The 71,389-nt window shown below is 43.6% G+C and overlaps 2 protein-coding genes and 1 pseudogene across 5 annotated transcripts; 1 reads left to right on the top strand and 2 right to left on the bottom strand.

Moving 5' to 3' along the window:
• Positions 1 to 14,746: 14,746 nt before the first annotated feature.
• Positions 14,747 to 22,018, bottom strand: LOC110540200 (double homeobox protein B-like). Its single transcript, XM_060391697.1, has 5 exons — positions 21,386 to 22,018; positions 20,593 to 20,747; positions 17,631 to 17,724; positions 16,874 to 17,019; positions 14,747 to 15,886 (listed from the first exon to the last, which is right to left on the bottom strand). Exons 1-5 carry the CDS (start codon positions 21,405 to 21,407, stop codon positions 15,236 to 15,238), a joined length of 1,068 nt encoding a protein of 355 aa, XP_060247680.1. The 5' UTR covers positions 21,408 to 22,018; the 3' UTR covers positions 14,747 to 15,235.
• Positions 22,019 to 40,926: 18,908 nt separating this feature from the next.
• On the bottom strand, positions 40,927 to 46,336 carry LOC132656553 (uncharacterized; annotated as a pseudogene).
• A 19,108-nt stretch (positions 46,337 to 65,444) lies between these two features.
• On the top strand, positions 65,445 to 68,527 carry Tmem254 (transmembrane protein 254). 4 transcript variants are annotated; one of them, XM_021627005.2, is made up of 4 exons: positions 65,445 to 65,779; positions 67,272 to 67,375; positions 67,558 to 67,617; positions 68,205 to 68,527. In XM_021627005.2, exons 1-4 carry the CDS (start codon positions 65,693 to 65,695, stop codon positions 68,323 to 68,325), a joined length of 372 nt encoding a protein of 123 aa, XP_021482680.1. In that variant the 5' UTR covers positions 65,445 to 65,692; the 3' UTR covers positions 68,326 to 68,527. The 4 variants fall into 4 exon arrangements, with proteins under 4 accessions (XP_021482680.1, XP_021482678.1, XP_060246694.1 ...); XM_021627003.2 differs by lacking the exon at positions 65,445 to 65,779 and adding an exon at positions 65,814 to 66,013; XM_060390711.1 differs by lacking the exon at positions 65,445 to 65,779 and adding an exon at positions 66,102 to 66,217.
• Positions 68,528 to 71,389: the final 2,862 nt, after the last annotated feature.

The raw sequence follows: 71,389 nt of genomic DNA, 5'->3' as shown, positions 1-71,389 counted from the left end.
CTTAGCACTAAGCTGGGCAGAGTCTCAGCTATTTTAACCTGGCAACACTGCCCCGGCCCACTTCCCTCCACACGGCCCACTACCTGCCGTCTCCGTCTTGCCCCGGCACCTCCTCTTTCCTCCACGTCCCCACTTGAGACCCTCTCTGGGGCCGGAAACCCTGCCTTTTCCTCTCCTGCCCAGCTATAGGCTGTCCAGCTCTTTATCTGACCAATCAGAAGGTGACAAAGAACGAGGTTTACAAAATACTAGGATGCTTCATAACAATGACAACACCCAAAGTCCAGACTATGAGCAGATTTCTGCTGGCACGGAAATCAGCATTTGAACACACAAAAACATCACTCCTAGCCGTAGCGGTGGTGCACGCCTCTAATTCCAGCACTCTCAGGGAGGCAGAGGCAGGCAGATCTCTGAGTTGGAGGCCAGCCTGGTCTACAAAGTGAGTCCGAGACAGCCAAAGCTACATAGAGAAACCCTGTCTCAAAACCAAACCAAAACAAACAAACAAAAACATCACAGACAAAGGAGGCCAAGAGGTCAGGAGAGTATGTATCCTAATGGCTGAGTTATATAGGAATCAGAAGCTAGGGGCGGGGAAATGAAGCCTATCCTCTGGGCTGCGAGGGTAGCGGGTAGGTGGAGAAATGCTGGGAGGAGCCACAGGTACTGAGTGAGCCTAGTCCTGGGTCTCTGACACCCCACACCTCCAAGCCTGCTGACTTGCATTTGATCCTAAGAATTTAGAGGGAGGAAAGAAGCAATTCCCATACATTATCCTCTAAGCTCTACACATACACTCCGATATGTGCACACATGTATGCACACACGCACACACGCACACACACAATAAACAAATGTAATGATTTTTTTTCTCTAAAAACTAAAGAATAAATCTTGGAAACAAAAAATTTTAAAAGTTGAATTTTCAAAATTCAGTGAGACGATCATCAATGTCAGAAGAAATACTATCAGGGCTTAAAGACAAGATTAAAGGATGATTATATTCAAATGCCATAAAGGGAAAGAAAAAACAAAAACAAGCAAACACGGCCACCTTAAAGAATTCCGGGACACAAGAGGTCAAACTTAAAGATCTTCCGGGTAGCGGAAGGTGATGGATATAAACAACACAAGAACACCTCGTTAGTGAAATTACAGGAGAAAATGCCCAAGCACCAGCATCCACACATGGAACCTCCACAAGCCACACTCCAGTGAAGGGAGACTGCCAGCTGCAAGCAAGAGGCTCACACAGAGGGCTGACAAGATGGCTCAGTAAGGGAAGGCGCTTGTCACCAAGCCTGCCTGCCCTACGTTCAATCCCCAGAACCCACAGTGAAAAAAGAAAACTGACTCTAGCATGTCTCCTGACCTCCATGTGCATGCGTGCCCTCACACGCACATGCTACACAAGCATAATGAATAATTTTCTGAAATATCACCCAGTGGTGGATGTGGAGGGTGTGAGGTCCTCGTGCTCGTGCTCACAGAAGCACTAGGAAAACTGAGTAAACCATGCAGGGCTGGCTCTTCAGTGGAGGGGGGGTGGCCTGTTTCTGCTCAGAAAGCTGAGGGTGGGTGTGGTTAACAGAGGCCTGCTCTGTCTGTAGGAACAGGCAGGCGTCATCCGAACTCCCCAGACCAGTGTGTTTACCCCAGACTCTTTCTCCTCACACCTTTATCCTGAGCATTTTTCCTCAGTCGGTAGAACCCATTCTTAAGGAAGAGGTCCCACGTACTTTGCAAAGGAGTTTCAGAATAGTCACACCTTAAATATTATTATGATAATTGTCACCAGGAACCCTTTCTTTTTTTTTCTAGTTGTACTATACTTAAATATGTCAAAAATACACTGTCAGACTCCAGAACAGTGGTTCTCAACTTGGGAATCTAGCAGCTTTTTCACAGGGGTCACCTGAGACTGTCAGCAATCACAGATGTTTACACTGCAATTCATAACAGTAGCAAAATTACAGTTATGAAGAAGCAACAAAAATAATTGTTTATGATTGGGTGTCACCACAACAAGAGGAACTGTATTAATGGGTCTCAGCGTTAGGAAAATTGCGAATCACTGATCGAGGAGTTTGAACCAGCACCAGCTAAGTCATGTTGAACTGGATTTCTTTTATGTCATATGGATGATTACTAGCTGTCCCTGATGTTTGCAGAGACCCCCCCACACACACACGCACACAACTGGAGCCAAGTGTGATAGTCTTGACCCTTGGAGAAGATAAAGAAAGTTTGTTTGTTTGTTTGTTTTTTAATAGAAATAAGAAGCAGGAATTCAATCTTCTTACCCAAGGGCTCCCGACCGTGTGTAAATGGAATTAATATGGATTCTTCTCAGTTCTCTGAGAGAAAGCATCTTATTTAATAACTATTGAAATATTTGTTAAGGTCCAAAGTATCACAGCCAAGGCTGGACAGAGAAACCTCGTCTCAAAAAACAAACAAAAAAAGAAAAGAAAAATGCAAAGAAAGTAGCAAAATATTCAGAGCAACAGTTCTGCAGCTTTATATGCAACGAAGTAATATAAAATTAAATCCCTGCCAATTGTTTAACAAGCTGGAGTACAGTAATGTATTGCATGGACCTTCTCAAGAGGAGTGAAAAAAGAAGTAGGGTGGGTTTTCTGCAGGATACATTTTGGCAGGTCTTGGCAGGGTGGGCTGAATGAATTCCAGGGCTACCTAGCTTCCAGGCCAGCCACTCGTGTTCAGGGCTCACTCTCCCAAGTAATCTCACTGGAACTCAAAGCTCTCTGTCCCAAGGCCCTTTCTGCTGCCAGGATTTGTCTGAGCTCTGAGTGGCCTCTGATAAAATGCCCAAGTTCTGAGGAGCAGAGTGTGGGCCTGAGCCATTGCATCGTGAGCCAGGGCTTGTGCCCCAGAGCCAAGTATTTTGTTTGGTTTTTGTTGGGTCTCCTCCACAGCAGAAATAATTCAGTACAAATTGATCAGTGGTCCCATAATGGAAAAAGAATAAAGCAGGCCCAACTTCTAGTACAGGAACAGTTGCAACTAAAACATAAAGCAGCCAAGCTGGTGCTATCTAAATTTCTTTAGGTATTGGTCATTTTGGTATGTGGATGGTATTCTCTTTCCCTGCTCATCTAATCAATACTTAAATAAATGCTTAACTTTCTTGGGGCCGTGTCAATTGATTGAGTAGAGTGTGTTCTTGTCTGGCTTTCACTACTGAGGATTCGGTTCAGCTTTTTCAAGTTGCCTTCTGGAGACTCTCATTTAAATTTTATATGAAATAGAACACCTAAAGCTGAGTGGGTTATTAGCTTATTAAATAATGCTGCTGATATAGCAGTAGCAGTTCCTAGAATTAATCCCTTCCTGGCAAAGAGCCTACAAAAATTATTGTTCCACTAAATGAAATGCAGGTTGATTACTTGTTTCACACTGATCATAACTGGCAGGTTGCATTTGCATGTTATTCTAGATCTATAGATAATCAGTATCCAAAAGGTCCCCTTTTAAGATGTTTTTGAAAAAACTGTAGGTATTGCCTAAAATTACATCTAAAAATCCTGTAGAGATTGCTTTTAATGCTTTTACAGATAGCCATTCAAAAGAACGAGGAGAGTATGTTTCATATACAAATTTCTCACGCTCCACAAGAAGGATTGCATCCTCCCCTGGCATAGCTCAACAGCCTAAGCTCACCATAATCATTCAGCTTTTATTAGATATTTTTCACCCGTTGAATATTTAACTGACCTCTTCTATAAATTAGCGCCTGAAGGACAGAGATGCACTGAGTGTGAAAACTGGCTTGACCTGAGAGAAAGAAAAAAGTTGCGAAAGGGTTGTAAATGTAAAGAGCGTAAAAGAGAAGTCCTCAGGGATGGATCCAGTAAAACAGAAAGAGGATGGGGCATGGACAAAAAACTTAGTGCATCTCTTCAGCTGAGTTCCCCTCCTTTAAAAATAAATGGTAAAAAAATAATAAATCTAATTCTACTGAAACATGCCGGTAATACTAAACTGCAGGCTCCTCTGTATTTAGAGAACACAAGCAGAAAGAGCCTGCCTAGGAGGAAAGCCAGGAACAGCCTTAACTCGGGTTGCTGCCAGGAGGCTGCTCCAAAGGTTGGTGCAGTAAGTGTCTCTTACTGAGACCATAGATGCTTTCCTTGCTGATGCCTGCTCAAATTCCCCATCGGTCCAGGGATACACTCACAACATTGGCAAATAAGGAATGTTATCTTGTCTTCTACATCAGAATTGGAGAATCTTATTTCAGTCCTTTTAGGCACTGAGAACCCAAGCTACCCAAGTTCCTTTGCATCTATGATTACTAAAACCTCATTTTTTAAAATTGTGTTTTGGTACAACATAACGAAAAATTTAAATAACAATGTAAATAGGTTTTGAATGATTTCAAAAGAAAATAGGAGTAAATTAGAATAAAAAAGTTTTAATATTCTTCTGGATAATGTGGTAACTAAGAAATACAAACATAATTGTATGTTTCTCAAGTTCCCTTGGGGGCCAAAAGGGGTTAAAAAACAAAAAATGCAATCAGTAGGAATTAGATTGTTTGGAAATTTTTACCTAAAATTATTTTTGGTACAGCCTGGGAATCTATTACATCAGACTGTCTACAAAATGTAGCAAGAACTACAGCTGGATTCCAGCAAGTTCTTCCTCCACAAAATGGTTATGCTTTGATTTCTTTTCACATTTTTGTTTTGCTTAAATTATCAGCTAGATATGAACTTTCATGCCTACACAGGAAAACTTAATTGTTTTCTCCTTCTGGGATTTTCTGGGATTATTTTTCAGGTGTTTCTAAAAACCCTGTTGTTACCTAGTAGGAAAGTTTTCTTGAGCTCAAAATTAAAGTTGCCCCAAATTTTAAAGATCACAAATCATATAGCCTTAAGTTTGAATCTTTAAAAGTTAATGATCGTTGTTAATTAAATGGATTTTGTTTGTTTTTTAGTTTTATGCTTATCCTTGGTCTGCTAAATGATCAGGCTCTAGCAAGGGAGGTAGTTAAAGGAGGCTCATGAGAACCTATCCTCTATTAAAGGCATTATTTTACAGAGTATAAAGGCACTGTTTAGACAGTACAAAGGCATTATTTTATACAGTATCCCAAGCTTCTAGTACATAATTAGTAATGAGTAGACATGAGCTTGACATTGGAAACTGTGGCTGCCTGTGTGCGGCCCTCTTTGCTGGCAGGTACGCAAAGGCCTGTGCTTGGAATACACTTGAGGCATGCCCAGGCTCTCCCTAACTAGTCAGCTACAGAGCACACAGAGCTACAGAGCACATGGAGCACACATGCCATGGAGCCCTAGCGGCTCCAGAAAAATCCCACTATGCCACATGTGGAACTTGACTTTGTCAAAACTCTTTATTTATTTTCTTTCTAGGACTCATAACAACTAAAACCTGATAATGACCATGCTTATACCAGCAAATGCTTTAGAGAATTTTGACGTTAATGGGGTAGGAATCATGTTACTAAGATCCTTTACTATCCACAGGATCAAGCTATTATGGAACACCATCAAAAATTTAATTGGCAAATTATAAAAAATAAAAAGGGAGTATATACTCCCACCTAAATTCCCATACACTATAATATATTTAGTTTGCTAACTTTAAATTTTCTTAATTTTTTTCACTTTAAAGACTGATGCTTTTTCTGCTGCCCAAAAGCATTTTTCCCTAAAGGAGACATAGTCTAAAGAATATATTAAATGAAAATATCTGAAATCTAACAAGTGGAAAGGTCCCACTGGTCTCCTAACATCAAGGCAAGGTTATCTTTGTGTCTTTCCAGAAAATGAACAAAGTCACAGATGGCTGCTCTGATGCATCCAACCAGGACAGCATCCCGGAGACCACGTGACAAACGAAACGACCAAAGACAGACGACAAACCCATCAAGAGGACATGCCCCAAAAAGAGTAAGCCAATGACGTCAAGACGCTAACTTGCCAAGTTGAGACACTGGGGAGACAGCAGGGACAAACTACTACTGACCAAAAGTGATGCTGTTAGGTTTACTGACTGTATCACATGTGATTTCTCAGCTTGTTAATGCAAAATCCAAATGGTCGGGGGATAAAAAGGCACATCTCTGATAGCAGACAGTATGGTGTCATTTTGCCGTGCTAAGAATTGTCTCCATCCTTCAGGACTAGTTGAAAGTAGAGGAAAGATGGCATCAGATATTTAGTTACATGAACAGGGGATGTTTCGGTTGGACTAATCCACTCATCAGTTCAAATGCAATAACATGGCTTTTACCGTTACTAAGTACTCTTTGGCGAGCTCTAATAGTGGAAACTACAGTTGTCTGGAAATGAAAAGGGGGTCACCTGATGTGGTGCTTACTAAAGTGGCTATTGTTGTACCTAGGATGTTGCTACCAATTGCCAGTGGTTTGGAAAATAACCCCTGGCTTCCTTTGGTGCATGGCAGTCAACACGAACACTACTTTCTGTGTCAGAGCAAACCCATCTATCTCTCAGCTCTTTAAAGGAAACCTGTATGGCATAGGAGTCACACACATGCTCTGAGCACAAAAACAGGGGACAAAACAGAATCCACCCACACCCGTATGCACACGGCCTTCCGATATTCCTGTCAATGGTGTTTTTCTATCACATTGTTTATGCTTTAAGTGTGCTTATATCACTCCTCATTGCAATTCCACCTCTAATCCTATTCTTTCCTCTGGCAAACAACTGCCTTTGAGTGGACCTTTTTTGTGTGTGAAAATGCTACTTATACTTTCCTTCTTGAGGGTTCCAAAGGTTTGTGTGGCATAGGCCATAGCACATTCATTTTGTCCACTAAATCTTTGTAATCAATCAGTTTAAATGAGCCTTCCCCAAGAATTTCAATGATTTAGGGGACTGCGATCAGGATGTGAAATGAATATAGATAAACAAATTTAATTTAAAAAAAGGATTGCGATGATTCTTCACATCTATTGGATCCTGCAATGGTTACAGCCACAGCATCTCTTTTATTGCCTACCCCAGAAATGGTTAGTGAAATACAAAGAGATGCCTCAAAGATTTAGAGATGACCTGTATGATTGGTAAAACTACTAATATTACCGCAAAAATATCAGCAGAAATTAGTCAAGAGATAGGTGGATTGAGGATCACAGTTTTACAAAATGGAGCTACTATGGACTAGTTGCTGCTCAAGCATTATGTGGGTTGCCAACAAATTCTTGGTATGTGTTGCTTTAACGTGTCAGGTATTTCTCGTACTATTGATGATCAAGTTAACGAGTTATGAAAAGAGATAGAATCTCTCAAGTGACCTTTGAGTAGCCATCATGGCTAAGATGGCTTTACCCTTTCCCTGGTTCTCTGTAAGCCATTATTATAACCTTGTAATGCCTGCATATATTAATAGTCTTGTTAATAAGTTATGACGGCAATGCATTCAAACACGGTCTCTATCGAAGCCATTATTATTTTTTCTTCTAAAATTTAGAATTGGGGATGGCTACTATTTTTTATTTAAAAACTTAGAACTGGGGAGACATAGAGGGCTCAGGGGCCTTGTGCTCACAGACAAGCACTAGAGAAACCATGAGTGTTAAACACACAGGATTGTCTCTTCAACAAAAGGGCTGTGTACCTGTTTCTGCCCACAAAGCTGAGAAAGGATTGAGCGAATAGCCTGGTGAAGTGTTCTGTGAGAGGAGTGCCTCACGCAGATCCCCCAGACTATTATATTTACCCCAGACCCTTCCACCCTAACCTTTATCCTGATTCTGCCAATAGAACCTGTCTTTATGGAAAAGGTCCCGTGTGCTTTGCAAAAGAGTTTCAATGCAGCCACACTTTAAGCATTATTGCGATAATTGTCACCAAGAAACTTAGTTTCAAATATATGTCTAAAAGAGTTCCAGAACAGCCAGAGCTACATAGTGAGAACCTATCCAAGTGTGTGTGTGCGTGTGTGTGCGTGTGTCTGCGTGTGTGTGTGTCTGCGTGTGTGTGTGTGTGCGTGTGTGTATTCCAGTAAAGCTATCTTTTGGAACTGATGGAGAATAAAGACTGTCCAAGATACATACAAATTAAACTGATTCATGACTACTAAGACAGCACTGCAGAATTACTTAAAGTAACTCTACACACACAGTGAGGAAGAAAACCAGTCACAGTCAGAAGAAATTAGGAAAGAAAAAAATCACATACTGACAATAGGGAAGAACATGATAATTTCTGAAAAAAAAATCAATAATGAAATCCATTACTTTGTACAGTTAATACACACTAATAAAATGTTTTTTAAACATGAAACAATTGAATATTTTTAACTAAGCAAACCAGGATGTAACTAAGGTGAGTACAGAACAAAGAAAAAAATAAAGATACTCAATTCAATCAGCAAACAAGCCAACAGAATCATAAGAATTCTTGCCTCCCAATAATAGCCTTAAATTCAAATAGCCATAATTCTTTTTTAACTTTTACTTTTATTTTTTTCTTCGTAATTTATTCATTATTATAATTGAAGCTCCTGTCCCTCAACTCCCCCAGTCCCACCCTCCCTTCCTCTTCCCCTCATCCCCTTCCCCTAGTCAACTGAAAGGGGGAGTTCTCCACCATTGCCATCTGCCCATAGCTTGTTAAGTCTCATCAGGACTTCTTGGATCCTCTTCCTCTGTGGCCTGGCAAGGCTGCATCAAAGAGCAGCCAAGTGAGTTCATGATAGAGGCAGCCCCTGCTCCCCTCACTCAGAGATCCACATGGAGACTGAGCTGCCAATCAGCCACATCTGAGCAGGGGTCGAGGTCCTCTCTATGCATGGTCCTCTGCTGGTGCATCAGTCTCGGCAAGACCCCCGGGCTCAGATCTTTTAGCTTTGTTGGTCTCCTTGTGGGGCTCATGTCCCCTCCATGTTGCTCTATTTCCACCTCTCTCTTCATTCATAAGACTCCCTGTGCTCTGCCCAAAGTTTGGCCCTAAGTCTCAGCATCTACTTTGATCCCCTGTTGGGTGGATGCTTTCAGAGGACCCTCCATAGTAGGCTCCCATCCTGTTTCCTCTCTTCCACCACTTCTGGGGTCTATCCTGTTTGACATTCTGAAGGAGATTTAAGCATCCTCCCTAGGGTCCTCCTTAGTGTTTAGCTTGTTTAGGTCTGTAGATAAATAGCCATAATTCTTTCCTTAAAATGTACAGTTGGATGAGCAAGATGACTAACCAGGTCAAAGTGCTTACCATACAAGCCAGACAACCTGAATTTGATCCCAAATCCCACAATGGAAGAAAAAACTGACTCCTGGAGGTTGCACATCCACACACGCACACACAAACAGTGGTAATAATGTTAGTAGATTTAATTATGTTTTGCATAAAAAAAACCACTCAGCTGGCTGATTATATATATATATATATATATATATATATATATATCCCAAGATCCAACTATTTCCTGTGTAAAGAAGCATTTACTACTGACAAAGACACACAGAGGCTAAATTCAAAAGGTAGAAAAAGAACTCCAAGGACACAGATGCCAAAAGCAAGCTGGGGCAGTCATGATCATCCAAAGAAGACTAGTCCATGACAAATCATGTGATAAACTCAACTGACACAGAATGCATGTCTAACAAAATTCAACACTCTTCATGACAAAAGCCCTGAGAAACTAGAAACAGGAGACTAATAGCTCAACAAGGCTGCATAGGACAGACACACAGCCAACATTGCACTGAGCGGGGAACACTGAAGCATCTCTGCTCATATCAGATTGTGCCTGGGATCTGCTAAACACTGTTTTTAAAAGTAGGCCTGCATGGTCGTACTACAATGCTATCACTTGGAAGGCAGAGATTTGGGGGTCACCCACAGCTGAAGTTCACCCTGGTCTACATAGTGAGTTCTAGGCTAGTCAGGGCTACACAGCCAGGCCTTGTCTTAAATAAACCAAAGTAAATAAATAAATAAATACAAATACAATATAAAAGTAGTAGAATATAAAAACCAATGTTTTAAAACCAGTAGTTTTTCTACACATTGACAATATTCTGAGAAATAAGGCCTGCTGAGATGGCTCGGTGGGTGAGGCACTTGTTTCCAAACTTGACAAGCTGAGCAGGGGTCTAGGTCCTCAGTCCCCAACACTCACATGGTAAGAGAACCAGCTCCTCAAGTTATCCTCTGACCATGTGTGTTCTCAATAGCATGAGTGCTCAAAAAAATAAATAAGAATGAAAATACCTAACAATAAACATTAGCGAGGACACTGAAGACCTCTATACGAAAACTATAGAGGTCTGATGAACTAAGTTGAAGATTCTAGAAGATGGAAAATCTGGCCACATTCGCCACTCAGCAAAATTGATATTGTTTAAGTGGACATATCACTGAAAGTGACCAAGCCACTCAAAATTCCAGTAACTTTTTCCACAAATGCCGTGAAAAGCAATACTAAAATTCATACAGAAATACAAGAGATCCTGACTAGCAGAAGTAATCTTGAGCAAAAAGAGCAATGCCAGAGGCGTCACAGCCTGGAGACCACAGGACAAGAACACAGTCAGTATGGAACTGGCATAACAGCGCACAGAGGACCCAAGAGACTCTTCAGCAGCAAATACATTTGCTGCTACACTGGACAACCTGAGTGTTAAGCTCTGAGACACACAGAGTAGAGAGAACAAATCCCCCAAAGCTGTCATCTGTGGCATATACGTGCTCACCATATAACATACAAAACAAATAACTGTAATTATTTAAAAATACATGCAAAAACAAATGGACTAGAAGTCCCAGAAATGAGCCCACATAACTACAGCTATCACATTTTGACAAACTTACAAAAAGATAGATTAGAGAAAAACCTTCCTTAATCAGTGGAGACTGGATGTCCACATGCAGAAGATTGGAACTTAATTCCCTTCTCTCACCACTACAAAAAAAAAAAAAAAAAAAAGGATCAAAGACCTAAATATAAGACCTGATGGCTTAGGCCCTTTTAATCCCAGCATTAGGATCTCTGAGTCCAGTGCCAACCTGGTGGTACAGAGTGAGGTCCAGGAAGCCAGGGCGTCACAGAGAAACCCTTTTTTGAAAAAATAAAATAAATAAAAAACACTACAAAAATATGTGAAGCTATTAACTACAAGAGGGAAGCAGAGAAAAAAAAATAGCTGAAGATATAAGCAAGAAGTTGCTGAAAAGGATTCTAAAAGTACAGGACATAAGCAAGAGTTAACAAATGGAAAATACCTTTAGCCTATTAAGGAAATACAAGCCAAAACTGCACTGAGCTTGCACCCCATCTCAGTCAGAGACAATAATGGAAAAAAGAAGAGCAAACGGCTCAGTGGTCAAGAGCACTTGCTGCTCTTCCAGAGAACCACAGTTATGTTCCATCATACACATCCAGCTCATCCACCTGTAATTCCAGCTCCAGGATATCCAGTGTCCTTTTCTTCCCTCTACCGCCACCTGCACATACATGGGATCTACAGAGAGAGAGAGAGAGAGAGAGAGAGAGAGAGAGAGAGAGAGAGAGAGAAGAGAGACAGAAAGCGGAATAAAAATAAAATAAATAAAATTAAGAAATCTTTTTTTTTTTTTAAGAAAAGAATAAAAGCAGGCTGGAGAATTGGCTCAGCTGTTAAGATAAACACTGGCTCTTCTTCCAAAGGTCCTGAGTTCAATTCCCAGCAACCACATGGTGGCTCACAACCATCTATGGGGAAATTCTGGTGCCCTCTTCTGGTGAGCAGGAATACATGCAAGGCAGAACACTATATACATAATAAACAAATAAATCTTTTTAAAAAATATAGAAAGAAAAGTGCTGGAAAGATGGCTCAGCAGTTAATAGCACTGGCTCGTCTTCCAGAGGTCCTGAGTTCAATTTTCAGCTAGTATGTGGTGGCTCTCAGCCATCTATAATGGGATCTGATGCCCCCTTCTGGCATGCAGATCTGCATGCAGATAGAAATACATAGACATTAAATAAATGAGTGAATGAATAAATGAATATTTTTTAAAAGAATAAAAAATAAATCCCACAAATCTTGGCAAGGATACGGAAAAGAAAACCTTGTTCTCGCACACAAACACACTTGGTTTGCACATTTTTTTAAAAGTCGGTGTGTAATAGAAACACCCTTAAATTCATATTTGTTAATGATTTGTGTAAGTATACCTCTATCATATGTGTATGATAGTGCATACTTGTTAATAAATCACATATTAAAAAGAAAAAAATTCAGGTCAACAATCTAACTTTGTAAGCCAAAGCACCAGAAAAAGGAGCTTCTTGGCACTAGTTTGACTTATGAGTTTTTTGATTACTACTTGAAGTGCAGGCAACAAAACAGACAAGTTGGACTACTTCAAACATTAAACCTCGGGGCTGAGGGGGTTGTGCACCGGTAGGGTGTATCACTTAGCAAAGCCCTGGTCTTAATCCCCAGCATGAATGAACACACAGATACATAATTAAAATCTATGTCTCCCAAAGCATGCGACATAGTGAAAAAGCAACCTTATGGAGTAAGAGAAATGTTTGCAAGTCATCTCTTGGATGAAGCTAATATAAGGAATGTAATTTTAAGGGGACTGGAGAGATGGCTCAGTGGTAAAGAGCTGTTACCGTTCTTGCAAAATTTGCAGGTTCATTTCCCAGCACCCATGTGGAGACCCATCTGTAACTACAGTTCCAGGAGATCTGAAGAAGACACCGGGCACATACATGGTGTATGTCCATGCATGAAGGCAAAATACACGTAAAAGAAATAATTTTTTTAGAAGCACACATTTGAAAACATTTATAATTCAACAAATTCTTCCTTGAGCAGTAAACAATTTTAAGTAAGCACATGAAGAGATACGTAGAACCACTAGAGAAGCCCAAGTCAAATCACCCATTAGAACAGCTACTATCAAGGCAACAAGAACTAACAGGCATCGGTGAGGACATAAGTAAACGATCCCTCTGCTCCATGGGTGAAGGTGTGAAGGGATGGAGTCACTTCTGAAGGCCGGTGCTGATCATCAACACAGTCTAGAACTGCATAGAAAGAAAGCCTCGATGAAGGGCAGTCTTCAGACAGTGTGTAAAAGAACTGGATCTAATATCTGCATGCCATCATTCACCGTGACATCCTTTCCATGTTTAAGAGATAAGGGCAGCCCAAATGTTTATTGGTGGACAAAATGTGGAATGCATATAAAATGTAAATTATTGATCCTGACAAAAGCCACAAAATAATATAGCGGACATTACGTCAATAAAAATAAGCCGTATTGTGGGATTCCACCTATCCAAGGTACCTAGAGTGCTCAGACTCATAGAGGCAGCAAGCAGTGGGGCTGGGAAGTCGGTTAGCTGGGCAAAGCACTTGCTGTGCAGCATGAGGGCCTGATTTTGGCTGTCCAGAGCCTTTGTGGAAAAGCCAGGTACCAAAGCACCCGTAATCCTAGTGCTGGAGATCAGAAACAGGAAGGTCCCTGGAGCTGGCTGCACAGACAGCTATCTCAATCAGAAAGCTCCAGGTTCAGCAGAGACCCTGTCTCACAAAATAAGGTGGAGATAGCTCGGTGGTTGAGAGCAAACCCTGCTCTTCCAGAGAACTCACATTCAGTTCTGACATCCCTGTAAGTGGCCCACAGCTGCCTGAAATCCCAGATTCAGAGCATGTAAAACCCCAGGCCTCCACAGGCACCTGCCCCTCCCCTCCCCAGACACACACATTACACAAGTAAAATAAGATCTTTGAAAAGACAATGCAGAGAACAGGGAGGAAAAGGCAGGCACTGAACTTTGACCTCTGGCCTCCACCTCGCACTCTGCCTCCACCATATACATGTAGTACAGTTGTGGCTTCCAGAGGGCAGGAAGAGAAAACAGAAGGTTACAGTGTTCAGTAGTGTCGGGGCTAAGCATTTGCTGAAGTCTTAACAGCAAAGGGAATGATCTATAGATAAGAGCTTTAAACATGGAATCAAGAGAGGTCATAAGTGCACAGAGCAAAACTTATTTGAGACTGAATGCTCAGAAATCTCCAAGCTGTGAAGGGCCCCCGAAAACTACAGGCACCTGCCAATTGGACTTCTGGCCTCTACAGCTGTGAAAACAAATATTCTGTGACTTGGGATGTGTAGTCTGTGGCACTGTTATGGTTACTCAAGTGACTCAAATGAGTAGAGTTTCAGGTTGCAAGACGAAAGTAACAAGTATGTACTGGTTAGTAACAAAGAGTGCCAGGTGGTGCTGGTGGCACACTCCTTGAATCTCAGCTCTCTGGAGGCAGAAGCAGGCAGAGCTCTGAGTTTGAGGCCAGCCTGGTCTACAGAACCACCAGTTCCAGGACTGCCAGGGCTACAGAGAGAAATCCTGTTTCAAACAAACAAGCAAAGAATGTAACTAGAACTACCATCCCACACACCGAGTAAACCTTAGGCAGTATTAGTTACTTTTAACTCACTGTAACCAAAACATCTATTAGAAGCAAAGTGATAGAAGGGTGATTTATTTGGGTTCTTTTCAGAATGCTTTGGTCCTTTATCATGGAAAGGCATGGTGCCTCGGGACCATGTGGTGAATGCTGTTCTGTACGATGGGTATAACTTTCAAAGGCCCACCCCCGGCTGACTTCCACCTCCTAAAAACTCCACAGACTCCCAACATCACCATTGGCTGACAGGGAAGATTTTAAAACAGGAGCTTGTGGAGGGACACTTCAGATGCAAGCCATAACAAAAGGTAAATGAAACTTTATAATTTATTTTTAAAAACATAAGTAAAATTAAAACCAAGATAGACATGGAGGCATATTCCTGTGGTGGCAGGTATTTAGGGAGCTGAGGCAGGAGAGTTGACTTGACTTACAAACTCGAGCTCAAGACCAGCCTGAGTAACAGCAAGACCAGATCTCAAGAATAAATTAAAGATAACCATAACTGCTCCCTTTGCGTGTCCGAGTGGTTTATGTGTATACTGACTTGAATTTGTTCCATAATTCAGTATACCTATGCTTCCGTATAGCCACTGATTTTGCATCCAAAGACAGGTTCTCCTGAATCTAAGTCACTAACGAACTTCTTCTCACGTTAAGGAGGACCTGAAAATCTTCTGACAAGTTCTCCAAGCTGTGTACAGTCACCACATATGGACCTGGATACAGAAAGATGAGGCCCTTTCCTGAAAAAGCTGTCTTCAGTGGGAATTAATGGAAAGGGCTTGAGGCTTAACGCTACTGCTGTGGAGTTTGGTCTGCTTGATGAGGCACGTCGGCAGGCTGCCGAAGCGGCTCCTGCCACGGATGCAGCTCAGCTTTCTCCAGAGACCAGTATTCTTTATCAGGCATCCATTCAGCAAGCATGGACTGGATCCATTTATCCCAGTGTTGTAGAAAGGCGGGGTCTTTCGGGTCCGGTTCCTGAAAGTGTTGATTGACAGCTGGAGCCTGAGTAGAATGTTCTAAGGGCGGTATAGCCAAGCCACTGTTCTCACTGGAGTCCTGCCATCTTTCTTGGGTTGGGAGCCCTAAAGGAGCCCAAGCACAGAAGGCCTCCTCGCCTGAAGTTCCGACCCGTGGTGAGTGGCCAGCAAACACTGAGGAGTTTTGACCATCACCCCTTCGCTGTACAAGCTGGGGGGGCTGTAGTGCTGTCGTCCTTGACAACTGTTTCTGACGGCCCCTAGAGAGATCCAAAGGACCAGATGGTGTTGGGGGAGGAGAAAGAGGTGACAGAACAGAAGAGCTAGTGGCAGGAGCTTTGGAAGGAACAAGTTGACAGGCAGTCTTCTGAGCAAGGTGCTGCCTAATCCGGGGGTATTTAACGTTTGCCTGAGGGCTCTGTCTTGGTTCTGGGTGTCGAGCTCTTCGGTTCTGGAACCATATCTAAATCATACACACAAGAGTCCTGAATAGCAGAAGTGACTCCACCTGTCTATGTTCGCTAAGCAGACTATCAGGGGGACAAGGGCTAAACCCTTCAAGCCCAGGATCTTAGTACTTCGCCTCCTCCAGCTAGACCCTACGTTCCACGTCCCTACCCCTCGCCCACCCCGATTTTGAACAGATTCTTGGTGGTGAGCTCAGGGCTCTTCGGATCTAATGAGCTCCGGGAACGCCTCGCCTCACCGACACACCTAGAGATGAGCGTCTAATTAAGTTGGCAATCATGATTAAGTAACTCATGGCACACGGCCATGGGTAAATTAATGGTAGAAAAGGCAGAAGAGTTAGACTCCACCCCTCTGATCCCCAGCACTGATTCAGGAAACAAGTTCTCAAAAGCAGGATGAATTTCTGGGCACCAAGGAGCTCCCAAGAACACGGAGTTTCTCGAGAGCATGGAAGCATGATGGCTGCTGTGAAGAGAGGCTTACATAAGGACATGCTTCAGCGCCACACTTATCAATCCCCTTAATATACAAAGAGCAGGGATTCGCCAACTGTGCAGGCAGTGTGTTACATTTCTCGGACAGAGGTGAGCTGAGGGCTAGGCATGCGGACATCCCACGCCTGGGAGGGTGGGATGCTAACACTCCAATACACAGGACCATACCTCATCCTCTGGAGCTTATCATCCAGTATTTCCAACGACTAGACACACTAACAAAGAACTCACAGAGATTGGCCTGCTTCTGCCTCCCTGAGGACTGGGGTTAAAGGTTTGTAGCGCCACACCCAGCTAGTTGCTATTTCTTATCCCTGTGCTGCAGCAGGTCTGATGTGACTATTTCTCCAGATTGTCCCTTGCAGCATCAAGTATCTGTATCTCGGCCCAGAGCAGAGATGACCCCAAATAGCAACAGCTCAGCGGGGAAGCAGCTAGGAGCAAGGACAAACAGGCTACCCAGGACAGAGAGGTGTACAACATACATGAATTCTGGATTCCGGGATGCCTGTTAGTTGAGCCAGTTTTTCCCTGGTAACTATCCCAGGAAACCGATTCTTCTGGAAAGCTTCGATTAGAATATCAGTCTGAAATTTTGTGAAGTGTGTCCTGCTCCTTCCAGCTTCTTTAACTAATTTAACAGAAGCACACAACAGGGTTTGCAGGTCAGTATTCACATTCAAGCTTAAAAACAACAGATTCATGGAACCCCAGAGCCAACAGCATTGATAAACTTCAATGGAAATAAAAAAGGGGAAGCTCTTCTTGCTCACAGACTAACCCAGAGCCAACAGCGTTGATAAACTTCAATGGAAATAAAAAAGGGGAAGCTCTTCTTGCTCACAGACTATTCCTGTAGCCCAGGCTAGAAATTCTCTCTCTCTCTCTCTCTCTCTCTCTCTCTCTCTCTCTCTCTCTCTCTCTCTCTCATTTGTCAAGGCAGTGTTTCTTTGTAGCCTCTGCCGTCCTAGACTTGCTTTGTAGACCAGGCCTGTCTCTGCTGGAATCACAGGCCTGCACCGCTTCACCCGGCTTTGAACTCTTTCTTGCTCTTCTAGTTTCCACCTCCCAAAGGATTCTAGCTACCACACCAAGTGAGATAATGTTTATATCTCTGCCCCATAGTATGTTGTAATTGCTCCCTCGCCTGAGCTTTCCCTACAGAGTATTTCTCCACAAGGCACAGTTGCTTATATTCCCAAGGAAATCAGTGGAGGAATATATTTGAGTTGTGGGTCTTACCTTTAGGTTTATCTTGTCCCTGGCCTTGGCTTTCTTCAAAGCAATATTCATACTCTACTTGTTTCTGCATTTTTCTGTGCTTCTGAAACCAAGTCTATGTGGGGAAAGAAAATAAAAGAGAGGACACATAAAATGGATGTAACTCAATCTAGATCATTCCAAATGTCGGCCAAACTGATTGAACATCTGCCCTTGAGACCATGTCCATAAGAGAAAGATATCATTCTTCTTTTTATTGTTATGCTTATCTAAAATACCAACTGGAAACTACACACACACTCTCCCTCTCACTCCCCCAGCCCGTCATGCACAAACTCTCTCTCCCTTTCTCTCTCTAGTTGTTAAGTAGGTAAAGTATTCGATGCTAATTTCTTGGCTACTCTTCTTAGCAAATATTATTTCAAAACGTACAACACATATGGACTTAATCTTTGAAAATAATTTCCTTAAATAAGAAGGCAGATTCGACAAAGGAAAACAGTTAAGCTAACACCAATTTCTGGGTATCGCTTATTTATTTCACTCCAGGAGAAACCAGCAATAAGAAGAATCCCAGGAATGTCAACATCTAGGGTTAAGACTGTTTTCATAGGCTTGAGTAATGGCTCAACAGTTAAAAGTACAAGCACATAATACTCTTCCAGAGGATGTGAGTTCGAGTCCCAGAACCCACACCAAGCAGCAAACAACTCCCTGTAACTTCAACTCCAGGGAATCTGACACCTCTGGGCACTCATACTCACATGCACACACCCACATACAGATACACCCCCCACATCTACACATATATATATATATGTATATACTTAAAAATAATAAAGACGAGTTTTAAAAACTGTATTCACTACTATTCTTAAGTTTATTTGAACTTGTTCTCTTAAAGAAGGAACTGCCATGTGGGTGTTTTTGTTTTTTTGTGTTTTTAGCTTTTAGTTATTTCTGAGTATTTTCTTTGGACAATGTGACAATTCACTCTAGCATTTACAACTTTAAAGACAACAATTATGAGCCGAGTTGCTAGCCATAGGCCTTACAATCCTAAAACACCAAGTCCAAGTTTTGTCCTCAAAGGCTCTTTATGTTTTCCAGATTCAGTATGCAAAGTAAGTTTTCCAGTTAAAGCCTTATGAACAGCTGGAAATTTCCAACTAATGAGTAGATATAAATGCCCTCAAGGGCTACAATACCCTACATCGTTCTGAACTTTTCCATCAGTTCAAGTCTCTTGGGTACCCGGTCACCAGGTGTGCCCACGTGAACAATTTCATTAGTTCAAGTCTCTCGGGCAGCCAGTCACCAGGTGTAAGCACATAGAACAATTTCATTAGCATCATTTGTGTCAACAAGCTCTCATACCTGGATAGTTTATCAGGACAGAAGGAAATTTTTTTTTCCCCAGCACTTCCAAAGACTGAATAAGTCATTATCAAAAAATCATTATGTATCAAGTGCAAAACTTAAATTTTCTCAGCTGTAAAGGTTGATATAATTATACAATTTACCACTCTAGTTCATCTTTGTCTATCACAGGGGCAATTTTATTAAAATAAACCATATAGAATTTTACACAATGCTCTTATGTAAATGACATTTGAGATTGAAATTAAGCAAACGATGGTAAAAATAATTATGAACTTTCAAGTACAGTGGTGTACGCCAGTGAGTCCAGCGCTCGGAGAATGAAACAGGAGATTGGCAGAGGCAAGGCAACCCGAGCGCGGAAAGAACGGTCTGAAAACAAAGCCAAAGCAGCCCACAACCCAGTACATAACCTGAACACAGGCAACCTCTAAGCAAGCTTGCTGGGCTGTAAAAGAAGGGCCAAGAGGAGGAGGGGAAGAAAAGAGTGGAGAAAAAGAGGAAGGCAGAAAAGAGGAAATGCTGTGGTGCACACTTTTAATCCCAGAAGTCCAGAGGTAGAAGAAGGCAGGAGTCTTAGCTCCAGGCCATTGACAGCTTGGTCTAGTCTACATAGTGAGATCCTGTCTCAAAAACAAACAAACAAAAACAAACTGGGCAGTGGTGGCAAACGCCTTTAGTCCCAGCACTCAGTAGGCGTAGGCAGATCAACCTGGCCTGCAGAGTGAGTTCCAGGACATCCAGAGCTTCGCAGAGAAACCCTGTCTCATAAAAAAAAAAAAAAAAAAATGCAAGTAGGAAGGGGAAATGTTGAGAAAAGATGTCCAGAGGGACTGGGAAGGAATTAAGAGAAGGGAATTCAGAGAAGATGTATGAAGTTGTCACAGAATAAGTTAAAAATTATTAATAGCTAAGCGTGGTGGCACATGCCTATAATCCCAGGCAAAGGCAGGCAAATCTCTGTGAGTTCGAGGCCAGCCTGGTCTACAAAGTGAATCAGGATGCCTAACGCTACACAGAGAAACCCTGTCTTGAAAGCAAAACAAATTATTAACAAATAAAGGAGAGAAAATCACTAGCATTCAAACAACCAATTTTCATGAGATCTGCATGTACTGTGTTTTCCTGGATGTATGTGTTGAGACACACCAACATTAAGACATTTCCAGCATGTCTAGGCCTTGCTGTCTAGCATAACTGTAGCCATTTTGTTTTTAAGTCTTCATTTTGATCATAAGGTAAAATTAAGTTCAGGTTCTCAGGCTCTGCCTACCTGAGAACTTAAATAGCCTTTTACTTAAAATTTAATACTTATTACTTATGCTCTAATGAAGAAACGCTCATTACTACGCTGATGACATAATTTCTTAAATTCCATAATTCTCAAGATAATGATTTCATTATCTCCTATGTGGAAATCATGAGCTGGCTTTTCCTTTCCCTCAGTGCTGGCTCATTTCAATAAGACATAAGTAAAATTTCTGTTTTATCTATCCATTACCTTTGGAGTAAAGTTAATAAAATATAGCCCACCTATAAGACTTGTTTAGCCTAGCTTTGCTCTTTTCCTTGACTCAAAAAGAAAGAGGGGCCTAACACCTACCATAATTTGAGACTCAGAGATGCCGAGTTCCTTAGCCAGATGTCCCCTCGTGGCTAAATCCGGGTTGGGATTCTTTTCAAACCAAGCATGAAGAGTGTCCTTTTGATTCTGGTTCAGAATAATTCTCCTTCTCCGGGCTTCTTTTTCCAGCATGCCTAGTGAAGGAAAGATGGACAAAGGAGTGTGAAGTTATCTTTCCCGGCATGAACTCCTGTTTCGTCTGCTCCATGTTAAAAGCCCAGACACATAATGATGACTATGTATTTTTACTTCAGAGATATAGCTTAAGCCGTACCAATAAGGAATGCACAGGTTTAAACATGTATTTTAGAAAAGATGATAATCATGTAAGACTAAAAGCAAGAAAGGACAGAATTTCCACAATAGTACTTGAAGACAGAAAGCAGTGAGAACTAGAAACATGTAAATCAATGAAACAGTACTTTTTTTTTAAGGTAAAAGATTAAGTTAAACTATTATACAAAAGTTGAACTTTGGAATAAATGACACATTTTCATAAAATTAAACATTATACACTTCATTTTCTTTTCATTCAAAGTGTCAACTTTAATACTCTAAGTAGAAGCCTCCTTTGTAAGAGCCCTAGCTGTCACTGTAAATTGTAAGTTACAAGATTTCAAAAAGTCATTCATCTACCCACCCAAACTGGCACTAAAAACCAGCTCTCTCTCAAACAATGTGATAATCATGAGTGTGATGTAAAAGTTTTGAGGTTTGGGGAAACAAAGGAGGCCTTTGGCATTGTGACAGAAAACAACAGAGAGAAACTTACCAAATGTACACTTTAAATCCATACTGCAGTCACCTGGATCCCACGAGGCCCAACTGAACTGCTCGTGGAGACACAGGATTTATGAAAGCCCAGAGTGGCCCACCCATTCCTTAAATACCTGTCGGTTTAATCCCTTCATTAAATATGCAAGAGCACTGTGGTAAATCTTGACTGCCAACTTGATTGGATTAAGAGGTTCCTGGGAGATTAGTGGAACCCGCCTCTGGGTGTGTCGGGGTGTTTCCAGAGAAGATTAGATCATAAGAGAGTTGAGTTAATCACTGCTTTAACCCTTTGATGGACTGCAGTTTACAAGACTCTTGACAGCTGATTGAACTGTAAATGCTGAGATTTAGTTGGTGTAAATGGGTTGCTGGCTGTGTGACTTTAAAAGACAGGTCTTGGCCCTGGTGCATTCCTGTCACACTCTCTCTAATATATTTCCAAGAAGAAAAAAAAAACAGCCTCAGACTTACTGCCATATTTTGCCTTACCTCATGCCCACAGCAATGGGCCCTAGTGATCAAAGATAGACCTCTGAAGTAGTGAGCAAAAAATGAATTCTTCCTCCTTTAAACTGTCTCTCTGGGGGCACTTGTTAGGACAATGTCAAATTTGACTAACACAGCCACCTAAGAGGAATTTAAAGTAATTACACAAAGGAGTAAAAGTCGATTCCTCTGGGTAATTTTGTACCTAGGCTAACACCTGTCCGTGTATTGTTTTATTCCTGAGCTCTCTAGACTGTATCAAATTATTTTTATAGTCATCATCACCGCCATCTTCTCCTTGGTCATTTGCTGTGCTCAGGATGGAACCTGGTCTCAGACAGGTGAGGGAAGCAAGTGCTCTATCACTGAGCTACAGCCCCAGCCCCTCCTATTAGTTTTAGGTCACTTTATTTCCTGATTATCTTGACTTGGCCTTATGCTGTAGTATATTGAAAGTCTCACCTCGTTTCATATTTTTCAAATTTTTTTCTCATCTTCTGCTAAAACATATTTTTTATTTCTTCCTGTCCTTGATAATCTGATTGCGCACCACACTGGCCAGCCTAAGCTCTCTCTTATATTGACTCAACCTTAGTGTAGGTGTGCTGTGAATGTATTTGGCAGGCGTGATCAAAGGATAAAACCAGGTGTCTCTAAGGAAAGCAGACTGTCCAGTATGGGCGGAACTGACTCAGGAAGGGAAGCAGTAACACTGGGCCTGGCCTGCAGAAAGTCAACAATGGAGAGCTATCACTGCAGCTCCACCATGAACTCCAGACTGCTTCCTTCTTCTTTCCTAGATGTCCCTGCTGCTATACATGTACATATGTGTATGCATTACACACACATGCTTTATGAACATGCTTATGTGAGACCTGCATAAACCCATTTTTGAAAAAACAAACAACAACAACAACAAAATTCCACCTTAAAGGTAGATGACCTGGGCATGAACTCCAGTTTCAGAAAAGGAGAAAAACTCACAAAAGTGTGCTTGGACCACTCACCTCACCTCTGGTAAGATTTAACCATCACCCCTAGCAATGGCTGATCAGTGAACACCTGGAGCTTACCCAGGTGTTCTTTACCATAGGTTGAGTAAGCAATTACAGTTTGGCCCTCCAGACTCAATCAATCGGGTTTTATCGACCGAGCTTTGCTAAATGTCAATCAATCATAGAACTGCCCAGTTGGAATTCCCTGAACCTTGCTGTAACCTCAATAAAAAACCCCCCTCTCCCTGAGCTCAGGGATCTACACTTGATCCGCTGTATCGGTGATGGTGTGGGGCCAAGCTCCAGTTTGCAGAAAGGACCCTTGTGTGTTTCAGCTCCTTGGTGGTCTTTGGGGTCTGTGAGACTTGGGCACAACACTTATATACAGACTTGAAAAACACTCTCATTTCCTTCCTTTATCTCATTATCATCTAATACAAGGTATATTAGTAGCAATTAACTTCAGAGGCCAGTGAGTTGGCTGAGCACATAAGGGTGCTTGTTGCCAAGCCCTGCCATCCTGAGTTCAATTACTGGACCCCATATAGTAGAACGAGACGGGCAACTCCCAGAAGATATCCTCTGACATCCACATTATACCATGGCATAAATATGCCCTCCTCATACACACATAAATAAAGGAATGAGTGAAAGAATAAATAACAACTTTATATAAGCACATTCAACATGTGGTAAGAAAAGAATGAACCTCACCCAAGAACCTTGTCCCTCTGAGCAAATGTATTCAGAGAGGAGTTATAGAAAGTTAGATAAAAATATGATCTTGCTGTTGTTTTTATTTGCATTTATGGATAGCTTAGAAGAGACACAGGCACGCCAAGTTTGTATGGCTGCCGTGCTTCTGGTGAAAGCAACAGTTGAATTTAAACTGCTAGTGAGAAATTATTTCAGCTGTCTCTGCTGCTAAGGAGTAAAAGACAGTTGGCACTTCAGTAGGCTGATAGGCTTAGGATAGTTCAGAAACAAACTTAACTACTTTTCTGGCTGTGAAAAACACCCCGACGAAAGCAGTTTAAGAAAGGAAGGGTTCATATTGGCTCACAGTTCCAGGGCACAGTCCACCATGCAGGAACGTCAAGGCAGCAGGAGCCTGAAGCAGCTGGTCATACTGTTTCCGAGGTCAGGAAGAAGACAGCCAAGGACGCCGCTGCTCACAGATCTTTCTCCTTTTTAATGCAGTCCGGGACCCAAGCCCCAAGTCCCTGCTTTGAAAGTGGATCTTTCCACTTTTCTTATTAACCTAATCAAGAAAATGCCTGGTAAGTGTGTCAGGATGGTTACCACTTGGTGAGTACACACCCCGTACAAGAGATGATCATCTCAACCATCACGCACACCTCCACCCATCCTGTAACAGCTAAGTATTTACCGAAGGGGGTCCGCTCCACCTCAAGTTTTCTGGTCTGTTTACAGGAGAGCCAGACGTTAATTTTTAAAAGTTGCTTGGTGATCACTTAATATTGGCAGTTTTCTATTGGCTGTAACCAAAACTTAATTTCTTATTAATGTAAAGTTAAAATATATTTTTTATGTAGACAAGATAGATTCTTGTGGCTTGGCATAAAATACATTGTTGTTTTCACATAAAAAAATATTTACGATAACAAAGCAGGGGGTGGGGGGGAGACGATAAGCTGGGAGCTCCTGCAGCTAAATGCAATCAGTTGCATTAATTAGCCTTTGTGGAGTGTGTTACAGATATCTGTATGCTACTGTTAGTTCTCCCAAAGAAAAAAAGCCACGTGACTAAAGTAATGAAAAAAAAAATGTGTGTGTGGAAAAAAAAGACTACTAGACCCCCCCCAGGATCCTACCCAGACGGTAAAGTAAGGAAAGAGCCAGCAGCCCTGATCCCCTCTATGTATTTGCAAATTAAGGCTAGGGGGATCTAGTCTGGGTATTTTAGTCAGGCAGTAGAAATTACCTAATTAGGGGACTCGCATCTGAAACTGAAGGATGTGGAGAACATCTCTCCAGCAGCAACTTGGTGTCTCATTGATACTACCTCGTCTTCGTCGTAGTCTCCTCTCCCCCACTCCACATACCCACTTCCCCACTGTCTCACAAGAGAAAATGTTTGTTTTCTGGGGCAAGATGGCGGATTGGACGCTTCCTTCATGCAACTCCGGGATAGAAGAGTCAGGGTAACAAAGGACAGACCATATTCCCCGAACAGAAAGAAAGGAAGAGAATCAGAAAAAGGTGACAGCACAGATTAAAAAGGATGGTAAAACAGAGATACTCTGGCAAGGACAGGCGGAAGCAATCTGCAGTCCCAGTCCCCGCAGGGGGGAAAGAAGAGCTGGAGCCCCAACCACGCGCAAGCCTGTCAGCCCTGGTGACAAAAGACTGGCAGTCCCAGCTGCAGGATAAACCCACAGTTCTCGCTAGCCTTAATCCAGTGGGGGGAGGGGAGATAATGCCGCCTCCAGTGGGGCCCGTTAGCTGCGGAGAAGAAATCCTGCATCCAATCCCTGCATCCAAACCCCTACCCAACGCGGTGCTACAAGAGTGCTACACCAGACGCCTGGTCGAGAAAGGAGCTATTGTTTGAGACGGGGCTACTCTGGGACTTTGAAAACAAGAAACAGTCAGCCACAAATCAGCGAGCATGGAGCCGCTCTGCCACAGAGCCAGAGTGGCAGTGAGCTACCAGACGCAGATGCAAAGGGGGAGGGTTCGAAGGGGCCGGCTGGGAAGTTATAGGGGCGGGAGCTCAGCGCCCCCCAGCCCCCACCTCCCTGAGTGCTGGGTGCAGGCACTAAAGCCAGTGGATCACTGTAAAGACACAGAGAGATCCAAGTCCTGGCTGGCGGATTCCTCAGCCTCTGGAGTTGCCTACGGTTTGCTGCTTAATGAAACAAAGCGCCAAGAGCCCAGAGCTGAGGCTCTGCTTCCAACAAGGAGATCTGCTGCTGGCCTGGGACTGCGTGCCCGGAACCAGACAGTCGTCTTGCCACCCCCGACTCATGCAGAAATCCTTTTCTCCACTCTGATACACGCCAGGGACACCCCATCCACAGACTGGGAAGCTGCTGAGCCCACAGGCCACAAAGCTTACTGTGGCCAGCGGCAGCTGTCGGGACACACAAAAGAGGGAAGTGAACAGAACGAATTCATCCCTGACGCTCGCAGCCCACCCTTAACTGAGGCAGACCCCTGCATAAACAGGAAGCTTTCAACAGGTTTCATCGCTCATTCACTGCCCTCCTCCACCTGGCAGATTACAGTCTGAGAGCCCGAAGGAAGTTTCTGGTTTTCCCACTCAGCTTTTTCCTTTCAGTATATTACGTTTTATTGATATTTTAATTTTTGTTCCTCTTTTATGTAAAAGTATCAGTGATTGTCTCCGATGTTTGTTGCCGCTGTCTGCTAGCCTAGGCCTAGCCCTGGAAGCTTCTAGCCGCTGTACAATCTAACCTAGGCCTAGAATGTTTTCAGCTTCTCAGACTTATTGCTGAATAAGCACACTCTTACTTGTTTTTAGTGAGCTCTGGGCTGACTGATTCAATCTCGCTTTCCTTTCTGCCTCTTCTAGTGTTCCGTCTCTGGATCATTGGTCTTCACTCCAGTTCTCTCTCTCTCTCTCTCTCTCTCTCTCTCTCTCTCTCTCTCTCTCTCTCTCTCTGCAATCTGTCTATTACTGTCCCAGTAAGACTGCCTCTTCTCTCTCTGTATTGCCACTTAAGTAGCTTCCCTTTCCTCCCTCTTCTCATGAGAGTTGGGCTTACCCTATTCTGTCAAGTCTTTCTCTGATTTCACTGTTTCTGCCACTCAGTTAGACATCACTTTCAAACATGGGTTACCTTCATTCTACAAACTAACTTTACTTTCATTGTTTGGGATTAAAGGCGTGTACCACTGCACCTAAATTTTTCTTTACCTGAAACTCTATACTAGGCTGACCTTGAACTCAGATCTGCTTGCCTCTGTCTCCTGGATTAAAGGTGTGTTTGTATTCCAGCTGGATCACACAGACCTTGAAGGTCTTTGGATGTAATCTCTTTCTGGAACAACTGTTGGGATCAGTAAGCAGGCACTTCTACGGCCAGCTTCAAGGGACCTGATAGACCGGTTATCAGGCAGTTGCGAAGACACCTAGACCACCTGCTGATCACCTAGAACTACCTGCGCATGTCCCTGGGTCACCCTATAAGAGAACTGGGGCCCTCCCCTTTTCTCTCTCTCTCTGGCTCTGTCTCTCTCTCTGTCTCTCTCTGTCTCCCTCTCTGTAACCCCCTTCCCCTAATAAACCTCCCACGCGGAACCGATCTCGTGGTGTGATTTGTGGACCGTGTGTAACCTTCACATTCGCACGTTTCCTAGCAACAACTATGTTCTGAATTAACACTCCTTTATACTTTTTAACTTTACTTACATACTTTAAGTTTTTACTTCATATTTATATCCTTGTCGTTTTCCTCACATTCCTTTCTTGTGTCTTAACTTTGTTTCATCTCTTTTCCCTTTTCTTTGCCCCTCCTTAGTTTTGTCCTTTTATTATTACCTTTATCTTTATTTAAGATTTTTATTAGTGTGTACTATGCATAACAATGGGTTTCATTATGTCATTTCCATTAGTGTATATACAATAATTTCATCCTACTTCACCCTGGTTGCTTGCCTTGCTGCTGAGACAAAATATCTGACACAAGCAACCTAAGAAATGGTTTATTTTGGCTTACTCTTACAAGACATATCTCATACACAGTGAGATGCTCAACTCTCACTAGAACAGAGAGGAAGAGGAGGCTCAGTAGAGCAGTGCAGAGGCGTAGGGAGAGGGGGCAGTTTTACCAGGGTAGTCGTACAGAGAGAGGCTAAAGAGAGAACAAGCCAGAAAAGGAGAAGGAGCCAGATTAGAACAGATTGCTAGAGTTAGTTAGAGGCCAAGCAGAGCAATTCAGTGAAAAGCTAAGAGAAGCCAGATTGAATCAGTCAGCTAGGAGAGGAGTTTGAGCCAGAAAAGCTGAGTTGAACCAGCCAGCCAGATTTCAGAAAGAGCTAGAAAGGGTGAGCTTATTCAGCAGCAAGTCTCAGAGGCTGAAAACATTCTAGGCCTAGCTTAGATTGAGTGGAGGCTTCCAGGACTAGGCCTATGTTAGCAGACTGAGACAGTAAGCCTTGGAGATGACAATTAAATCAGGCAAATAAAACTTTCTGTTACACCTGTATGACATCTTTATACACTGTACCCCTTCTCTCCGCTCTGAGATCCTTTGTTTGTTTGTTTGTTTGTTTGTTTTGCCCCCTCTTCTGAGCGTTGGAGAGCATAATTTAGGGCTGAGCAATCAACAGTCACTTATTCTCAGCACTTAAACCAGTTATGGCTCTCTGCAGTAACTGTCACCCATTGGGAAAAGATACTTCTCTGGCCAAAACTGGCATCACTAATCTGATTGCTGGATTCACACTTGAGTTCCCTCCCTCTGTATTCTACAACTTTATTAAAATGTTTAAAAGATTTTATTATTTGTTTTATTATTTGTTTATGCTTATGTCTGTGTATGCATGCTGTAGCCAATGCCACCTGTAGTGGTCTTTTTTAAAACTTTACTTGGGGAGTTTAGGCCTCTACCTCCCTTCCATCAACCCCCCCCAACCATAAATAAGAGAGAGAGAAGGTTAGTGGGGAGAGGGGGCCTAGACTCCTTTACTTCTCCCGGTTATTTAGGGTCAAGGAGCTCTTTAGGGCTCAACACCAATCTCTGTCCACCGCAGATGCGGCTGGCAGGCTCCTCCACACTGCTGTGCCCTGAAGCGTTTCTCTCCGTCTGTCTGCTCCAAAACATTACACTGTCTCTGGTCTCAAGCCTCTCCAAACTGCTCCATGCCATATGCCAACACCAAACACCTCCACCGGACACCACCAGATGCCACTTCAGAACGCCATCATATGGTCTCTTTCTTGGCCTCATACTTATATTCTCAGAGTCCTAGACCTCATCCTTCTCCATTCGGCACGTGGAAGGCCCTTACCAGCTGGCAAAGACCACACCCCGCACTTGACAATTACCAGGTGTGGACAAACCAGAGCCCAACTAAAATCCCACACTTGGGATTAAAACGATAGCATAGTTTCATAACAAAGAAACCAAACTTCCATTACACACTCTGTGTGTGCACATGGAGGCCAGAAGAGGGCAATGTTGTCTTCCTCTCTCTTTCTCCCTCTACCTATTCCTTTGAGGCAGGGTCTCTCCCCAACTTGGGGATCATGTTCTCAGCTAAAAAGTAGGCACAAGCCCAGAAATCTTTCTACCTCTGTCTCCTTGGAGCTGGAATTGCTGGCATGTACTAGAGACCAGCTTGTTCCAGTAATGCTGGCACTCACACTGAGCAGCCTACAACTGCCTAAAACTCCAGCTTCATGGGACCCAACGCCCTCTTCTGGACTCCTTGGGTACTTGCACACAAATGACAAACACATGTACACACACAAATAAAAATAAAATTAGACTTTTAAGTTCCATATGAAGTCCATGTAGAACTCACGCAGTGGCCTGCAACTATCTGTAACTGCAGTTCCCGAGAGCCGGTGGCCTCTTCTGGCCTCCCAGGGCACCTATCGGCACAATCATACATATGAAATCATTTTTAAAAATAAGCTTTCTTAATGTGTACTGATGGTAAAGTCACCTTTATTTGCCTGCTGCAATTGTTGTCTTACTGCCTCTGTCTGCTAACCTAGGCCTAGTCCTAGAAGCTTCTAGCCTCCACTCAATCTAATTTAATGTTTTCAGCCTCTGAGACTTGCTGCTGAATAAGCTCACCCTTTCTAGCTCTTTCTGAAATCTGGCTGGCTGGTTCAACTCAGCTGTTCTGGCTCAAACTCCTCTCCTAGCTGACTGATTCAATCTGGCTTCTCTCAGTTTCTCACTGAACAGCTCTGCTTGGCCTCAAACTAACTCCAGCAATCTGTTCTATTTTAGCCCCTTCTCCTTTTCTGGCTTGTTATGTCTTCACCTGTGTCTAGCTTGTTCTCTCTTCAACCTCTCTCTGTTAAACTCTCCTGGTAAAAACTGAATCCCACAAGCTGAACTGCCACAAACTCAGCTCCACTGCACTGCTGTTCAACTCACCCTCAGCAGAACTCAGAGATCTGCACTTCTCTGTTCTGGGATTAAAGGTGTGTACCACCATACCAGGACCTAAGCTTTTCTTTACCTGAAACTTAAGCTCTATATAGCAGGCTGGCCTTGAACTCAGAGATCTGCTTGCCTCTGTCTCCTGGAATTAAGGGTGTATCTGTATTTCAGCCAGATCACACAGACTTAGAAGGTCTTTGGCTGTGATCTCTTGCCAAAACAGTAATGTTCTGCATTAAAATTCCTCTCCAGAGATCAATTGAGGAAGATGCCAAACATCAAATCTTGGGCTTCCAAATGTGTGAAGACACACATGATGTGTACCCACTCACATATGTTTGCCTACATGAACATGCATACACACATACATACATACCATACATACATACACAGATACATACATACATTCATATATATATATATATATATATATATATATATATATATATATACCAGACAGAAGAGGAGAGAAGAGAAATCTGGTGGCCTGTACTGGCACGACAGAACAAGTATTCTGAGGCTAAGATACCACAAATGGAAAGCTTCATCTAATGAAAATGCAAAGTTAACTCATTAACTTGAAAGAATAGCGCCTAACTTGAGAATGTTTAAAGGGTCCCTTTTTTACAAAAAAAAAAAAAAAAAAGTACATCCCTATGGTCTTTACAAAAATCAATTCCAAAGCAACTGTGGAACTGTGGTTCTGGTTCATGGAAGCTGACAGCAGAATCTGCAGATTTGTTAACGTGGTATTAGTTTTGTAGTCAGAAAAGATGTGTGGTGGAAGGTATCAAGTTGTAGGTCCTCACACCATGATTCCAGAGAACTGCTAAGGCCAGGCAGCACATGGTACTGTGGGAGTCTAGCCAAGGAGTTCCTGAAAGCTCACTGCATGGAGCTGTGAAGTGGAGCCCTTGTATGATAGACCCCAGGACAGTGGAATGTCAGCCAAGAAAAGCTGCAGGCATGAAGTAGAGCCAGCCCAAGGGACAGGTTATCAGTGCTGAAGGCAGCAGAGGAGGACCAGTGGCTCAGTCCAAGCCCTTTGGAGCTAAGAAAATTCCATCAGGGCCCAAGGAGTCGAAGGTGAAGCTATTGAATGTGATGCTTTTCCTGCTGGGTTTTGGTCGAGCTTTGGTCCACCTGTTTTTTGTTACTCACTCATTTTCCACTTAGGGTAAAAATGTTTATTTTGTGCTAATGTGTGTTGGGAATAAGCAGCTTGTTTTTATTTTATAAGAGCTTCAAGAAGAGATTGTCCTAAGACTCAGGTGAGATTGGGATTTGGGATTTTAAGGGCTGCATTGTTGGTTTGGGGGTGCTTTTAGAGTTGGATTGACTATATTTTACATTATGAGGTGACCATGAGCATGTGAGGGCAGGAAGTGTGTGGTGGTATCACTCACTGTCAACTTGACCAGATCTAGACTCACCTAGGAGGTGCCTAGGAATCACTCCAGGCACACGTGTGGTGCGTCTGGGCCCGCCTCTGAGGAGCTACTTGATTAGGTTAACTGAAGTGGAGAGGCTCTGTAAATATTACCACCCCGTGGGCTGAAGTCCTACACAGAACCAAGGAGAGACCAGGCCAGCACCAGTAATCATCTCTCGCTGCTTCCTCCACGTGAATGCCACATGATCAGCTGCCTCCTGAAGCTGCCACCACAGTCTTCCCTTCGTTGGTGGACCACATCCCTTTCTTCCTCGGTTTGCCTTTTTCCAGTGTTTTGTCATAACAATAAGACAAGTTACCACAAGTAAGAAACTGAATCATTTGGATAAGAACTATCTGAATGGGAAATCCAGAGAGACACACATTCTGAATAACAACAGCAAATGAAAATCCTAGCAAATGAGCCTAGCAATAATGGTGCACCCCTATAATCTCAGCACTCGGGAGAGGCAAGAGAATCTCTGTGAGTTCCTGGTCTACAAAGAGAGTCCAGGATAGCCAAGGCTACACAGAGAAACTCTGTCTTGAAAAAACAAACAAACAAGCAAACAAACCTTCAAGTCAGATCCCAGCCCCACTTATAAATTAGTGATCTATCATAGGAGTCCTTGAACCTGTCTCTCAATAGTTCCAGAAATACATTTATCATCACTGTATGCTACAGCCCTTTTCTAACTGATGTACATTTGAAGGGAAAGAATCCAACTTCTTTTTCTGCTCCTTCTCCTCCTCTTCCATCTTCTTTGTTGTTGTCTGTGTTGCTTTGAGCCAGTTTCTCTGTGTAGCCCTGGCAATCCTGGGTTCTGTCGACCAAGCTGACCTTAAACTCAGAGATCTGCCTCCTGAGAATCTGTCTCCTGAGTTCTGGGGTTAAAGGCTTGCACCTCCACCCACCCTGCAGAATTCATCTTTCAAGTAAAATGTTTCAACCTGTCAATCTCTCCAGCTCAAAATCTACCTGATCAAGAATCTTGGAAATAGCTGGGCGGTGGTGGCACATGCACTTAATCTCAGGACCTGGGAGGCAGAGGTTGGTGGATCCCTGGGAGTTGAAGGTGTTTGCCTAGGATCTCCCATGATTTTAGGGACTGCTCAACAAAACCTATAGGAGGCCATCGATGTGAAATACACTCCTCTGCTAAATGCATCCCAGCAAACCTCGTGGAATCCACACGGCTCACAAAAGATAAGCGTTATATTATACTTTAAATCTCAAATGTCCTCAAAGGCTATACGCTTAAGATGTGATTGTGAGCTTGTGGTGCTGTTGGGAGGTAGTGAAATTAGGACGCAGCCTAATTTGGAGGAAGCTGGGTCACTCAGGGTGTGCCTTTGAGGACAATATGCTTTCTGGACTGCTTTCCAGCTAGTATAATGCAAGCATGCACACACATGCCAGGAGTGTGTGCAAAAGAAGCTGCAGGCAGCAAGCAGAGCCCTCCTGCCGTGCTGTTGGGAAACAGAGGAACCTTTATGGGGTGGGGTCTGGATGGGGGAGGCCACTGAGGATGTACTAAACAGAGACTTCTCAACAGGACTCTCAAATGTCTGAGAAGCACTTAAAGAAACGTCCAGCATCCTTAGTCATCAGGGAAATGAAAATCAAAACAACTCTTGAGATTACATCTCATACCTGTCAGAATGGCTAAGATCAAAACCTCAAGTGACAGCACATGCTGGAAAGGATGTGGAGAAAGGAGAACACTCCTCCATTGCTGGTGGGAATGTAAACTTGTATAGCTACTTTGGAAATTAATCTGGTGTTTTCTCAGAGAACTGGGAACAGCTCTACCTCAAGACCCAGCTATACTACTCCTGGGTATATACCCAAAAGATGCCCTACCATACAACAAGGACACTTGCTCAGCTATGTTCAAAGCAGCTTTATTTGTAATAGCCAGAAACTGGAAACAACCTAGATGTCCCTCAGCCAAAGAAAAGATTTTTTTTTTAATGTGGTGTTACATTTGCACAATGGAATACTACTCAGTTGTTGAAAACAAGGACATGAAATTTTCAGGCAAATAGATGGAAGTAGAAAATATCATTATGAGCAAGGTAACTCAGACCCAGAAAAAGACACAAGGTATGTATTCACCTTTTTTTTTTCTTCTGGTTTTTGATTTTTGGTTTTTTTTGAGACAGGGTTTCTCTGTGAAGCCTTGGCTGTCCTGGACTCGCTTTATAGACCACACCGGCTTCAAACTCAGAGATCTGTCTGCCTCCCCGAGTGCTGGGATTTCAGGTATGCTCTACTGCACCCAGCTGGGTATGTACTCACTTATAGGTGGATATTAGCCATAAAATACAGGATAACTATGCTACAATCCACAGACCCAAAGAAGCCAAGGAGGGCTCAAGGAGGATGCTTGAATCTCACTCAGAAGGGGAAATAATAGACATCTGAAGTAGATGGAGGAAGGAAACCGGGTGGGAGAGAGTAGGGAGGGTAACAGCTATAGATCAGGTGTGGGTAGGGCAGGGAAGACCAGGACAGAGAATGGAAATCAATGAGAGAGCATCTCTGGGATGGGGGTGGGGGGCCCTAGGAGTCTCTAGGGTGACCCTAGCTGAGACTCCTAGCAGCTGGGGTATAGAACCAGAAGTCACCACCTCCTGTAGCCAGGTGGGACTTCCAGTGGAAGTAGGGGGACACTAACCCACCCACAAAACCTTCCACTCAAAATTTGTTTTCCCTACAGGAAGTGTAAGGATACATCACTCAGGAAGGCAGAGGCAGGCAGGTCTCAGTGAGTTCGAGGCCAGCCTGGTCTACCAAGTGAGTCTAGGACAGTCAAGGCCTCACAAAGAAACCCTGTCTCAAAAGCTAAAACGTAAATGAATGAATGAATGAATAAATAATGTAGGAATAAAGATAGAGCAGAGACTGAATGCCACACCAATGACTGGCCCAACTTGAGACCCACCTGTTGGTATAATGCTCTTATAAAATGTATACATTTTACCCTTGTTCATTCAAATGCTGATTTCTCTACCCCACTATCTGGTTTCAATCTGGACCTTGCCTTGTGATGCATATCCTAAGCATTACCTGTCGCAAGTTTGTGTAAACATGGCACCATTTGTTCTCTGTAATTGTCAATTAAACAGCAAGCCAGTGCTGTGCAAAGGAGAAAATAGGGTGGGACATCCTGGTCCAGAGAGGAGAAGGAAGCCAGTGGGGAGGAGGAAGGAAAGATTGGCAGAAGAGGTCTTGGAACCACAAGGAGAGATAAACTCGACCTAAGATATGACTAAGAACAAGTATAATGGGTGAAATCTTAATGGGAGGAAACTATGGGGGCTTGGAGGTTTAGGATGGAGTAACTCTTGCCCAGCATTGTGCTCTAGGTTAGTTAAATAAATCCTAATCTCTGTGTGGTGATTTGGGTATACAGCTGGTTTGGGAATAACCACTGTTTAACTAAGTTAAATCAATAATAAATATTAATAACCCACCCAATGAGAGAGAGCCAACCCCTGATACTATTAATGATACTCTGCTATGCTTGCAGATGGGAGCCTAGCATAACCTTCTTCTGAGAGGCTTCATCCAGCAGTTGATGGAAATAGATGCAGAGACCCACACCCAACCAACAAGTGGAGCTCCAGGTATCTCCTGGAAGAGTAGGAGGAAGGACTGAGGGAGCTGGAGGGGTCAAGGACAGAAGAAAACTTTCAAAGTAAACTAACCTAGGCTCCTGGGGGCTCACAGAGGCTGAACTACCCACCACAGAGGATGCGCGGGCTGGGCATGTGTAGCAGATGTGCAGCTTATTGCCCTAACAGTTAGAGCAGGAGCCGTCTCTGACTCCGTTTCCTGCCTTTGAATCCCTTTCCCATAGGTGAGGTTCCTCCTCTCAGTGGGAGAGGATGCTTAGTCCCGCTGTGACTTATCTGCCTGGGTGGGTTGGCACACATGGGGGGGGGGCTCCCCTTTTGTGAGGAGAAGGGTGAAGGCAGTGAAGAGGGAAGAGGTGTGAAGGATAGGACTGGCTGTAAGTCAATTAAATAAACAAATTAATTAAATAAAAAGCACACACCGGGGGGCACACACCTTTAAGCACACACAAACACACAGGAGAGCTAGGGGGCACGCCTTTATTCCCAGCAGTCAGGAGGCAGAGGCTGGTGCATCTCTGTGAATTCCGGGACAGCCTGGTTACAGGATAAGTTCCAAGCCAGCCAAGGCTATACAGAGAAACCCTGTCTCAACACAAACAAAACAGACAAACAAACACTGTGCTAGGAATGTAGCTCAACTGGTATTGTTTTTCCAGCATATGCAATGCCCTAAATTCAACCCTAAGCACTGGACTAACTGGTAATGATGGCACACGGGCACCACAGCACTAAGGAAACAGAGGCAGAAGGATTAGAAATCCAGAGTCATTCTCAGCTACATAGTGAGATGATACATAGGCAGTCTGACCTAGCCTGGGACATGAGACCTTATTTCAAAAACAAAGGGGGCTAAAAAGATGGTTCAGCCATTAAGAACACTGACTGCTCTTCAGGATCACCCAAATTCTGTCTCCAGGACTCACAGCATCTAGAAGCCTTTGTAACTCCAGTTCCAAGGGGCACCAGAGCCCTCTTCTGGCTTTCTTAAGCACTGCGCATACATGGTACAGACAGGCAGGCGAAACACCTATACACATAAAATAAATCTCAAAAGAGAAAAATAATTTCTATAAATCAAAGCATACGTCTAAAATCTTTAAGTTGTTTTTCTTGGTGACAAAAAGCCAATGCTCTTACTTGAGTTGGAAGCTTTAAAAGGAAACTGATTGAGCTGTAACAGTAAAATTCTCTTTGCTTCTGTTTTCTTTAAGTGCTGCTGTGTACATTGTTGGCCACAATTCTTAGAAGTTGTTCTGGCTGTCTCCAGGTGTGGTACACGCCTGTAGTCCCAGCACTCAGAAGGCAGAGGCAGGCGGATCTCTGAGGTCGAGGCCAGTATGATCTAGAGTTCCAGGACAGCCAGGGCTGAACAGAGAAAATTTTTGTCTCAAAAAAAAAAAAAAATTGTTCTGACTCTAAGGGTGACCCAATTTGCAAATAATTGTTGTTGCTTTGTTCTTTAAACTCACTCACACAATTTAAACTTGTTTTTCCTTTCAACAGCACCTAAACTTCAGGAAGTCAGCAAAGATAATAGCCCATATTAAATAAAAACAGTTCCCAACTTGTTCAGTATCTCCTTAGAAGCCAGGAACTGTTCTTTATATACAAAATCATCCCTCTGTGTTTTTCTTGCTGAGAAGCAGAAGAGGCAACTTTGAGTTTTTAAACATCAAATCGTTGCCTTGGGTTTGGCGCCTCTGCACATCGCCTGGATCCTCAGTGGACAAAGCTTTGAGGAAAGACCGTGCAAACCATTTCAGGGAATGCTGGGGCCAGCAAAGTCATGCTGCCCAGCTGCAACCTGGGGGCTCTGTGTAACGTGACAGGCTGTCTAGCCTCCTCAACCTTGGTAGTCTGTACAGAGCTGCCAATGTGCCTCCCACGTAACTCTTTTCCTTGAGAGCCTTAAAAGCAGAAGCCTAGTTCCTCCTCTGCCAATCTATGTCTCCTGTGGACACAACACCTACTATTAATTAAGTAGCCGTTGGCTGATGGGTGGATAAAGTGTGTAATACTATTCAGCTTTTCAGGTAAAGAAATTAGCAAGGGATCGTAGCACACACCTGTAGTCCCAGCTACTTGAGGTTGACACAAGAGAATCACTGTAGTCTAACCAGGGCCAGGAGGTCATTCTTCAGTGACAGGTTCCTGAGACAGAGAGTGAACCAAGGCATGAGAAGATAAAGAAGAGAGGAAAGCTGGGGTCAGGAAGGCTTGCACGAGCTGTCTTATGTCAAAAAAGCTTATTAGGAAGTACAGCTTCTTCGAGACAGCTTGGGGTGGAGGGAGATGGAGCAAAGTCAGTGTCATATGATGGGACAGAGGCAGCAGGAAGCTAATCAAGCTATCTTGCACAAAGGGGGCATAGGGCATCTCAGGCCATTAGAAGACAAGGCAGCCTTGCAACTGATAATCACAGCCCTTTATGGAGAAGGAGTTGAATTCTCAGGATGAAGTCAAAGCTCCCCAGAGTCCTGGCCTCAGTCCATTACTGGCCTTGCCAAGCATGTTCCTGTCTTCAGAGGAGCTACATGCCTTGTCCACACATTATGGCCATAAGGACTGGTCTAGTTCAATAGAACTGCAAGAGTTTAAGACCATCCTAAGCAACAGAGCAAATACTCCTAATTCTAACCAAGAAACCCTGATGTTAAAAACATGGATGAACTTGGAGAATATTATTCTAACTGGAAATTGTTCTAACTGGCCAAGGAGCAACATAAAGATGAGAGTTCTTAATATACGAACCTGAATTTAAAATTCTGTAACTGAACTCAATGAGCTCGCATCTTCGTGGGTGCAAACACAAAACAAGCATAGCCAAGATTTAAGAGTTGGGGAAGACATATTACCTGCAACAGGCAAAGACAGAACAGGAGTTATCTTCAAAGCAATACCCTCTTGGAACAAAGGCAGCTTGCAAGATTTTATCCAGGGAGCCTACACGTGCTCGCAGCGGTTGGTGCATTCCTGAGCATGCTCTGTTTAATGGCACAATTGAAGAACATCCCAGAATAGACATATTGGGTATGTTTAGTTCCAGGTCACGGAGCACATGTGTCAAAGATTATAGTAACAGGGCAGGAAAGCCTCTGGCCGCGCTCAGCTGGATCTATAAAATTTTTCTGAAAATAAAAGTCATTTTGCAGGTACATTAATATGGGTGTTGTCCTAGGTGCTTGCCTTGCTGAATTATGGAAAGTTGTGAGCCACCATGCGCTCGCTTGGAACTGAATCTTTTTAATTTTTTTAATTTTTATTATTTTATGTGCCTTAGTGTGAAGGTGTTAGATCCCTTAGAATTGGGGTATAGACAGTTGTGAGCTGCCATGTGGGTGCTGGGAATTGAACCCGGGTCCTTTGGAAGAACAGACAGTGCTGTTAGCCGCTGAGCCATCCCTCCAGCCCCCTTGCTAAATCATTTAGTGAGAAACAAAGCATTTCTGAATGTCTACACAGGGCCTGGGCTCTCTCTCCAGCACCACTGCAGGCCAATGTAGTGGTATATACTTGTAATCCCATTTAAGAAAGTGAAAGCCTCACTTTGGGTTACAAAGATGGCTCAACTGGTAAAGCCACTTGCCCTAAAGATCCAAGTTTGATCTTCAAAACCCACAGTGGAAGAGCACACACCCACAAATTGTCCTTTGACCTTCATAAATGCAAGTATGCAGCCCTGCCCCCTCCAGTTTTCATCTATTTCCTTTATAGAGATTTACATAGTGGGGGTGCAAATGAGCAGACTTCCGTACAAGGTGCTTTGCAGTGGGTGAGCTTCAAAACACTGGACAGCTTCTACTGTTGGACCCAGTTACCAGGGAGAAGCAGGAAGGAGACTTGGAGGCCAGATTGATGCAACAGCAAGAGGTTTATTCAGGCCAAGTGGCGATGGGGCCTCCTGCATCCAAGTGGGAGATGGCCCCAAGGAACAAAAGCCTTGGGTTCTTAAAGGAAAAAGTGTGGGCAAGCAGCGCATTACATGTCTTGACATTACCAGATTGGGTAAAGGGTCTATAGGAAAGTTGCCCTTTAAAATGATTGGTCTATTTTAGGCGCCAAGACCAGTCTGTCCTGGCCTGACCATCTGGAGGATATCTGGTCACGAGCAACGCCTGGAATGTCCTGCTAAGTGCTGATTTGGTTGTTGCTGGAGGGAGGGGACTATTAGCACATCTTGTGGTTTCCCTGAGAAGCAGGGCTATGTGACTCTGGTCACAGGCTAGGGGCTATCTGGAGGGAGAATTGGGGCTACTGGGTTGGTTGTCAGGTAAGGTATCTCACAAGTGCAGGCCTGGTTACTCTTTTACAACAGGGTGGGTGTGGGGTCTGTCTCAACTTGCCTGCTTCCTCATCTCTGCCCATGTCCTTCTGCTTTCTGGAAAAGTACTGAGAGAACTTAATTTGACATGAGGCCTAAAAATCAAAATGGAATCTGTAAGGTTAGCTTGACTCCTTCACTACCATAGGGAAAATCAGCAGATCCGAGTGAACAAGAGGAAAATCTGAAGTCCAGATGGAACACTTGTGATTTGCAAAACTCCTTGGGAAATACCAATGGAGACTGTCTGAAGGCACCTTTAAGCTAGGCAATGATGTGCCCATTCTTTTTTTCTAGACAAGGTTTCTCTGTGTAACACTGGCTATCCTGGAATCCTATAGACCAAGCTGGCCTCAAATTCAGAGATATTAATTACCTCGGCTTCCACCACCACTCTTGAAGATGCACTCACTCTTCAAGAAATTTAATCTTTATTAGCCTAAAGAAAAAAATCTTACACACAGATCTTTTATTTATTCTTCGTCAGTTTAACACAAATTTGTATACAATGTGTATTCATGCTCCCTTACACTCTGAACATTTTCATGTCTTATAAAATGTTACAATAGTTGTTTACTAAAAGTCTACAGAAAGAAAACCTCCACCAACCTAAACAGTATCCTAATACAAAATATAACAATAAGGATAAAAACCCGCCAGGAGGATCTGGAAGGAGAACATCTTATATATTTGTATGTATATATATGTATGTATGTATAATATAGACATGTGTTTATACATGTCTATATTATGTGTTTATACACATGCCTATATTATACATACATACATATATATTAAACTCAGCCAAAGAACCTCTCCATCTAAACCTCCCATTTGCTTATGTTTGGCCAAATGGGGCACTGGCTCTCTAGTTGAGCGTCACCCCCCTCCATCTAATGGGGCAGCCTATTTGGAATTAATGGCAAAACTGCAGTGCGTATTCGGCCTCTTGACCCTGGCTCTGATCTAAAGCTCCATATCTCAGAGACTGACGCTGGCAGTTCCACAGCAGAGGGCTCTGACCTGAGACCTAGACAATAAATTCTGTGCAACCACGGCAACCAGACAGCAGGTTCTGTGTAACCTTGAGTGAGCCCTCCTATGTTTTGGCCAAGTAAAGTTGCCTCCGTGAGAAACTGCTTGTACTCTCCTGCTAGTTAAGTGCTGGCTTGACATTCAGTAAAGGACACCTTGATCAGAACCTAGACTTGGTATCCTTCCCTGTCTCTTTCCCCCCAGCCCTCACTCAAGTGGTACTCAGGTGTCACTGCAGGTCAGTGACAATCTAAGGATCTGCTCGGGCCATTATGGGGCAAGTGGCCATCTAAAACTTCCAGCTAGATTCCAGCCAGTTGTGCACATTTGAGGGTCCCTTTGGCTGAGCACTCTGGGGAACACGGTGACAGACCTAGATTAGATTTGTAATGTAGAGCCGTTGAGAAGATCAAAGTTAAGGATCCTGATTATAAACTTTCCTTTTCTGAAACTATCCATGGGAACTTTGGATCTTGGTTGAGTCCTAGGATTTTCTGGAGGCTTCTAAGCCTTCTAGATAGCACCTTCGCCCCCACGCTGCTCCCTGAATCCCTGCAGCTTGTGCATTTCAGGCTGCTCCTCAGTAAGCCCCCAGCCCAGGTGTGTATTGACAGGCCTGCACCACTCCTGCTGGAAGCTGTTGGAAGGCCCTTGCTGCCCATCTGGCCAAAGAGGCATTGGTGGAGCACTGACCGCTGCTTGCAGAGGTGCAGGTTGCCTCTGAGAACCAGCTGCTGCTGCATTACTTGGACCAAACTGGTCCTGGTGCTCTGAGAGAAAAAAGGAGGGCACCCACTGCCCTGAGTCTCCATGACTCTGATGTATATCAAGCCAGTCTGCAAAGGGCATCCTCCCTTGGTAGCTCTGAGGGTCCTGCCTTCGTTGCTGATCTCCCCAGTGACCCTGCTGCTGTCCTGGGAACAGTGAGAAATAGTTACCATCCATCTGCCTCTGCCCCTGCACACTAGGAACACAGCCAACAACAGAGGATGTGAAACAACACTGGCTTTCCCATGTCTCAGGCCAGTCGTCTTTATAATACTGCTCAGACATAAGGGGAGGAGTAAAGTTCGTTGGTCTAAAGTTGAAAGGAGATCCACTTTCAACTTGATATTCCACAGCGCCATTCGATCTCATCCTGATGTTTTATATCACCAAGTTGCATGAGCTGTGTTCTTCACCAGAAGCATTCTGCATCTTCACATGGACAGCAGCTCTCACTGATGCCCCAGGGGTATAAGAGACTTGCCCAGTGGTGTAATTGAGAGCTTGTACCTGGGTACCCGGGTGACCTGTTAACATGAAGTCTTGGTTCTGGGGCATTCTCCTATGAGCAGAAATTTTGCGTCTCAGTTCTGGTGGTAGCCTGGCTCTTTTATTCTGAAACCAGTTCTAAAAAGAAAAGAAAATTGTTAATCAAATCTGCTTTCTAGCAGTATCCTACAGTGCATTTTCTTTCTCTCTTTTCTTTCTTTCTCTCTTTTCTTTCTTTCTTTCTTTCTTTCTCTCTCTCTCTCTCTCTCTCTCTCTCTCTTTCTTTCTAAGTTTGTTTCAGACAAGGTCTCTACTCTGTAGCTCTGGCTGTCCTGGAACTCACTATGCAGACCAGGCTGGCCTCAAGCTCAGAGATCCACCTACAGAGTCCTATGAGGAAAGGTGTTTGCCACCATGCCCACCCATACACTCAGTTTTTCAGTAACTTAGATTCAGCCTCTATAAATGAAGGCCGCCTTTCTGAGGTGCACGTTATGACGGAGGTTGTGAACTGTGCACCTTGAAGCCAGCTCCATTCAACCCCACTGCAACCTCTACAGCTAGACAGAACAGGTGAAAAACGGTCCCTCAATTTAACACTGCTTAAGCTGCTGTATTTGTAATACAAGATACAATGTATTACAAATTATATTATATGTTATATTTAAAGACACGAGGCAAGAGTTTGGACATGCCTTGTAGGTATTTGATTTGGTCCTAAAAACATTTGGTCTTCACTTTTAGCCTCTTTAAAACAGCTATATGTCAAAATTATGGTCCAAAATTTTTTTGGAGAAGGTAAGGTGTACATATGATAAAATGTTTTAAGAAGATGGAGGACAGGCATGACCTGGTCATTTTTAATCCCAACACTCTGGAGGCAGAGGCAGGAGGATCGCTGTGAGTTCAAGATCTGCACATTGAGTTCCCAGATGGCCAGGGCTACAGAGTGAGATCCTGTCTCCAGATAGATAGATAGATAGATAGATAGATAGATAGATAGATAGATAGATAGATAATAGTGGGCTTGATGCTACACACCTGTAATGTTAGCACTTGAAAAGCTGAGACAGAAAAATTCAGAGTCTCAGGCCACTAGTGGGGAAGCTATTCGTTTTACTAAATGGTCAGATTGTCACACTGACTTCTAAATATTTATTGTGCTGCTTTCAAGGTCAAAAATACTTTTTTTTTAGTGGGCAGTAAATGCAGAGACTTATAATTAGTCAAGGCACTAAGTGCCTGTGAGCGTTCAGCCCTCTAAGGGATATCTTCATCTCTAAACCCTCCAAGGCTCAGGGATATTGTGGAGGAAGGGGTGCAGGAATGTAAAAGCCAAGAAAAGGGTGCTGTGAAGTGCCAACTTCCAGGTACAACATAGCTGTTGCGTTTGTAAACTCAGACTTCAAGCAAAGTAGATTTGATTAACAATTATAACCACACAGCCGCTGTGATTACCTACATAAGACCCATATAAGATCAAGCCAGTGACCAGCTCAGCATAGGGCCTCTAGAGAAAGACAACTCCAATCTTCCATTCATTTCATTTCAGACAATCTTTGTCTCCCCTTTTCCTCATTATAGATCTAGCATCTCAGCAAAGCATCTGCTCCACCTTCAAAATGGTCAACATTTTCAATATTAAAATCAATTTCCGTAAGTCTTCTGGCTTTGTTCTTCCCACAGCAAACACCTAAAATGAAATCATCACAACTGTCACCCTGGGTAATGACAGTAGCTTTTAACTTTTGTTTTCCAGGTTGTTTTGTTTTGAAGGTTTTTGTTTTGTTTTGTTTTCAGACAAGGTTTCTCTTTGTAGTCCTGGCTGTCTTGCCACTTGCTCTGTAGACCAGGCTGGCCTCAAGCTCAGAGATCTTCCTGACTCACAGAGAACCCAAGCCAGTGTGGAGCTTAAAGGCATGTACCACCATGCATGACCTATTTTTTTTTTTTAATGTTATTGCCCATGTATGGTGTTTTGCCTGGATGAATGTTTGTGTACCATGTGTGTGTAAAGGCCAGAAAAGGGGGTCAGATCCCCTGGAACTGGAACATTGTGGGTGCTGGGAATGAAACCTAGCTCCTCTGGAAGAGGAGTGCTCTTAACCCATTTCTTCAGTCCCATGACAATAGCCCCTTAAATGTGTCCTGCTTTCACATTTTCCTTATAATAGGTTATTTTCCATATAAGCTGTGTATAATATGTTCAGTCACATTGAAAGAAGAAAAATGACATGTTAACACTGCAATGACAGTCAGCTTTCTCATGATTCTTTACATTTCCCAAACAGAATCGTTGGGGCTGGTGAGATGGCTCAGTGGTTAAGAGCACTGTCTGCTCTTCCAAAGGACCCGGTTCAATTCCCAGCACCCACATGGCAGCTCACAACTGTCTGTAATGCCAGTTCCAAGGCATCTGACACCTTCACACTAATACACATAAAATAAAATTAAAAAAGAAGAGTTCGAGGTCAGCCTGATCTACAGAGCAAGTTCCAGAACAGCCAGAAATACATAAAGAAACCTTGTCTAGGAAAAAAAAAAAAAGAATAGTCACAAAAAAACTTCAGATATCTGACTTACGTCAATCACGTATACTGGGCAATGAGACCACTTTGCTATCTTCATCTTGGTTGAGAAGTCTAGATAAGGACTCTGTTTAAATAATGTTCAAGTATATTCAATTCCTCTTTGGTAAACTTATGTCATTGTTTTATTTTTCTTTTTCTTCCACACTCTCTCATTGCTTTGCCGCCATTGTCTTCTTTGTCTGAAGAGGTGAAAACAAAAGTGCACCGAACATCAATAGTATCCAGGGAAAGCCTTGCTTGTTGGTTTATTTATAAATATTTTTTTTCTTAAAGCGAGGTTCTGCTGTTAAGAGTATGTACTGGTCCTACAGAAGACAAGAGTTCAATTCCCAGCATCCATGTCAAGTGACTCAAACTGCCTGTAATTCCAGCTCCAAAGGGATCTGATGCCTCAGACCCCTTGGACACCTGCAAGGACACATACACACACAAATAGACACAAAGACACATACACAGAAAACACACAAACAAGTGAAATAAAGATAAGTTTTTTTTTAAAGAACAGAATGTTAGCATCAAAGCTAAGTTGATTATTTTAGAACTACTTTGGTTTGATTCTTTTTTTTTTAAATTCATTTATTATTTATACAATGTTTTGCCTGCTTGTGTGCCTGCATGCAGGAAGAGGGCACCAGATCTCATTATAGATGGTTGTGAGCCACATGTGGTTGCTGGGAATTAAACTCAGGACCTCTGGAAGAGTAGAGTGCGCTTAACCTCTGAGCCATCTCTCCAGCCCCTGGTTTAATTCTTGCTCTCCATTGAAATGGGGTATGTCCATTTCCAGTTTCATAGCAATCAGATAAAAGGCACTAAAGGTTCTGTAGCAAGTTTGCATGTTTTTTCCCAACTCCTATCCAGTGTTCTTGGGCTGGCAAGATGGCTCAGCAGGTAAAAACACTTGCCACAAGAGCCTGGCAACCTGAGGTTAGTCTCTGGAACTCATGGTAGGAAAGAAGAAACTGTTCCTTACTGCTGTCCTGACTTTCACACTCCCGCTTAAGCGCACACACCCATGCCACGTGTATACCCCTGTACACACACTCACACACACATACACACACATACACACACAAACAAAAATTAAGTAAAACGTGGTTAGAGTTCAACGGCAGCCCGTCCTCCCAGTGTGTAACCTTTCCAGGTTCTCCTTTTCCTAACTCAGAATTAGAGGGTTAGGGGCAGACACGAAAACATTACAAATCGAATTTGTGTGTACGGTAAGAGATACAATAAAGCCTGCACTGAATGCCTACAAACTGGAGACATTCAAAATATTCGATATAAGTGGCTAGAGAGATATCTTCGCAGTTAAGAGTACTTGATGTTGAGAGGACCAGGGTTCGGTCTGTGAAACCAAGACAGGAATCACTTTGTTATACAATGTTTTTTGCGGGTTTTGTTTGTTTGTTTCAAGACGGGGTTTCTCTGTGTTACCTTGACTATCCTGGACTCAATTTGTAGACTAGGCTGGCCTGGGATTCACAGAGATCCACCTGTCTCTGTCTCCCTGAGTGCTGGGATTGAAGGCCTGCACCATTGCACCCAGCTTTGTTATACCTTGGTAAGTCTCCAAACCTTACAAAAATAAGTTTCTGTTTCCTAAGCCTAGTAAATCCTGCAAACCATGTTTTTCTCTTTTTTAAATGTATTTATTCTTCCCTCACGCATTACATCCCAACCACAGTTTCCCCTCCTTCCTCTTCTTCCAGGCCCCACCTCCCACCTACTCTTCTGTTTCTCTTCAGAAATGAGCTGCCCTCCTAGGGATATCAACCGAACACGACATATCAAGTTGCAATAAGACTAGGCACTTCCTCTCATATTAAGGCTGGGCAAGGCCACCCAGTGCAAGGAAAGGGTCCCAAAAGCAGGCAAAAGAGTGAGAAATAGTTCATGTTCCCACCGTAAGGAGTTCCATGACCACGACAAATGCAGAGGGCTGAAGTCAGACAGTGTCTGTGAGCCCCTATGAGCCCAGGTTATTTGATTCTGTGGGGCAAACCATGTGTTTTTCAACCTACACTGAACCTGTGACAGACATCGTGATGTATACCCACCTGGAGGACCACCACCATCACTCCAGTTTCTGAGGATTCAACTCACTTTTCCTATATTACAGGCAGCAAGGACGCATACAATACAAGATATACACACACATTCACACATAAAAATCAAATAAATGAACATTTAAAAAGAAGAATTGGGGGCTGGAGAGATGGCTCAGAGGTTAAGAGCACTGGCTGCTCTTCCAGAGGTCATGAGTTTAATTCCCAGCAACCACATGGTGGCTCACAACCATCTATAATGAAATCTGGTGCCCTCTTCTGGCATGCAGGTGTACATGCAAAACACAATGATGTATACATAATAAATAAATAAATCTTAAAAGAAGAAGAAGAAGAATTGGAGGCTAGGGCTAGGCATAGTGGTACAGGCCTATAATCAGAGTCCTTGGGAAGAAGAAGCAGGCAGATCTTTGTGAGTTCAAGACCAATCTGGTCTACATAACAAATTCCATGCTGAGGGCTACACAGTAAGACCCTGTCTCAAAACAAAAACAACCACAAAAAAAAGATAGAAATATAGATCAGAGCTGGGTGATGGTCAGAGCTGGGTGATGGTGGCACACACCTTTAATCCCAGCACTTGAGAGGCAGAGGCAGGTGGGTCTCTGTGAGCCTGCTCTACAGAGTGAGTTCCAGAACAAGCCTAGAGACCCTGTCTTGAAAATAAAACAAAACAAACAGAAAAAAAGAATACAGATCAGTGGTTGACTGCTTTCTTAGCAAATTCAAGGTCCTAGGTTCAATCCCCAGTACTGCTATTAAAAAGAACCAAACCCAGAGACTTCTGTGACCCCTTACACTAGAAATTTAGTATTTGCAACAAGTTATCACAGCCTCAAATCAACATGAAGCCCACAGATCATAGGATAAAGGAAGAATTTGATTTCCTTTATTGGGTTCACTTTACTACCCCAAAAGAAATATCCAAAGATATCAATAAATGGCAAAGTATGGCTTAAAACAATGATTCTCAACCTGTGGGCTGCAACCCTTTGGGGCCTGAATGACTCTTTCATAGGAGTCACATATCATATAGCCTGTATCTCAGATATTTGCCTTACAATTCATAAAAGTATCAAAATTATAGTTATGAAGTAGCAACAACATAATTTTATAGTTCCGGGTCACCACAACACAACTGTATTAAATACCACAACTGTATTGAAACGGTCACAACACTGGGAAGGCTGAGAACCACTGGCTTAAAGGAACAAAATTGTTTTATGGAAACATCCCTGAGGAAGACGGGGCTGGAATTACTATAAGATTATAAAATAATTGTCTTAACATCCAAGAACTTAAAAGATAAATAAACAAACCAGCCAGGGACAGATTTTAAAGGCAATCTGCAAAATGATAAATGAATAAAATGGAGACAAAAATTATAAAAAGAAACCAAACATAAATCTAAAAATTCAAAAAACTCAAACTAGAAGGCATCTAGAGAGCTACACTAAGATACATTTTAAAGTTACTGGGGAAAAAAACATCTGTATCTGGAGCATAGGGGACGAGGTAGGCAGCTGATTTCGCACTAGAAGCCGTGGAGGCGAAAGAAAAACTCTCAACCTAGAATCCCAGTTTCAGAGAGGATGAGGGCGGGGCGTAAGCGAGAGAAATAAGATAATCACTAGATAAACAAGCCACCTTGAAAGATATGCGAAGGAGCACTGGCATGGGCGTGAATGCACGCGTGCCTGCGCGTGTTAGACACGGCTCCAGCCGGTCTAGAGTTCTTGCAGGATCGGAATTTAGTTCCCAGCACCCACCCATGGGACGCTCGTAACTGTGCAGTTCCTGCTGAAGGGGAGCTGACGCCCTCTTCTGGCCTCGACATGCACATACACAAATTTTGTTTGTTTTCAGTATGTAGCTGTGGCTGTCCTAAATTGACTCTGTAGATCAGGCTAGCCTCCAACTCCAGAGATCTGCCTGCCTCTGCCTCCCTGAGTGCTGAGATTAAAGGCATGTGCCGCCGCGCCCTGCCCACAAATAAGTCTTTAATAAAAAGAACACACATTGATCCCTGCCTGTGGTAGCAGGAACTCAGAAGGTTGCGGTCAGGAGGATAAACTCAAGGTCAGCCTGAGCTACATAGTGAGCTGCTGTGCTTAAAATGTATAGGATGAAAAAAACCTGAGGGGAAAAAAGTACAGGATGAACCAGGCTGTGGGGTGGCCCATGTTTAGTCTCAGCACTCAGGGAGGCAAAGGCAGGCTGATCTCTATGAGTTCAAGGCCAGCCTGCTCTATAAAGTGAGTCCAGGACAGCCGAGGCTACACAGAGAAAGCCTTGTCTCAACACCCCTCCTATATAATATATATATATATATGTATGTATGAATATATGTATATATGTGTATGTGTGTATATATATATACATGATGAAGCTTTAAAGGAAGAGTTCTTATGTGATTAGAGTTAATTTAGTTTTAACATTAAAAATATAATGTTGTAACTTCAATCTTTTCTGTAAAAATACCTACATAATGAGAAAGTTATCACTACCAAAAAAAAAAAAAATCAAAGCAGCAAAAGAAAAGGTAGAAGATGTCGAGAAACTAAAATGCCAATAAGCATCTCCCTATAAGCAACTATTTTCAAGATGAATAAGTTAACCTTCTCAGCACAAATATAAAGATTAGCTGCATTTTTTTAAACCAGAGCAAAATTCAAATAGAATCTGTCTGCAAGAGACTCACTTTAGATCTAGAGAGACATAATCAATGATAAAGTAAAGAATTTGGGGCTGGAGCTCAGCTTACAGAGAATAGGCCTAGACTGAGATGCAACCCCTAGGCCGTTGCATAAAGAGGCATGGTGACATAGGAATGGAGATACAGGATCAGAAGCTCATATAGATAGCCTGGGCTAAACAACAACAACCATTCATCAACAGCTTTGACAGAGTCTATACAGAAAACTCTCAAAGGCACATTTTGCAGAAATGGAAAACTTGGTTCTAAAATTTTATGGGATTTCAAATAGTACTGACTAGGGAAAGTGAAAAGCCTCATGCTTCCATTTCAAAATGTACCACAAAGCTACACAGCAGTGTACTAGCAGAAACTGACATACATATCGATGGGGAAGACTAGAGAGCCCAGAAATGAACCCTCACATCCATGATCCACGGATCTTAGTATGTACTAATGCCACCATTGCCCTAGCATATTTTGCGGGCAGGACAGAGTACAGACTAGTGATTTTCAACCTTCCTAATGCTGTGACCCTTTAATACAGTACCTCATGTTGTGGTGACCCCAACCATAAAATCATTTTCATTGCTACTTCATAAAGGTATGGATCTTAATAAAAATCACCTTCAAGCTAACTCACCCACTCTCACACAAATGCATTAACCCATTCTGTGAGGGTGTAACCTCCATGATCTGATCACTATTTCCGATATGAAAAAAAAAATCAATCTTATAGTAATTTGTCTCTTCAGGGGTGGCATTTGCATTGCTCTGACAATTTCTATACCAGTCTGATTGATCCCTGGCTCTTATGATACACACTCCTAAATTAACCAGGAGTGTTTGGTTGTTTTTCTGGTGGAAGGGACTGACCCCAGGGCATTGCACTGGCCTTGAAACTCTACCACTGATCTGCGTCCTCACTGGTCCTTCAGTCTGGCCTCTTTGGTTCTATTGTTCTCTCTCCTAAAACACAGCTGTCACCTTAAGCAGGGTGCCACCACACCTGTCTTTGGGGCTGGTAGTAAACCCAGGACTATTTGCCTGCTGCATACTACCAACTGAGTGCCATCTCCAGGGCCATCTAAAATAAACTCAGAGTCATACAGGGAACATGTTGGCTGACAGCGCTCAACCTTTTCTTCCAGATTCTCGTCCACTGTAACATACTGTAAGAGAACTGGACAGTTCATTGGTTCTAGGCCACCCATTTTTAAAATGGCTGACTGTGGCGTACATGCCTTTAATTCCTGCACAGGAAACAGAGACAGACCACATCTACAAGCCTGTCTCAAAATGTTTCTCAATTGTACATCAATTTTCCTTAAAATACAGGCCAAAAAAAACATATATATATATATATATATATGTATATATATATATTGTTTCATGATGAATGAGACAATTAAACAGCCTAACCATAGAATTATATCATGACTATTAAGATCAAGAGTGTATTTAATCTTATCTGTAGCTAGAGTGAGGGGCTAGTGAAAAAGAAGCAAGGTTTTTAGTGACTCTCCAGCAGAACACATTCCCCCAAATTTCAACGTACAACCCAGCTTTCCTTCCTATCCTAGAAAAAGAACGACCAGTCAGGTGTGAGGGTCATGCCTATAACCCCAGCAACCCATTTCCCATTGGGCCTGGAAACAACACTAGCAAGTGAGTACAGACCCTCTGCTCAGAGCACACTTGCTCTTGGGGTACCTGCTGAGCACAGCCAGCACTCTGGGGAGCATATGGTCCTTCAATTCACACCCTGCCCTATAGCTCAAACAACTTCTCAACATTTCTGGAACGCAATTGTGTTTCATTCCACGTGTGTTTTGAAAGCAGGGGCTTAAGAAACTAGATATGGCATCGCACATCTTTTGTTGTTGTTATTGTTTTGCTTTGATTTTTTGAAGGCAGGTTTCTCTGTGTAGCCTTGGCTATTCTGGATTTGCTTTGTAGACCAGGCTGGCCTCAAACTCACATTGATCCACCTACCTCTGTCTCCTGAGTGCTGGAGTATTGCACATCTTTAATCCTTGCAGAGGGAAGTGAATTTCTGAGTTTGAGACCAGCCTGGTCTGACACAGTGAGTCCCAGGACAGCCAGAAGTATGTATAGAGACCCTGTCTCAAAATAACAACAATCAAAACAAAAACCAAGAAACCACCAAGGGTGATGAAATGGAACTGAGTGGTGAACACATCAAGAGACAGCCTCTGGAGCCTCGCGGCCATACTGTAAGAAGCAGGGTTTGGGCCAGCCCACATGTGGTCCCTGCTCAGAGAACCCTCCTTCCAGAGAGGGCTGCATTGATGATTGTTGTTCTGAGGGCCCTTTGAGCCAGATTTTTGCCTCTGAGATCATATGTCCTGTTGACTCTTGGGTCCACGTGGATAGGAAAAAATCTGGTGGGTTTCCCAACTCCTGCATACTGAAACATGTATAAGATAAGGACCAGCTACAGTCAAGTCCAGATCCCTCTGTTCTCAAGTAATTTCTTCATCTAGGAGAAATTAAGCCAACCCCCAGACTCTGCAAGTTTCCCTTCCCAAAGAACAGGAGCATCGAAGTCTCTCACATCCTAGGGTTGAGATATTAAAAAGCTGCAATTTCAAGCACTGCATCTGTAGCTTAGCATTTAGATTTTTATTTTACCATTTTTTTTTACCCCATTGCCTCTCTCCCTTTCCTTTATTTGTTTGTTTGTTTGTTTAAGCAGGAAGATGGCCAGGAGTAGTGGTGCTTGCCTTTAACCCCAACAGGTAGTTTTCTATGAGGCCAGCCTGGTTTACACTGTGAGACTCTGACTTAACACATACCCCCAGAAAAAAATTAAAATCAGAAAGAAGAGTAAAAGCCAGGAGACCCTAACTCTTGATTCAGCCCCCTTCCCTCTGTATGGAGGAGTAAAGCTACGGCCTTCTCATGACCATTCACTTTAACATGGAATGCTGCTTGGCATTCCCCACACATCCTGCTTATCTCTACTCCCACACATCACTGCAAAGGGAATCCCAGGCATAATCATTTTACCTGCAAATAGTTCCATAATGGCCTCTAAATAGGAGAAATTCCGTTTATAATATAAGACAGCCACTTGTATGTTTGCAGCATTTGAGTTTTGGGGAAAGTCCAAACACCAATCATTCCACCATGCAGCAGCCAGGAGCAGTTACACGGTTTACAAGAGTGACCCATCCTACAGGTCTACTTTTAAGAGGTAAAAAGGAGAAATCATAGCTTACACCCCTATAAACAACAAACAAACAAAAACCCAGATGCACCCATGTCCAACTTGTAGGCATAATTTGTCCCAGGATAACTATAAATGCAGCCCAACACCTCCTTAGATGAATACATCATAATAGCAAAAAATTTCAATTTCAAGATTCCTGGGTAGAGCAGCAGATAAATAGCCAGCTACAAAAGCCAGAGATTGGTCCCTAGGAACCAAGGAACTTACCTTTGGGAGTCAGGTGGGAAGCGTCCAATCCAGACATTGCTTGCTGCAGAAGAGAGAAACACTTTTTCGTTATTGCTAATTATAGAAGAGTCGGAGGAAGCCACGCTTGTAATCCCAGCACTCTGGGAGGCAGAGGCAGACGGATCTCTGTGAGTTTGAGGTCAGCCTGGTCTACAAAGAGAGTACAGGACAGCCAAGGCTACCCAGAAAAACCCTGTCTGAAAACAAAGCAAAGCAAAGCAAAACAAACAAACAAAAAGGTGGACTGTGTCTCCTCCCTAGATAAGCCCTAAAGAGCTCCCCAATCTTTACACAAAACAAGGCTCCGCTACATTCTCCGCCCCCGACCCACCTTGGGCACGCCTCCTGGCAATAAATAAATAAATAAATAAATAAATAAATAAATAAAGACCGTTCGTTTTGGTTTTTGTTGTTGTGTGTAGCCCCGGTTGTCCTGGAATCCCTGTAGACCAGGCTGTACACACAAGGATCCACCTGCCTCTGCCTCCCACGCTAGCGCTGGGATTAAAGGCGTGCACCCCCACGGCCAGCCAAATACGAGTTTGCAAATACCCGCTGAGTTCATTAAACACACACCTGAAGGCAAGGGGCAGGGAGCCTAAACCACAGAGTGATCTGCCGACCTTGAACCTCGTGCTTGCCACATCCCACTGACCGTACAGGTGACAGCTTGTCTGGCTGGACAGAAGTCTGGCGAGGTCACAGAGGGTTCAATAAATGCTTAAGAAATACTGAGAATATAAGCAATAGAGCGCCGCAGTGACATTGAAAAGAACATTGTAAGACTCACGTGTTCTAAAAGCATTAAACTGTTTGGCTAACTTCCTCTTGTTTGTTTTTTGAGGCGCTCAAGTACCCCAGGTCAGCCTCTACTCTCTAAAGTAGCTTACACGCCTGATGCCTCCGAAGCTCCTGCTGACTCCTGCTGACTCCTCCCATCTAGGCCTTAAACTCTAACTAGGCATGGGCAAGATGGATACTTATAGCCCCAAACTACTCAGGAAGCTGAGGCAGAGTGGGGTGGTGGTAGCAGCTGTGCCACGTGCCTTTAATCCCAGCTGCGGAGGCAGTAGATCTCTGTGAGTTCAAAGTCAGCCTACAGAGCAAGTTCCTGGGCTACGCAGGAACTCTGTCTCGAAAAACTTAAAAAATGAAGATGAGGCAGGAGGGTCGGGAAGATCTACAACTCAAAGCGAGCCTGGGAAATCTAGCATGACCCATCTTTAAAAAGAGAGATGAGAAGCCGGGCGTGGTGGCGGCAGCCTGTAATCCCAGCACTTGGGAAGGCAGAGGCAGAGGCAGGTTATTGCTGGCCTATACTGGTTATAGGCCAGCCTGGTCTACAAAGCGAGTCCAGGATGCTGAGGCCACACAGAGAAACCATGTCTCAGAAAAACAAGAATAAATAAATTAATAAAATAAAATAAAAGAGAGATAGCCAAACGGGAGTCTCACAGTAGAGAAACTTTTTTTGTTGTTTTGTTTGATTTTGGTTTTGGTTTTGGTTTTCAAGACGGGACATCTCTGTGTAATAGGACCCTGGCTGTCCTGGACTCACTGTGGAGACCAGACTGCCTCTGCCTCCCAAGTGCTGGGATCAAAGGTATGTGCCACCATGCCTGGCGCACATTGTACTTCCTAAATGTGTGGGAGAGAAGTAAGAAATCCTAGAACTGTCAGCTGTTCTCTATAATCTAGGTATAGAAGGAACACCCCCTGCCAGCTACGTCATATTAATTTATTTGGACAAAAAGATGTCAAATTCTTTTTTGTTTTAAAACAATTTGCTACAGATGTATTAAGACTAGCCTTAGATGGGTGAGGTAGCACATACCTGTAATCCAGTACTCAGAGAGGCAGATCTCTGTGAGTTCGAGTCCAACCTGGTCTACAAATCGAGTCCAGGGCAGCCAAGGCTGCACAGAGAAACCCAGTCTCAAAATAAAAAAGCAAACAACAACGACAACAAAAAACGAACAGAAGACTAGCTAGCCGTGATGCAGATGTGTGTCATGTGAGTTCACTCACACCTCTAATTCCAGTGCTCTAGAAACCAGCGTCAAAGTTTAGAGAAATTATGTGTTCAAGGTCAGTCCTAGTGATGAACAAATATCAAGCCTGGGCTGCATAGAAACTCAAAGAGATTAACTGTTAATTAGTAACACAATAATTATTAGCTATTTACCTGGAGTCAACCTCTAAGAAGAGGAGAATGAGTAAAAGGTGAAAATGATGCATTTTGTTTGTTTTTGTTTTCTCCAGACAGGGTTTCTCTGTGTAGCCCCAACTGTCTGGGAACTCGCTCTGTAGACCAGGCTGGCCTCAAACTCACAAATATCCTCCTGCTTCTGCCTCCTGAGAACTGGAATTAAAGGCGTGCACTACCACTGCCCAGCAGAAATAATGTTTTTAACTGGGCAAGTTATGGCAGGAGTTGGAGAGAAGCAAGGTCAGGCTCTGGCTTGATTCCGGGACACATTATTTCCCGAAGCCGTAATGAAGCAGAGGTTCAAGGAATGTGCCCGTGGACAGATGAAGTCCTGGGCAGCCCTGCTCACGAGCTATGATTGTAATGGCCCTATGCTGTCTGCTTAAGGACCTCAACCATTCCTCTGGGTGAGGATAAGGATGATGCTAAGCATTCACTGAGAGAGTAGAGCAAACCAAAATGAGGCACCTCTGAAAAGCTATCTCTGCCCTTCTTCCCAGGGTTGCTGCCTGCTTGCTACAGCCTCCTCCTGTGAGTATGCAGGCCTGTGCTCTGGACACAGTTTTGTCTCCAGTCTCTGAAAACACTAGTTCTTCTTAGCCTACAGGCATGCATACCATGTCAGATGAGGGACTGGCACACCACCAAAACCTTACAGGAGAGGAGGCAGGGGTAGAAAAGACGTCCCAGCTGACAGGCAGGGAAAGCAGTAAAAGAAAGAAGGAACTAAAAGGGATAAAGAGAAGGAAGATAAAGACAGGGACCTGCAAATTTCATGATTTCCTTGTTTTTTATAGCTGAGTAATATTCCATTGTGTAGATGTACCACAATTTCTGTTTCTATTCCTCCACTGAGGAGCATCTGGGTTGTTTCCAGCTTCTGGCTATTACAAATAAAGCTGCTACAAACATGGTTGAGCTAACATCCTTATTGTATACTTGAGCCTCTTTTGGGTATACGCCTAGGAGTGGTATAGCTGGATCTTGAGGAAGCGCTATTCCTAGTTGTCTGAGAAAGTGCCAGATTGCTTTCCAGAGTGGTTGTACAAGTTTACATTCCCACCAGCAGTGGAGAAGGGTTCCCCTTTCTCCACAACCTCTCCAGCATGTGTTGTCTCTTGAGTTTTTGATCTTAGCCATTCTGACGGGTGTAAGGTAAAATCTTAGGGTTATCTTGATTTGCATTTCCCTGATGGCTAATGAGGTTGAGCATTTCTTTAAGTGTTTCTCTGCCATTCCATATTCCTCTATTGAGAATTCTCTGTTTAGCTCTGTTCCCATTTTTTTAATTGGATTACTTAAGTTGTTGCTTCTTAACTTCTTGAGTTCTTTATATATACTGGATATTAGTCCTCTGTCAGATATAGGGTTGGTGAAGATCCTTTCCCAATATGTAGGCAGTTGTTTTGTTCTGACGACAGTGTCCTTTGTTTTACAGAAGCTTTTCAGTTTCATAAGGTCCCATTTATTGATTGTTGCTCTTAGAGCCTGTGCTGGTGGTGTTGGTTCAGGAAGTTGTCTCCTGTGCCAATGAGCTCAAGGCTCTTCCCCACTTTTTCTTCTAACAGGTTTAGTGTGTCCATTTTTATATTGAGGTCTTTGATCTACTTGGACTTTAGTTTTGCACAGGGTGATAAGTATGGATCTATTTGCATTTTTCTACATGTAGACATCCAGTTAGACCAGCACCATTTGTTGAAGATGCTGTCTTTTTTCCATTGAATGGTTTTGGCATCTTTGTCAAAAATCAGGTGTCCATAAGTGTGTGGGTTTATTTCGTGTTTCTATTCGATTCCATTGATCCACCAGTCTGTTTCTATGCCAGTACCATGCAGTTTTTAGTATTGTTGCTCTATAGTACAGCCTGAGATCAGGGATGGAGATACCTCCTCAAGATCTTTTACTGTAGAGAATTGTTTTAGCAATTCTGGGTTTCTTGTTGTTCCATATGAAGGTGAGGTAAATGGTGGGAACTGGAAAAGATCATCCTAAGTGAGCTATCCTAGAAGCAGAAAAATGCACATGGTATATACTCACTCATATAGGCATATAATATAGGATAAACCTACTAAAACCTGTACACCTAAAGAAACTAATCAAGAGAGAGGACTCTTGCTAAAATGCTCAATCCCTATCCAGAAAGGCAAAGAGGATGGATATCAGAAGAAGGAGAAAAGAGGGAACAAGTCAGGAGCCTGACACAGAAGACCTCTGAAAGGCTCTGCCCTGCAGAGTATCAATGCAGATGCTGAGACTTATGGACAGCCTTTTGGCAGAGTGCAGGGAACCTTATGAAAGAAGTAGGAAACAGTAAGATCTGGAGAGGACAGGAACTCCGCAAGGAGAGCAACAGAAGCAAAAAATCTCAGCACAGGGGTCTTTCCTGAGACTGATACTCCAACCAAGGACCATGCATGGAGATAACCTAAGACCCCTGCACAGATGTAGCCCATGGCAGTTTAGTATCCAAGTGGGTTCCATAGTAATAGGAACAGGGACTGTCTCTGACATGAACTGATTGGCCTGCTCTTTAATTACCTCCCCCTGAGGGGCAGCAGCATTACCAGACCACAGAAGAAGGCAATGCAGCCACTCCTGATGAGACCTAATTGACTAGGATCAGAAGGAAGGAAAAGAAGACCTCCCTTATCAGTGGACTTGGGGAGGGGCATGCATGCAGAGGGGGTAGGAAGGGAGAGATTGAGACAGGAGGAGGGAGGGAACCACAGGGGGGATACAAAGTGAATAAAGTGTAATTAATAAAGAATTTAAAAAAGAAAAAAAGGGGCCAAGAGGCTCAAGCAGCTATTGGCAAATGGCAACTGAAGTTCAGGAGGGTGGTTGGGCTAACAGCAAGAAACAGAAACCCGCAATGATAACTAAACAGGAAGAACAAGGTTAAATGTAAAGGTGAGGAGGGGCTGGAGAAGTGGCCCAGGGTGTAGAGTGCCTGCCTAAGGTGCACAAAGCTGCCGTGGGTTCAGCCCCCAGCACCAAAACAAAGTGGGTGTGATGGCACACACTGATAATCCCTGCCCTCAGCAAGTTCCGGACAAGAGATTCAAAAACTCAAGGTCACTGGAGTTACAGAACAATTGGAGGCCAGACTGAATGAAATAAAACTGGCCTCAAAAAAGAAAGAAGAGCCGGGCATGGTGGTGCAAGCCTATAATCCCAGCACTCAGGAAGGCAGAGGCAGGTGGATCTCTTTGAGTTCAAATACAGAAAAACCCTATCCCCACAAAGAAAAGAAAAGAAAAGAAAAGAAAAGAAAAGAAAAGAAAAGAAAAAAGAAAGAAAGAAATGGTTTGATCTAGTTCTCCCAACCACTCAAGCTTCCCATTTCAGAGTTTAGACTTGGTCTCTGCAACCCATTTGGGTCACAAAAGAGTTTAACCCTATCAGTGGACTGGAGGAGGGGCATGGGTGGAGAAAAAGAAGAGAGGGTGGGAGTGGGAGGGGAAGAGGGAGGGAGCTACAGGTGGGATACAAGTGAATAAACTGTAATTAAAAAAAAAAGAGTTTAAGTCTCCACTCTATGCAAAGCATGTTCCCACCCCATCCAGCCACAACACATGAGCTTGCAGAGAGAATGGAAATCGACACAGGTAGCTAGCTTTTCTTTTCCCTGCGAGCCAGAAAGGATATGCATTATGTATGGTTCAGAGTATCAAACCTTGCAGCAGGCAAGCTCTAGAAATTGAGCCCCAGCCCTGTTCTTCTTTAGGGCCTGTTGATCAGTATATGAAACAAAGTGGTCCGAAAACAAGGATTTTCTTTTCTTTTTAAAACAAGCTCTCACTGTGCATCACTGGCTCTCCTGAAACTATGTAGGCTAGACTGGCCTCAAACTCAGAGACCCACCTGCCTCTGCCTCCCAAGTGCTGAGATTACAGGCCTGTGCCATGCCTACTAGCAAGGATTTTATTTTGCTTTATTACATCCAAAAATATGTAGTGAGCGACCAAAGAATTTAGAATCAGTGGTATTGTTTTAAAGCTTAAAGTTCCAGACACCTGGGAAAAGAAACTAGCTTTAATGCATTCTTTCCCCACCCACAAGAGATACAGTTGCTAGGAAATCGGCCCATATAGCCAGTCCAGAACTGTTTGTGGTCTTGATGCCTAAAATGGTCCAATCATTTCAAAAGTCAATCACGTACCGCCAAAGCATGTAAATCCCTGCTTGAGGTTTTGCCCTTTAAAAACCTTGTTCCCCTAGACTGTGGGGGCCGCATTCCTCTCCTGTTTCTGCAGGAAGTTTGCATCCGGTGTTGGAACACATATACAATTTTAAAACCCTCATGCATTTACAGTAGAGTCTATTCCTGGTCTTTTGGGGTTCACAAACTGGGCACAACAGTAGCATAAACCCATGGTTTGTCTAGCTTTGTTCTCTTCCTCAACTTTATCAAAGTTCCAGCCAGGTCTGCTGTCTTCTCTCAGTGTCTTGCTTGACTCCACGACCCTGTCCCTCCTACCTCAAGCTGCTGACAAGAAGAACTAGGAGCAGAAACCCTGTTTCTAGTTTCTTATCATTTCTTCAGTTTCAGTTTCTCCCTCCTCTCTCTCACTCCATTATTTAGAGATCAGTGGCAAAGAGCCATGAATCTCCTCCAATTTACCTGATCCTTTTTTAATGTTCCTAAGTCACCAAGTATGGTGGCCAATGTTTCTCCTCCCTCTCCATTTCCTTCTCCTCCCCTACTCTCCCCTGCTTAACTTTTGTGGGTATCCAATCTTTTGAAAAATACTCCACAGCCTAATGGTTAGGCCCACGACTAACTAGTTTTGTGTGACACAAGGTAATCTCTGAGAGTCAACACTAAGAAAGTTTGTTTTGTTGTTGTTTGTTTGTTTGTTTTTCTAGACAGGGTTTCTCTGTGTAGCCCTGGCTGTCCTGGAACTCACTCTGTAGACTAGCGTGGCCTCGAACTCAGAGATCTGCTTGCCTCTGCCTCTGCTGGGATTAAGAGCCAGTACCTCCACCACCCGGCTACAATCAGCACTTCTGAAGACCCATCATGCCCAGGGTAAGGCCAGTGGAACTCCATTGCCTGAATGCCTCACTGTTTCTTTATGCCCCAGCTACTTCCCATCCTCTGCCCCTCACCCACCTCCTTCACCTGGCTCTAGTCCAGATCCTGACCCCCATACCTGCTGTGGGGACCACACAGAAATGCAGGAGAACTAAAAAGAAAAATACTTGGGCCAAAGGAAAGTTCACAACTGGGCAACTTGTTTAAAATTATTAACAGGCTAAAAAGAAAAATCTTGAAACCAGGTGTCGTGTGTGGACATTCCTGTAATCCAGTACTGTGGGAGGCAGAGGCAGGCTGATCTCTGTGAGTAAGAGGCCAGCATGATCTACAAAGAGAGTCCAAGACAGCCAAGGCTACACAGAGAAACTCTGTCTCGAAAAACAAACATGTTCGTGGCTGATGACAGCAGAGGCCAGAATTAGAGTTGCCGGCTGTCAGGTGGTGCTAAGATTCTGACCTGGATCCCTGGAAGATCAGCCAATGGAAACTTTCTTAATGTTACTTTCTTTCCCAGTATTTTGAAACATTTGCTTCACTTTTTAGATCTTTTAAGTTCATTTCCCCCATTGTTTATAATAAAAAAAAAAAGCTCATTGCCTGAATTGTTTTGTAATTTTTTTTTCTACTAAAACAAAATTAAATGGGGTAGGCAAGATGGCTCGTGGGTAAAATTACCTACTGCCAAACATGGTGGGCTAGGTTCAATCCCTGGGACCCACATAGTGAAAGGAAAAAACCAACTCCCATAGCTGTTCTCTTTACTTCTACATGTAAACTGCCAAATACTCCCTTCATCCTACACACACACACACACACACACACACACACACACACACACACAAAATAAATAATGTAAAAAAAGCAAAACAAACAAAAACAGGTATACAATCAATGAGCTTCATTTTTTGTGATGGCAAAAGGTTACTACCTTAAAGGAGGCTAGGCCTGGTAGCTCATGCCCTTAATCCCAGCACTCCATAAGCATAGGCCAGTAGATTTCTGTGAATTAAAAGCCAGCCTTGTCTATATATGAGTTCTGGCCAGCCAGGACCACATGGTAAAACTCTGCCCCTTACCACCAAAAACAAAAACAAACAAACAAAATAGCTTACATATCCGAAACTGCTTAGCCCTTGATTTTACCTACTTCAAAAATGTAGCTTTTTTTTTCCATCAAGACAAAATGAGCCAGGTGCCGTGGCGCATGCCTGTAATCGCAGCACTCAGAGGCAGAGCCAAGGCAGATGGCTACGAGTTCAAGGCCAGCCTGGTTTACAAAGCAAGTCGAGGAGTGCCAAGGCTACACAGAGAAATCATGTCTCAAAAACAAAAACAAGCAAACAAACAAACAAGACAAAATTAACATGTCTAGTAAAAGGCAACACATAAAGCTGGTGAATTTGGCAAACTTGGTGACTCGTCAGAATGAGTTTTTCCTTAAGATGTATCTTATTTGTAATTATGTCTGTGTATCTGAGAGTGGATATTAAAGTCAGTACAAAGGCCTTCAAAGGTCAGAGCCATCAGTGCCCCTGTAGCTGGAGTTACAGACAGCTGTTTGTGAGCCTACTGGGTGCTGGGAACCAGTCCCAGGTCCCATGCCAGAGCATTAGACTCAGCTGAGCCTTCTAGGCAGCCTCCAGAACAACGACCACCCCGCTGAGAGTGTTAGAAAAACATTTCATGTCAATTGACCATTGAGTCTGGGATTGCTCCAAACTGAATTTTAGCCACCTGCTTCTTTCTAACACATTACAGTTAGTTCACACAGGTACAGCGACAGCAAGGACACAGCTGATGCTGCCTGAGTTTTCACTCTGCCTCATCTAAACTGAACATTTCCCAAGCAGGTGTTAAAAAACAAATGTCCGGGTGCGGTGGTGCACACCCGTAATCCCAGCATGCCTGGAGGCAGACGCAGGTGGATCTCTGTCACCAGGCTAGCCTGGTCTAGAAAGTCCAGGAGAGCCAGGGCTATAGAGAAAATCTGTGTCCCTGAAAAACAAAACAAAACAAAAGAATGTCCCCTAGACCACAATCCTTCAATTCTCACAAGGATTGACAGTCAGTATGCACAAGACCTTGGGTTTAGTTTCACAAACAAACAAAAAATTAAATTAAAAAAATTCCCCACAAAGCCTAATATTAATCAGATTTAAAGGTTTTTATGCATGACACACTCCTGCACTCCTCCCCACTCCTATCTCCAAAACCTATGGATTTCTCTGGCTTTTCATTAATTCGGCGACCTGAGGCTGCTTCTGTTTGCAATTCCCAAAATACAGTCTTCTATTATCAATGCAAATTGGAGGCTCTGTTTGTGAAAGTTATAGAACCTTCAGAGTAGGTTAGGTAATGCTCTCAGTGGGTGGGAGGAGGTCTTTGAGAGTTTATAAGCTGTGACGGTTCAGACTCATGTGTTTGAATGCTTGGCCTATAGTGAGCGGTACTTTTCGGAGGTGTGACCTTGTTGGAGAAGGTGTGGACTTGTTAGAGAGTGTATCACTGTGGGGTGGGCTTTGACGTCCCCTGTGCTCAAGCTATGCCCAGTGTGTCACAGTCTCCTTTTGCTGCCTGTGATCAAGATGTAGAACTGCGGTGCCTCCAGCACCACGTCTGCCTGCACGCCGCCACGCTTCCTGCCGTGATGACAGTGGACTAAACCTCTGACTCTGTAAGCCAGCCCCAGTGAAATGTTTTCCTTGGAAGAGTTGTCATGGTCATAGTGGCTCTTCAGAGCAATAAAACCCAAGCTAAGACGTAACCTCATCCTACTTCTGGTTCTCTCTGCCTCCTGTGCTGGAGAGAATCAACCAGCTTCCTGTTCCCATGCTTTCCTTGCCATTAAGGAGTCCTCATGTAGAAAAGTAAGCAAAATAACCTCTTCTTTCCGTGAGTTGTTTTTGATCATAGTGGGGTTTTATTGTTGCTTTGGGTCTTTTAAAGCTTCTTTAGATTTATTTATTTTATATCTATGAGTATTTTGCCTACCTGTATGTGTCTGTGCAGCACACACAGGCCTGGTGCCTAAAGAAGTCAGAAGACGGCGTCAGATCCCCTGGTACTGGAGTTACAGGCAGTTGTGAACCACCACATGGGTACTGAAAATCAAGCCCCAGTCCTTTGCAAGAGCAACAGGAATGCTCTCAGACACTGAGCCAAATCACGAGCCCTGGTCATTGCGGTCATAGTACTTTTGATCATAACAGAAAAAAACTAATATACATGAGTTCCAGGGATTGAATTCAGGCTGTGAGGCTTTTACTTACTGAGACACTTTGAAATCTTCAAATTGTGTGTGTGTGTGTGTGTGTGTGGGTGTGGGTGTGGGTGTGTGTGTGTGTGTGTGTGTGTGTGTGTGTGTGTGGGTGTGTGTGGGTGGTGTACATGCCTGTGCATATGAACCGGCCAGGGGAAGGTGTCAGATCTTTTGGAGCTGGAATCACATACATTTGAACTCTAGGCCTCATGATTGTTCAGCAAGTGCTCTTAACCATTGAGCCATCTCTCCAAACCCAAAGAAACATTAGTTTTTGGTTTGGTATCTTTTTTTTTTTTTGCCAAGACAGGGTTTCACTGTGTGGCCCTAGCAGTCCTAGAACTCTCTCTGTAGACCAGGCCGGCCTGGAACTCTGCCTCCTGGTGCTGGGATTACACCCCTGCCTGGCTGGAATATTTAAAACGGCTGTTTGAGTTGATGACTTGACTTTCATTTGTAAGCATTTTAAATGACTTCTGGCTTGAGAGCAGGATGAACTTCCGAATAATTCCTGAAATGGCCCTAAACATACTTCTGCAGTTCATATCACATGTCTATAGAGAGCAGCATTCTCAGCACTGCTATTTTAATATTACAACTGGGCTAACTCTGGAAAACATTGAAAACAGTCTATGTCCCGCAGAATTAAATATTCAGGCAATATGTAAATCAATCTTTACATAACAATTATTTATTATTTACTGTATGCATGGGTACATACTATGTTGTATATCCAATACGTGGGTTGTGAGGATCAAACTCAGGTCATAGCATTTAACAATAAGTACCTTAGCCCACAGAGCCATTTTGACAGCCCAAGATTCCTTTATGTAAGTGAACACTTGCATTCATTTCATTGGTATTTGGAAATGTTCTTGGTAAAATGTTAAAAGTATATGTATACCACAACTGTTAAAATAGTTTGATTTACTGTCAGTAATGTTTTAAATACCTATTTTATATTTTACACGTGGGGGTCACATAAAAATCTCTCAAGTGGGAGTTCAGGAGAGCCAGGGCTAAACAGAGAAATCCTGTCTCAAAAAACAAAACAACAACCAAAAATCTGTCAAGTGAAAGAGGTCATGAGTAGAAAAAGTTTAAGCGGTTCTGTTCTAGAGCTGACTGAATATGAAAGAAAACAAATGGGCACAAAGTAGGAGGAGGGTGCCTCCAACAGGTCTTGACAAGGACTGACTCTAGAAGCTGACAATGGATTTCTTGTCTCGGGGCGTGTGGGCCTGCTTGGTAAAGTGACTGTCGGTCAACCTAGAAAACAGACACCAAGAGCCACGTTAGAGACCACTCTAAAGTCCTCGGAGGGCGGTGAAAACCCAATCTCAAAAAGAGAAGATAAAAACTTTCACCTCGGAGATAAGACATGAAAGAAGCCGGGAAACAGGACCAGAAGAATAGTTTGAGCAAGAAAAGAAGGATTAAATCGCACCACAGCACTGTGTATGTCTGGCAGAGGTGACTGTTTGTTTATTGTGGTTTAGGCTGCCCATTCCCTACGTATCTGAGGCTGACCTTCAACGGCTGGAACTCCAGCTCCCACCTCCCAAGTGCTGGGATCACAAACACGCACGGCCACAGAAGCCTGGGTTTTTCTGAAACCTGTTGTAGAGTAACCCAGGCTGGCCTTGAACTCCTGAATCTCTAGCCTCTACCTCAGGGGCAAGATTAAAGCACCACACCCTCTTTTGTCATTGATGAGTTTGATGTTTCTGTGTGCTGTGGTTTATCCGGAAAATAGATTGTATAACACCCTCTGGAATTCTTTCTTCGAAACACGTCTGCCCAAGGCAGTTTCAAAAAAATAAGGAACCAGAACCTGGGCTGCTTTTCATGTCACTTAAGTTCTGGGAATATTCACCTCACAAAGCCTGGACTACCTGGCTTTTATATCCCTATTCTAGGTCCTTCACAGGATGCAAGGCACCTCTCTGTGCATCTGCTGTTGTTCATATACAAGCAACTGTGTGCGGCCTACACACGTGTTGAGGATTAAACGAACTAAACCTTATACTGTGTTTGGTAAGCTCTCGGTGCCAACTCTGTGGGTCTTGAGAAACCCACAGCTCCCACCTCCCCAGTCCTTAAACGACATGGATGTTGACATGCACTGCTTGATTTGTTTTCTGTTTGGGCTATTGGTTTTGAGACAGGGTCTCAAGTGGCCCAGGCCGGTCAGAACTCCTGTATCTCAAGATGACCTCGAATTCCTGATTTTCCTGAGGGCTGGGATTAGAGGCTTTGGCCACCACACCTGAGCAGGGCTAACACGTGGCCGTTTTTACAGATAAAATGGAACACGCAAAGGCTAAGAAACCAGCTAAGCTTATAAAAACAACAGTCAGCTTAGGATGGCCTGACTCTGTATAGGCCAACGCTGTGTATGGCTCCACCCAATTGAACAAAGGAGGAGGCGCAAAATGCTCACCACGCGCCACCCACCGAAATGGCTCGGCAACGTGACTCGCCCTTATCAGGGAGGCAAAACGGCGGCTACTCTAGTTGAAATTGGGAGGTGCGTCCTGCTCCTGGAAGCACCGAGGGCTGCTCCCCGGGCCGCCGCAGCCTAAACCTTCTGGGTCTGGTGCACAGGACGCCGCTCGCCTCTCCCCAGCCATCTCCCACCCGGTGCCAGGGACCGTCCAGTGGAGTCGCTGCAGCGATGGGGACCGACGCAGGCGCAGGTTACTTCCAGAGGGGCAATCTGCTGTGGTTCACAGTCATCACCGTCTCCGTCAGCTACTACACGGTAATGCCCGCGAGCCGCGCAAGCGCGCTGGCCAGCCAGGGCCGAGCCTGGGGAACCGGCTGGGCTGGCGCTCCCAGCCAGGACGAGGGCGGGAAGCCGCCCCGGGACTCGGCGTTTAGGCCTCTCAGGATGGTGGTGGCCAAGTCGCAAGCCCGTAGGGACCCCACTAAATACTTCCGCGCAGCCAGACTCTGGCCCTCGCTGGTCACTGCCCTGGCGCTGGGATACTTCGCGGTGAGGCGTGGGGACGACTGTGGGCAAAGGGCGCTTGGCGGGGGAGGGAGGGGGACTTCTGCTCATGCGCATGACTGTCCAGGTTCCCGGTGTCCGCGGAATTCGATGGGCGCTGAGGGGTTTCTAGCTGATGCTGTTCCCGTCCCGGCGTGCTCTTCCTCCACGGCCGTAGAGGTTTTATCCTTTGGGGAGGGGAGAAGTGAAGTTAGTATTGCCATAGAGTTAACAACCCAGAAGATTCAAAGGAAGAGTGTTTGCCTGACTTTGAATTGTAACTGATAAGAAGGAAGGGAGAGAATGTAACTGGACATAGGCTTGGAAGAGGACGGCTGCACAGAAAGTAGCTGTGTCCAGCCGAGAAAGATTTTGTTTGAAGACTAATGGGGAAGATGCTGGGGAATACAATGGGCACACTTGGCATAATTACGAAGAAATGCTATTTAAGTATTCCCGGGACGGTGGGTTGACACAAGTATTGTTGGTGTCAAGTGTCATCACCTCTGCCCTAACTTCACCCAGGCCGAAGCATGAATTGAGACTTTTCACTTTTGTTCTAAGGTCCCATGTCTCTGGTAGGTTGGCATGCAGAGGGGAGGAAGCTCCTTTGAGTTCAAACAGAGCTATTGTGAAGGTGTCAGGTACAACCCTTCCCCTGATTGGAAAGGTTACAGTATGCTTCATTTGAACTCTGAAGCAACACGAGGGAGAGAAGGCGTTGACCTTGACAGAAATGGACAGGACTATAAAACTTGAAAGTCTTGGCATGTGATAATTCTCAATAATTCTTTCATGCTCGCAGAAACTGCCAAGAAGAGTAATTCGGCTACAGAAACCTTATGCCAACAGTTGCAGTCAAGACTTCAGAGAGCTGTTCCTCTTTCCCACGCCTACCTCCAGGTTTAGGGGTACAAAAAGTGAAAGAAAAGCGAGTCTAAATTAAATAGATTGGCTCACGCTGTGATTTCTGCAGTCTAGCCAAAGCATATAAATTCTTTAAAAATTAGTTAACCTCTATCAAATAACGTTTTGCTGATATCCATTAAGAAAAGCAGTCACCCTGGACACTGATTCGTATAAGCATATTTGCTCTGCATAAATCTCACAATTAAGTTGTTTTTAGAAAATAAAACTTGGGAAAGGAAGATTCGATGACTTGTTCAGCTTCTTTGGTCTGTAGTTTTTGTAGAATCATCGTTTCACAGCGGCTTTCAAAACCAGCCGTGTGCTGGAATATTGTGTGCCCCTGATTCTCTTGCAGTGGGTGATCTTCTGGCCTCAGAGTGTCCCTTATCAGAGCTTTGGACCCCTGGGTCTCTTCACAAAGTACCTGGTGGACCACTATCACGGCCTGCTACGGCATGGGTAAGGACACTGCAGTTCCAGGCTCTCCGGGTACCAGGAAAGCCTGCAGTTACCTTTACATATCTAACAATGGGCTAGTTTGTAATCAGATGCCTTTCTTTTTAAAGTTTCTGTGTTAGATTTAATTAGCAAATGACTCTCACCTTAAATAGAAAAACTTTTTTTCTCTTTTTCGATTTCAGGTATTGGCTTTCTTGGCTGATTCATGTGGGAGAGTCCGTGTATGCCTTGGTATTATGCAAGTAAGTCTCTGTAATAGGAACTTACCGCTTTTATCTTGGTATTTGATGTAAGTGTTGAGTAGCCGTGTTTAAATAATTAATGTACTTTCAGGCTGAGAGCATGCTCACTCAAGTGCAGCCTGAATGCTATACCTGATCCTGAGCCTGGAACGAGAGTATCCAGTAAATGCAGTTTGCTTGTGTTTATACTAATTGATCTTGTTAGTTAACTGAGCTATTTTTGCTGTGTTTCAAAAATTTTGCCTAACCAACTAGAACAAATGACTAGGAGTCCATCTTCTACTTTGCAAAAGAACTGAATTATTGCTCTAGGCTAGTGGTTTTCAATCCAGTTTCAAAACAGAATCAAAGGAGGAGCATGCCTGGTCCAGACCCAGAGACTGTGATCTGATAAGCATTGCTTCAGACATTGGTCTATGTTCTTTCTTAAAGCTCCTCAAGTAATTCTGTGGTTCAGTGTAAACTAAAAGCCCCAAACTAGATCCTCATACATTGTACCTCGGAATTATAAATAGAATTAAAAGTAGAATACAGGTATTCCCTGGAACCAACACTAAAATTCTTTTGTTTAATTTTCTCTTTTCCAGGCATAAAGGAATCACAGATAGCCAGGCCCAGTTCCTGTGGTTCCTACAGACTTTCCTCTTTGGAATGGCCTCTCTTTCCATCCTGCTTGCTTACAGACCAAAGCACCAAAAACACAATTAAAGGAGACAGCAAAATTGCCTCCCCACTTCTTCAAGTCCTCCTTTCAGTGGGTCCTGGTTTCCGTGATGACCTTTCTGTTTTCTAGGGAGTGTCTATCATAGGAAGCTGTCTAAGGCCCTCCAGTTACTTTTGTTTTGGGGTGCTCTGACCAACCTTGGATAGACCAATTGGAATTTAATAAAGTTAAGAAGGTCAAACTAGATTTTTTTGTGGGTCCTCCTTTGCTCCCCATTCTAACACTCCCTTTCTTCCTTCCCACTGATATCTTAGCTTCCACCCCTAAATTTTCCCTTAGTTCTGGACGAAGATAGAGTAAAGCTTCCATATATTTATTTATTTATTCCATATATTTATTCCTATTTATACAGAATTCTGCAGGCCAGAAGAGAGCACCAGACCTCATTATAAATGGTTTTGAGCCACCATGTGGTTGCTGGGACTTGAACTCAGGACCTTTGGAAGAGCAGACGGTGCTCTTAATCTCTGAGCCATCTCTCCAGCCCCATGAGGCAGGATCTTATCCATCCCCACACAACCCTGTTTCCATCTCTCCAGCTACAAAGAAAGATAAGAAAAACAAGCAAGTGCTTGGCCCAGAAACCTGAGGGACCCGCTGAGCCCAAGAGGGTAACACTAAGGATCTCCTCCCTGGTCAGCTCCTGGCTTGGTCAGCGCCAACCCCAGGAGGTGACCCTGGCCAGCTTGTGGAGTATCCGGGGAGCTCATGCCACTGCTCGGTGGCTCCTTCAATTCAAGCCACTTCTTAGCTTTCCTCTTAGCACTCAGGCTCTAGCTGCCCCCATAGTGATAACCATTCAGGGGTGCTAACCAAAGCTGAAAACTCAGTTCACTGCACCCCATGTGTAATATTCTCATGCTCCACAAGTGTTGAGGCTGTGCACTGAGCAACAGAAAGGCACAGGACCACCTCCATCAGCAGTGACCCCTCTGCGTGGGTCTGTCCTGGGAAACCTTCCCTCTCACCTTCCTGCTCAGTCATTCTCTGTCCAGCTTTGGCTCAGTCACAGCACCACTCCTGGTACGATGATACTAATCCTGGGGTTATTCAACCCGATATTTGTGCCTCCCCATTCACAATGCATTCCTGATTTGGGCTGATGGATTGGGAAGGGTAACTAAGTACTCTGTTCTGTCAGGGTGACCCTGTCAATTCTAGGAGTCAAAACTTACAGCTATTTTCCTGGAAGACCAACTTTCTCATTTCCCCTCAGTGACGCGGGGAGGCAGGTTGTTTGTGTTTGCAAACATTTATTAGAAACACCTCATCCCAGTATAGTACGGTAGGGCATTGCACTCTGAGAGGCAGAGGCAGGTGGATCTCTGTGAGTTCGAGGCCAGCCTGGTCTACAAAGTGAGTGCAGTACAGTCAAGTCTACACAGAGAAACCCTGTCTCAAAAACCAAACCTAAACAACAGCAAAAGAAACACCTCACCCTCAGGAAAGTCCCCAAGTGAAGACTCACCTCAAAAGGTTGTGGGCTGTGTAGCTGTTGGTAGTGGAGATGAATTCTTGCAAATATATCTGAGACTTTCCTAGTATGCTTTGTAAATCAGGGGCTGCATTTAGGTGAAAAGAGATTTGTAACCAAGTTAGTTTTTGTTGCATATTGTTGTCAACACCTCGTTTTGCTTCCTTTTCCCAAAGAGCAAAGTTCCAGAACACTGGCCAGACTCAGGGAATAAATTATGAAGTTTTTGCATCCACATCTATGTCATCCCCAAGAAAGGAATCCACTCTCTACAGAACAGAGCTCTGTCCACAGGCAGCCACATCCCAGCACCTCGGGAAGACAGGATCTGATCTGGAGGATATAATTTACACAATGCTCTTCTTTGCTTTCTTTTGTTTTTTACAAGAGAGTGGATGGATTTGATAGGGTCCTTCTTTATGGCTATGGTCAGCCTGGAACTCATTATGTAGTACTGGGCTTGAACTCAACAACAGTCTTGTCTCATCCAGAGCGACAGCCTTACTGGTGTGCACCACCACATCCAGCTACGCAACTCAAGGAAACCGTTATCCCCTGCTAGTATGTATTTAACAATGCCACACACTCAACAGACCTGGATATGAAAAGATTTATTTGGGGGAAAGAAAGGGGAAAAGAGAGCAGAAGAGAAAAAGGAGCATGGTGCCCTGCCCCCAGGAGAGAAAAGTCAAAGAGGAGGGAAGGGGAAAGAAATTGAAGTGTGGGGGGGAGCACTTGGCCCCGGTGATGACATCAGATGTTGCCTGCACAACATAAGATGCTAGGAATTCCTACCAAGATGGCTGACTAGCTCAAGCAGGTCTCTCCATCCTCTATGATGAACCCTAGAGAAACAGTAGGAACCTGGTATGGGAGTGCCTTTAATTAAAAGTAGTGCCATGCCTTTTTATTCCCAACATTTGCACGCAAGAGGCAGAGGCAGGTGGATCTCTGTGACTTCCTGGCCAGCCTGATCTACATGGTGAGTTCCAGGATAGCCAGAACTATGTAACAGAAAGCTGCTGTCTCAAAACAAACAAACAAAAAGAAACAGTAGGTGCAAGAAAAATGCATGGGTTCCTAAAACTATGGCAGAAGTTGGATTCCTCACCACATCCCTACACTGAAGACATGAGAACTGGGGGCAGAATACTAGTAACTAACTAAACTAATGCATGGAAAACTCAAGCAGAGAAATTTATATAGTACTTTCTAGTCTCATTGTCTCAAGTTGCCTTAGGATATGATAGTTTTTCGTGTGGCCCTTTTAACACAGTAGAACATGGAACCTAATGCCTGTCTGAATCATTTAGTAGATAGAACCTAGGAGGAGTTTTGTTGCTTTGTTTTTGTTTTTTTGTTTTTTGTTTGTTTGTTTTTGTTTTGTTTGATCTTTTGAGACAGGGGCTATGTAGCCTTGGCTGTCCTGGAATTCCATTTGTAGACTCACAGAGACCCTCCTGCCTCTGCCTCCCTCCTGCTGGGTTTAAAGGTACACAGTATCGTGTTCCTTATAACTTTTGGATTGATGGAGACCTGTAGAACTGGGCCCCAGGGTTCTTCCCCTTTTGTCT

The sequence above is a fragment of the Meriones unguiculatus genome, chromosome 9, assembly GCF_030254825.1.
Source record: "Meriones unguiculatus strain TT.TT164.6M chromosome 9, Bangor_MerUng_6.1, whole genome shotgun sequence".
Lineage (NCBI taxonomy): Eukaryota > Metazoa > Chordata > Mammalia > Rodentia > Muridae > Meriones > Meriones unguiculatus.
This window is presented reverse-complemented; position numbering and strand designations above follow the sequence as displayed.

What these genes read in the sequence shown, in the direction of transcription:
- LOC110540200 (XM_060391697.1), bottom strand. Translation starts at nt 21,407, where the DNA reads ATGGATTTAAAGTGTACATTTG. An exon ending in GGATTTAAAGTGTACATTTG is followed by an intron (nt 20,748 to 21,385) that starts GTAAGTTTCTCT and finishes TTCCTTCACTAG; the next exon opens with GCATGCTGGAAAAAGAAGCC. An exon ending in TCCCGGAATCCAGAATTCAT is followed by an intron (nt 15,887 to 16,873) that starts GTATGTTGTACA and finishes TGTATGATTTAG; the next exon opens with ATATGGTTCCAGAACCGAAG.
- Tmem254 (XM_021627003.2), top strand. Translation starts at nt 65,909, where the DNA reads ATGGTGGTGGCCAAGTCGCAAGCCCGTAGGGACCCCACTAAATACTTC. An exon ending in TGGCGCTGGGATACTTCGCG is followed by an intron (nt 66,014 to 67,271) that starts GTGAGGCGTGGG and finishes ATTCTCTTGCAG; the next exon opens with TGGGTGATCTTCTGGCCTCA. An exon ending in CACGGCCTGCTACGGCATGG is followed by an intron (nt 67,376 to 67,557) that starts GTAAGGACACTG and finishes TTTCGATTTCAG; the next exon opens with GTATTGGCTTTCTTGGCTGA.